General features: G+C 35.1%; 4 protein-coding genes and 1 long non-coding RNA gene across 6 annotated transcripts in view; all 5 read right to left on the bottom strand.

Annotated features, from left to right (window-relative positions):
* Window positions 1-19,346: 19,346 nt before the first annotated feature.
* Window positions 19,347-35,176, bottom strand: LOC129923266 (uncharacterized). Its single transcript, XM_056013528.1, has 4 exons — window positions 34,950-35,176; window positions 33,081-33,316; window positions 26,515-26,670; window positions 19,347-22,298 (listed from the first exon to the last, which is right to left on the bottom strand). Exons 2-4 carry the CDS (start codon window positions 33,310-33,312, stop codon window positions 22,117-22,119), a joined length of 570 nt encoding a protein of 189 aa, XP_055869503.1. The 5' UTR covers window positions 33,313-33,316; window positions 34,950-35,176; the 3' UTR covers window positions 19,347-22,116.
* Window positions 35,177-36,317: 1,141 nt separating this feature from the next.
* LOC106078871 (uncharacterized) lies at window positions 36,318-45,359 on the bottom strand. The gene is made up of 4 exons (XM_056013478.1): window positions 45,217-45,359; window positions 43,960-44,187; window positions 39,935-40,090; window positions 36,318-37,385 (listed from the first exon to the last, which is right to left on the bottom strand). The coding sequence occupies exons 2-4, from the start codon at window positions 44,183-44,185 to the stop codon at window positions 37,201-37,203; spliced, it is 567 nt and encodes a 188-aa protein (XP_055869453.1). The 5' UTR covers window positions 44,186-44,187; window positions 45,217-45,359; the 3' UTR covers window positions 36,318-37,200.
* Window positions 45,360-53,695: 8,336 nt separating this feature from the next.
* LOC129923455 (FMRFamide receptor-like) lies at window positions 53,696-54,748 on the bottom strand. The gene has a single exon (XM_056014370.1). It carries the CDS (start codon window positions 54,746-54,748, stop codon window positions 53,696-53,698), a length of 1,053 nt encoding a protein of 350 aa, XP_055870345.1.
* An 8,620-nt stretch (window positions 54,749-63,368) lies between these two features.
* LOC129923502 (uncharacterized) lies at window positions 63,369-68,658 on the bottom strand. 2 transcript variants are annotated; one of them, XR_008775466.1, is made up of 4 exons: window positions 67,731-68,658; window positions 65,228-65,353; window positions 64,819-64,887; window positions 63,369-64,470 (listed from the first exon to the last, which is right to left on the bottom strand). It is a non-coding gene; the product is annotated as an uncharacterized LOC129923502 (long non-coding RNA). The 2 variants fall into 2 exon arrangements; XR_008775465.1 differs by having other exon boundaries at window positions 67,988-68,657.
* Window positions 68,659-70,268: 1,610 nt separating this feature from the next.
* The window catches only part of LOC106078870 (uncharacterized), an 11,722-nt gene continuing 9,901 nt past the window's right edge, over window positions 70,269-72,089 (bottom strand). The window contains exon 4 of the mRNA XM_013239916.2: window positions 70,269-70,475. Within this exon, the coding sequence (XP_013095370.2) occupies window positions 70,312-70,475 (164 nt within the window). The 3' untranslated portion in view covers window positions 70,269-70,311. The remainder of the gene's footprint in view (window positions 70,476-72,089) is intronic.

Raw genomic sequence — 72,089 nt, 5'->3', positions numbered from 1 at the left:
CCGATCGTTCATTTTCTTAATTACAACAATATTTCAAAAATGACTTCGGGTATATATCCTTCCTTAACAAATTATTCATCCGAGCGAGGCTCGGTCACCTGATATTAATAATTATTAACCTTATCCATACATTCAAAATTAATAACATGTTACAATGTAATAAAGAAAAACTAAAAAAGATTTATACTTCTAACAAAATTAGATAAATTGGCAACACGAAATAAAATATTCTTGAACCTTTTTAAGCTACAATTGTGTACAGATGACAAGACTTTCCCCTAGCAAATAAAAATTAATATAGAAACTAGACATTGATCTAGCTAGATCTAGACATAGTTTTAGATCTAAATTTTTATTCAAGATCTAAGTCTAAAACTAAGTATAGATCTAGATATAGAATCTTGATATAAAATCTACTATATCTAGACTAGAGCTCGTATTAAAAATATAGATCTATGTAGATCTGGTCTCTATTTATTGTAATTTAGATTGTTTACACGTGTATAGCCTAATGACGATGTGTGAAAACTGCGCGGTATAAATGTATTTCATTTAAACTTACAATTAAAACTAAGCTCGTATTAAAATTATTTTTAAAAACAACATTTGAATCAGCATTCTATTCCATGAGTTAATTAATAAATGGAAAATCTATTTTATAATGACCCATTGATACTTTTTCAATCGTGACCTTAGATTCACGTTTTTTGTGTTTTTTTTTTTACCAATGTGCGAATCTATGAATGAATCTTGATTTATTAATGAAGAAGCTTGTGAACTTTTTAATAAGACTTACTTCCCCTGAAGTTTTTCATTTAAAAGGGTTGTAATTTTTTGAAAAAAATCTGCTTGCATATATAATTCTAAAAAATAGATGATTCACTTTCGGAATAGAAAAAAGTAGCCGTTGCATAAGAACTTTGAATGATCTAAAATATCATGATGTCCGATTTTCATTTCTTCTTCTAGTTTCTGAGATCTAAACTGGACGGACGGACAGACAGGCCACACAAAACTAATAGCATCTTTTCCTCTTTTGGGGGCCACTAAAAATCCTTTACTTCAGTGTTTTATAGTCATTGCCTATAGCTGCAGTTCAATCGATAATATGAAAAAATACTTATTAATTGTTGCTTTAAATTACGTCCAACTTATATACACACTAAATAGATTTTTTCTCTTTAAAAAAAGTAAAAAAATTGTTTGTGTAAATGTAGTATTTAATATAACAAAACTTACTTAACTTAGCAATACAAATGTAAAAAAAAAATTTACAAAAATGTAAAACCTTTTGTATAAATGTGTCAATAATAGGGTAGGTACGCTAACCCGCTACTAAGGAGCCTCCAGTGTTTGTTACTATTAAAAGTGAATACTTCTAAAAGTGGTGTATTTTTATGAAAAAATGCTTACATAAGTAATTTAAAAATTTAGATTTTTCGCTTTCAGAAAAGAAAAAAGTAGCTGTAGCATCAGCACTTTGAACAGTCTAAAATATTATGATGTCGGATTTTCAATATCTTTTCTAGTTTACGAGATCTAAACTGGACAGACGGACAGACGAACACACAAAACTAATAGCGTCTTTTCCCCTTTTCGGGGGCCGCTAAAAATGGCAGATTTTTATTTCAGGTGCATTAGAAAATACTTACATGCGAATATTCCAGCTGCCAAAATGATCAACTTTAAAATTGGCATCTCTGGCTTAGCAAGAACTCGCATAACAAAATGAATGCAGGCCAGACCTAAAGCTCCTAGTCCTGCCAGCATACCCAGTATTGCAAAGGCACGAGCAGCCTTAAGAGCATCTAAAGAGAAAATGGGTAAATTAATCACATCAATTGTTTGTTAGTGAAAATTTTAAAAATATATATCAAGTATAGGTATAACATAATTAATCTCTGACAAATAGAGACAAATTTAAAACAAGAAAAACATTTAAAATACTTTTATAAAACAATGCTTCAATTATGTGTTACTGTATGAATTCGTTTGAATCAACAATTTAATTAAATTTGTAATATATCAAGATTATCAAGACTAACAATGAACTAACTATCTGTGCGATTAAATTTTTTTGTACCAATTGTTTTTGTTTAGTTCAATTTCATGCTTTCTCAATGCGCTATGATCATATAACTTGTCTTTATCAATTGGGAAAGGGAGGAACAAGAAAATGGGTATATGTCTCAATATATTTTATTGAAGTAAAGTTTCTTTTTTAGACCCTCGTTCTATGAGGCAGATAATGTTAACGTTTAAAAAGCAGAGTGTCATGTGGCCTAGATCAAAAATTTGATTTGATTTTGATTTTAGGCACATCGGCACAGTTTAGGCAATGTCGTGCCTGCAGTCCCTTAAGGACTACTCTCTCTCTCTAAACAACAAGGGTCAAATTCTATACAGTCATATCATTAAAACTAGATCAAAGACCAACGTCCTTTACTTCCCCAGCTAAAGTCATGTACCCATTATAGTAGGGTGAACTCAGGGGAGCCTAAAAAATTCGGAAATTTAAAAATCACCGAAATTGTAACACAGGACCTCAAATTTGAGAATAAACCCTTTAACCAATTAGCCACAGCGCCCCCAAATATATATATTAGGGGTGCAACGGATATTGGTAAACTCAAATACGGAGCTGGTCTACCTCTACACGAGTATCTCAATTAGAAGTCTAAACACACACCTACAAGGGTAACCTTTGGTTACACAGAACACAAACCGCGAGATTTCATAGACCAGTAAGCCAGTAAGTAATTATGTTGTAGATAAAGTACAAGGCTCAGATTTGTATAAATTTGCAAAAAGACACTAACCAAGGTTATCTTTAAAGGGAAAGCTAAACAACCACTATTACTTTTTATTAATTTAGACTTTGACACTGAATTTAGCGATAGACGTTGACAATTTTTAAGCCAGAATGTATACGCGCAACATATTAAGACAGCATACTGGCAATGTTAAAACCAAACTGTTGAATTACGTTTCCTAACATGTTGTCAAGGGGAGGTATGGCGAGAGTGAATATTTTGGTATGATAGTTATATCCCCTTGTATATGTATTCCCAGGTTATGAATGTGAACAGTCTTGTACGTGTTGTGATCTGAATGGTTAAGTCTTCCTTGAATGTAAGAGAGAGTGTGTTGAGTCGGTGAAGTCTTGTTCCTGGTCCAGGAAGGTTGGATAGTCGCTTCCTGGACTGGTGAGTTCTTTATTAATATTAATGTTTATTGTGCATTATTTGTTCTCTATTGGATATTATTAAAGTATTAAAGTCTCATTGTTATTTCATGGAAAGTATTATTGTTATTGTGACCTAAAGAGGATTCATGAACCAATATGATTAGCTCACATTACCTAGTAGCGGGTATAGCTAAAAATATTCAATTAGAATTATAGCTAGACTTAAGTACTTTAGATCAACAGATCAGTGTTAAAAGTGTGCTGGCACGTTCGTCCAGAGGTGTACTGGTCCCTTCTTGTACTGCCTAGGTTATTAGGTATAACCTCCAGGTATACAATTCAACTAATGTATGCAACAAAAGACTTTACAAAGTCGCAGGTAAACATATTTACAAAGTTTATTTACATGAGTATAATAGATGTGTAAATAAAGGTCCATCAACTCACAGGCCGACACAACAAAAGTAAACAAAAGATACTCAAAAATAGTATGGCACACAGCCCTAGTCATATGTTACATTATCGTCACATTCTGGAGAATACACATTTACATGAGTAAAATAAAGGTCACAGGCCTCTGGTCAACACATGACCACTTTTGACCATTCTGGGGTTACAGGCTTCCGGCTTACACAGCCAACTGAATGTCACAGGCATCAGGTCGAAACACGACCACTTTTGGCTACTCTAGGGTTACAAACTTCAGGCTTACACAGCCAACTAAAGGTCATATGCCTCAGGTCGAAACACTACCACTTTTGGCTAAATAGGGTTACAGGCTTAAGGCTTAGACTAGCCACTTTTAGCCAAAAAAAACAACAAAAGGTCATGATGAACTATAGGCTTCAGGGAAACCTATGAGCCTACAAGCTTCATAAAATCCCACCTATAGACATCCGTTTGGTAAAGCCCATCTGATGATTCAATACAGGTTGAATCCCTCAGAGACAAGGCTATAAAATATGTAAAGTCCATCTGATGATTCAATACAGGTTGAATCCCTCAGAGACAAGGCTATAAAATATGTAAAGCCCATCTGATGATTCAATACAGGTTGAATCCCTCAGAGACAAGGCTATAAAATATGTAAAGCCCATCTGATGATTCAATACAGGTTGAATCCCTCAGAGACAAGGCTATAAAATATGTAAAGTCCATCTGATGATTCAATACAGGTTGAATCCCTCAGAGACAAGGCTATAAAACTATGTAAAGTCCATCTGATGATTCAATACAGGTTGAATCCCTCAGAGACAAGGCTATAAAACTATGTAAAGTCCATCTGATGATTCAATACAGGTTGAATCCCTCAGAGACAAGGCTATAAAATATGTAAAGTCCATCTGATGATTCAATACAGGTTGAATCCCTCAGAGACAAGGCTATAAAATATGTAAAGTCCATCTGATGATTCAATACAGGTTGAATCCCTCAGAGACAAGGCTATAAAACTATGTAAAGTCCATCTGATGATTCAATACAGGTTGAATCCCTCAGAGACAAGGCTATAAAACTATGTAAAGTCCATCTGATGATTCAATACAGGTTGAATCCCTCAGAGACAAGGCTATAAAATATGTAAAGTCCATCTGATGATTCAATACAGGTTGAATCCCTCAGAGACAAGGCTATAAAACTATGTAAAGTCCATCTGATGATTCAATACAGGTTGAATTCCTCAGAGAAAGGTTACAAAAATATGTCACGTTTGAGAGTACCCCATGATTCAGAACATCAGGGTAAAAATATACCGCCTGGAAATCATTTTAGGCTATATCTACTTATAAATACCTTATATAATATACAATAATACTAAAGATATACTTAGCCCAAAGATTTCCAGAGCAGGGCACACTTCGCAGAGTACCCCATGACACACGACCACTAACAGAAAAAATACTATTCACAACACAAGTCAAGTGGTCAAGCTGGTAACTCAGGAGCAAGTGGCAACTAAGCACAGTTTGTAAGGCCTTTTATAAACTACGTAAGGGGAATTACTCCTGTCTTTACAAGTAATCAAAAATAGTTATTTCCCCATTATGTCACAGTTATTCATATAGTTGAAGTTTATTAATAATAAATAATTGTAAGTAATCAAGTAAACCCCTAAGGAGCAAAGTCGAGTCAAAGCATAGAAATGAACCTCCTGATAACATGTTAATTTGAATATTCCTCCTGCGTTTAGTTTTTAAATTTGATAACGGTATCGCCTCGTTGTTATTACTTACAATATGTACTTAGACACTATGTATCAGGCCAAGACAGAACACATCCGACTCCCCTACGCCTAATACAGTGCCCTTTTGTTACGGAAACCACGATAGAATTAGTAATAAGGAAAATGTTTCTAACATACGTTCATGCACAATGAACAAAAACAAAGATGTGCATGTGTGTGTGTGTGTGTCATGTATCAGTTTTAGAACCCCTGTAATATTTTGGTGACTAGTAGTCACTTAACTATTCCGTGAGGTCAGCACGAGATTTTGTTTGGTCGGATACTGACCACGAGGTGAACACCTCAGTTGATCCTGGACTCTTAGAGAGAGAGAGGAGCGTTGCTATCTCCTCGAGTAGAAAGTATAAGTACTAAGTGATTATTATTAAGCAAGCAGAGTTATTTCTTTTGAATATGTATAATGTGTGATGGCTGAAGTCGCCAATATCTTTTGTGAATTATTTCGAATACATATTGTGTCAATAAAATCCATGTCTGCTAACCTAGAGTCTATTAATAATTCGGAAACTATGTAAATCTAGTGCGCGTGAGAAAGTATTTAGTTAAGAACATTATAGTAGTACCAGAAGAGGTATCTACAACAATCAGAGACATTCGCGTCATCACGCCTACAACAAGAACCAGGCCGTGACAGTGTGTGTGTTAGTCTTCTATTAAAACTTTTATAAAGAAATCTACTTTCATTGTTTAATTCTATTAACTTTTTATATAATGGGAAACCTAAGAGCAAAATTTAAAATCACATAAAAGAAATTGATCCAAATCATCGCATTTAGATCTTGCAACCCCCCAAAGAAAAAAAAGAAAATATGTCGGAGTGTTATAAAACACTTGACCTGTGTAACTATTGAAATAAATCGTCATCACTATCATCAACTATACAAGCTACACTAGACCTACATATTTAGGCCCACAACGTCCCTCTTACCATGTTGTTAAAATCAGTTGGACTGTAGCCGGACACAGTCTTTTTATTTTTTGGGTAGAGAGGGTGTGGATGAGTTTTTTTTATGATAAAGGAAAGTTGCTCATGGTCAGCTGACCACCAGACCAATCAATACAAACAATGCCCTCACACATTATACAATTCTTACAATTAAAAAAAACCAAAAGAATAACATTCATATAAACACTTCACATTTAAGATAAAAGAAAAGAATTTACCAAATTCGGTGTATACTACTTGACATTGTCCCAGCTCATTGCAAATACTCCATAGACCAATCCAGATGCGTTCATAATCAGTTTCTGTCAAAGCAGTAAATGACATCCAGCTCGGAGTGGACAGTCCAACTATTTGCAGTATCACTCCAATGCCAAGTAGAACTGTCCCCACGCAGTGCAAGACGCTGAATCCACCTGGTGAACCCATAGTTCTAAAAAGATAATAAGTGAATTATAAAAAACGAATCAAAGGATAGGTGCAAGTGAATGCAAAGTTAGATGTGAACCTAGCCTAACTAGTTCCCCTTTCAGACCTTGTGATCTATAGGGCAGATGATGTAAAGTTCATCTGTTTTTGTGGCCTACAGTTACATGTAGCTGTGACAAGTCAAAAACTCGCTGTCAGAGTCAATCTAATTTATCACAGCATTAATTATTATTTTTCATTATTTATTTATTTTATTTTAATTATTTCCCCATCCTACCTCCAATTTCTTCACCCGCCACACCTTTTCCTCTCTACCAGGCTAGACTTAGTTGACCACCTTGGAGATAGCTAAGGCGCGTCCCTTCATTTATCTGCCCTTGATCGGGGAAAGGTAGACACACAATCTCTTTTGTCTTATCCGCCGGATGTCCGACTGACGGTCGCGGTTGACACCACCTTGAGGGGAATTCGAGTCAGTCTTTCTTTCTTCCCCCCTCTCTCCCACGTTTCTCTGTGATCTTAACGACAGGATGTCTGACAGCCGCAATGGACGCCACCTTGGTTTGAATGCAAGCTAATCCTTCTCCCCCCCCCCTTTCTCTCGCGTCTCTCTTTGATCTAAGAGATTACCCTGGTCAACACACCGCGTGATATTCCAAGGTGCGGCTCCCACCTAGAGTCAAATCCACCCACGTGTAAGAAAAATCTTAGCCTTGGACATTTCCTGTGTCCGCCCACATTTTCCAGGCATATATAAAATAGATCCAAAAAAGGAGCCAGACTCTCTTTCATTTCGCATTCGAGCTGAGCTATCGAGTCTGGACTATATCATTTATTCTCCCTCCTAGAGGAATACCTGGTGGTAAGCCGAACTTAATCACAAGTTCCATCTTAATTACTTTTGTGCTATTTCCATTGGATATTATCATGTGTATTTTGCTTAGTTCATTTATATTTAATTAGTGCATTATGTATTTCTCACTGGCGTAAGTAGAAAACATAAACATGTCCTATGTATTTATTTATGTATTGCATTAATCTATTAATGCTACGTTGCTCAATTGATCGTTGATGCAACCATGTATATATTTGTACATCTTAGTCTACTTCCTTTGTCTCGGTTGACCGCCTTGATAATTTTACTAACGCACTGATACTGCGCTTAGAGAAGATATATGAATTATCTCCCCTTTACTCATTTTACTCTAAGGAGAATTGCGCCGCTTGAAGGACCATTCAAGCGCGCTCCATTGTTCTCGACCCACGGTCATATACAAACAAAGCGTCTCGGTCGATGACCACCGCCCATTCACCCCCCCCTTTTCTTTCTCTATCCACCTGTGTTGTTTATTTAAGATTATTATTTCCCCTTCTATGTACATTTTATATTATTACTTTCCCCTTCATGTACATTTTCATATTGCTACTATCAGCCATCTATTTTTCCATATCCCATTAGTCATTATCTCCCCCATTGTGCTCTAAAGCAACTTTACCAATCTGACGAATGCACCTCAATCGAGGGCATCGATAAGATGCATGAGAGACATGTCCTAACTTGTCTTTATTTATCCGCAGCCTCCCTCAGGTGTCTGCCTATTTATCGGATTACTTGCCTGCCTATTTGCCTATCACCTATTGCCTAGTTATTGGATCAACGATCTATTTACCGGCAGTTGTGCTTAGTGCTATTCAGCGCTGCATTTGCCTACTGAGATCTACTCAACTCTACTACTTGGCGCTATCGGCATTGCCCGCCTATTCGACAGCCCACCTGTCAAGCTATTAGGTGCGACGTCCCTATAGACCAGATCTGTGTGAGACGTCATAGCTACGCCAACCCTCTGCAACTCACTGGACATATCCTGTCAACCACGCTGCCCACGGCAGATCAGCTCTGCCCGCAGTAACCTTGTGCCCACGGTATCCGGCCACCCGCCATACTGTGCCCACTACAGATACTAGAACTTGGGACTGAGACTCCACGAGAACTATATCGCCGGCGTCCCTCTATCCGCTAGAGCGCCACCTCCAGCTGCAGAACCTCAAGCCAGGACACAGCCAGCTGCGACATCAACAGGACAACCAGCTAAGTCAGAGGACAAAGTGACATACTCTCTTATTATGTGCAAGAGTGATGATTAAATATAGAATATACTAGAGATAGATGCAAACCCTCCCCCTTTTTATTATCATATGTATATTTATGTAAATAAATATCCTTTATTTTAACATTTGTATCTATCTTTCATTGCTTTGTCTCGTTGCGTGTCTGCTCCCGATTCATATGCTGATAAGTGGGGTGTGATAGCATTAAAAATAATCATCCCCTAGACATAAAACGTGCCAAACACACGTCACATTTCCCCACCTGTCACAGTAGCCAACACAACGACCAACCGCCTTTACTTTTCCCAAACTAATGTCAGCTACCCATTAGAGCTGGGTAGACTCAGAAGTTGAAAATCCCAATCTTCACCAGGATTCGAACCCAGGACCCACGGTTCGCAAGCCAAGCGCTTTACCGCTCATCTACCGCGCCTCCCCTGGCCTAACTGAAGTCTATAATTGATTTAATTGATTTGAAAAGGCTCAATTTCTTATTCGAATAATAAAAAAAAACATACTATAGAACAAATGATAGGAACTCATATAGGGATAGAAATCAAAACACAAGTAGTAATAAACATAGAGATAGGAATGAAACAAATAGAGTTTACTACACTAATGAAAATCAAGATAGAGATTATAGTGATAAAGATAGTGAAATTGAGCAACTAAATTATGGTAACACTATATAAGAAATTAATATGGTTGAGGGAAAGAGAAATACTTTTAAACTATTCAAAGGTCTAGTAAATGGAAAATCTATCAATTTTATCAGGGACACAGCGTGCACAACAATTGCAATTCATTCAGGATTTGTAGTACCATGGTGTTACTTGGGTTACATGAAAAAGGTTAGATTGTTAGATGGCAGTATTAAGAAATTTAAGGCTTGTAGAATTTTTATTAAGACACCTTTTTTCACTGTTACTGTAATGCTGTAGCAATACCTAGTTTGATACAGGATATGTTATTAGGTAACATTAGAGGAATTAAATCTGGTACCATGAGGGACATTGAAAGATGGCAAAACAAATATGGTCAGTTGTTAAACAGAAATATGAGAAACAGAAATACTAAAGAGTACAGTAGACCCATGAATTATTCCTATAATAGAAGAAACATGATTTGTTATAATTGTCATAAGCAAGGACATTTGGCCTAGAGAATGTTGGAGTGGGTCTTATACCAATCAGAAGATAGCGAGTTCTTATTGTGGTAAAAATAAGGAAAGAAGGAATCAAAGTGGAAATAAATACAATGACTATGAAACAAATGGGTACAGAACTTATGATTAACAAAATGAGAGGACTAGATATGATGTAAACTACTAAGTATTCTGAATATGGAATCATGATCAAGTTAAATTTGTCTATTAAAGTTTGATGATGTTATCTATTGGAAAATAATATTAAATTTTAAATATAATGTTGATTAATGGAGTATAGAACTATAAGGAGTAATGAGTAAATTCTATGATGTGGCATTCCATAGAATAGTAATGAAATGTTGTAAATGTTTAAAGTTGTAAAACTAATATTGGTATATGTATATTGATTAATAATTGTAAATTGGTTATATGCTGTCTAGATTGACATACATTTATATGAGGAATTGATACTTGTAAATACTTTGTATATAGTACATTACTGTTTGATATTATATGGTAATATTAATTAATATGGCACAATTTCAATTTTAGTGGAAAAGGGAGATAAGTAAATGTGAGCGTTAAGCATTTGAAAGTAAGTATGGTTTTATATTTATTGTGAATCATTTTCATTTATCATTGGAAACAGTTAGGTCGATGGAAAAGGGTGAGTGGAAAAGAAAAATGGACGAAAGCTTATAAAAAGGTGGTAAGGAAAAACTGATTAAATGCGGAGACAAAGTTTATAATTTGTTTTGAAATATTATATTTTGTCAGATTACTGCCAGTGGAGAACATTTGTGAGAGATGATATTGTGCCCATGAGATGCCACATTTCCATGATGAACTGTTTATGAAGATGACTTTGGAAGTATACACAGTATAATGATATGAACGCTGATATGAACATTGATATGAACTTTGATATGAACATTAATATAAACATTGGTATGAACTGTCAAGCCAAGATGAAGATTTCCGGATGCCTTATTTTATGTTTGTTGTCGTCCCCATGAAAGGCAAATGCCCTTGTAAGACTTGACGGCAGTAGAAATAAATATTGACATATTTTGTTTTCCAAGAAGGGGAGGAATCTGTTAAGCACCTAGTTTATATTATTAGTTAGTTAGAGACGCACCATAGAAGACGTATATTGAACGGGACTAATGACGCTTAGGATACATTTCAAAAGACAGATCCGACGATACATCGACAAATATACATCCTAGAAAAAAACAAGGTTAGCCGTATGATCAGAGACGCAAAAGCTAGTCGTATTCAACAAAAAACGAAACTTCTGATTCTTCAAAGGAGCTATTTAGGATCTCCGCTGAAATGTTAGGGGGAGAAAATAACGAACGTTTGCCGTCATCTATCCCATTATCTGAACTCCCTGATTCCTTCAACAGATTCTTCATTGGCAAGATTGAGCAGATCAAAAATGACATGCCATCCCTCTCATCACAGTTTGACCACTCTCCAATTTTTCAAAATTCTCCTTTTTGCGAGTTTCAGCGTGTATCTGAAGATTATGTAAAAAGTACTATTTTAAAGATGTCATATAAGTCACGTGACCTTGATCCTATTCCAACCTCCTTGCTCCTTGAATGTTTGGATGAGCTTGTACCCACAATTACTAACATTGTGAACTCTTCACTGACTTCAGGCATTGTACCACAGCAATTTAAGCTTGCACTTGTCAGGCCCTTATTAAAGAAATCCAGTCTTGACCCGGAATGTCTAAAACCTATCGCCCGGTATCAAATCTTCCCTTCCTGTCAAAGCTTCTGGAGCGCATCGTGTTAGCGCAAATTCTTTCTCATCTTGAACAGTACTGTCTCTTGGAAGAATTTCAATCTGCATATAGGAAGTGCCGTAGCACCGAGACAGCAGTGGTCAGGGTACTAAACGACTTCACAATTCCGACCAAGAGCACATATCAATTCTTTCCATGCGACGTGAGTCCATCCTCCCGCCGAAATGTCGGCACATAGTGTAGAAAATCCCCCCTTTTTCCAAAACAATTTTTAAAATGTATCTTTACTTACCTTAGGCGCTTAGAGCCCTCAATTTTTCTCCTGATGATAAGTTTCATGACATTTAACATTTGTGCGTTTATGAAATAGGTATCTGAGTGTAGAATGTGCGTTTTCTACCAGGAAAAGTAAACGGTTCTTTACTTTTTTGTGGAACATGATAATAAGTTAACATATTTGTTTTATAACGTGTGGCTATTTAAAAAAACACAACATATAAACGACATTATGAAACAAATATCACGGCATTTTTGGTTTGAGCCGCCAATAAAAGATAGTTAAACTAAGCCTAGAAGTTGGAGGATTGATGGGAATATTTACCAAAAAGAGACAGGAAAATGACTCGGATGTAAAGCTAGCTACAATGTTGCTCGTATTCTAAGCACAGAAATGAAGCCCAATCTTACATTTCAAATATCCCATTAATTAATGAAGCACAGGATCTACTGGTTTCAGGTTAATATCGTTTTTGTAGGCCTACTTTTTTTTCATGTGGCCCGCGACACGAGTGTCGGAAATAAAAATGGCCCGCAGGTTGAATTAGGTTGGGCATCACTGCGCTAGACCATGAAATTATGATGGCCAGATTCTCTGCACTTTTTGGTTTAGCAGGAATCGTCCTAAAGTGGCTTGAATCCTACCTGACTGAACGCACCCAAAGTATCGTTGTTAACGGGACAGAATCAACAAGCTTACTTTTAAAGTACAGAGTACCCCAAGGATCAGTTCTAGGCCCAGTACTGTTCACTATGTCCACTCAGCGCTGTCATACGGGAAACCGGCATCTTATACCATTTCTTTGCCGATGACTCACAGTTATACGATTCATCAGTACCCTCAGATGTGTCGCATCTGGCAGAGAAAATCAGTGGTACCGTTGAAAAGGTGAGCGATTGGATGGTTGAAAATAAACTCAAGATGAACGAAGATAAGACAAAATAATTAAGATTGGCACTAGAAACAACGTCTCAAAAGTTGAAAGCACAGATTCTCTCTTTATCACGAACTGACATGTTCCTTTTGTCCATGTAGTGCGGAATCTTGGAGTTTTCTTCGACTCAACACTATCTTTCGACCCACACATAAGTCATATCTGCAAAGGTCTTTACCTGCAGCTGCGCAGATTAGGCCAGATCCAACCATATTTAACAACGGAGTCAACAAAAACGCTAGCTGTGGCATTTATACTCTCCCTCCTTGACTACTGCAGCGCCGTGCTAGCAGGTATACCTGATGACAAAATAGCCAAGCTGCAACGAATACAGAACAACGCCGCACGAATAGTCCTTAAAAAAACTAGACGAGAATCTGCTACTACGCTCTTACGCACGCTCCATTGGCTTCCCGTGAAAGCGAGAATCGATTACAAGGTCGCCACACTTTGTCATCATTGTATATATAACAACGAGATGCCCTTGTACCTTAGCGAACTGATTACTCCATATGACCCCAGAGAACCCTGCGCTCAATGGATCAACGCTTTTAGTAGTGCCACGTTTCTCCCTCAAAAGCTACGGTCTGCGGGCTTTTTCAGTTCAAGGACCAAAGGTTTGGAACTCACTCCCCATTGATCTCAGACAGACAACATGCTACACCACTTTTAAGAAGAACATTAAGACCTATCTGTTTAAAACTTTTTTAGATTAACTGTCATTTCAGCTTTTGTGTCTGTGTTTGTAATGTTATTACAGCGCCTTGAGCCTACATTTTGTTTGTTAACAGCGCTTTATAAATAAAATTATTATTATTATTATTTTGGGTTAGAGACTGGAAAATCAGTAAGCGATAGGATTCTCTTAGGTAATGACGTGTTTTATTTGACAGAGACTCTGACTGTGGCCTTTTATTGGATTAAACTTATTATTCATTGTTTATCAGTGTTGACCACATCTTTTCACTAGTTAAAATCAATGTGTGTTATTTATGTGCTGTTGTTCAACTACATTGAATAAACCCGAACAGGAAATCCAAACGCTTTCTGAGTAATTGATTGAAATCTAACAAACATCTACAGTTGACTTCAGTACAGGATAAACATCCATCAAACCCCGTAAAGGGAAAAGTCACTAATAGTTTTGTGTAGTGCGTCTGTAAGACTTCTGTTAATGTTTATATCTTAAAAAGTAGAAGAGCTATGAAAAAATCTGATTGGACCATATTTTCTGGCTCGCAAAGTTTAGCTGTAAAAGCTAGTTTTTGTCTTTCGAAAGTGAATTGTTTTGTATTTAAAATTAATCATGTAAGCCATTTGATCACAACAATGCACCATGTAGGATAACACCAAAATGTAAGATAGATAGTCTTTAAACAAAAAAAAAAACGAAATATCTAATGTATGTGTACCATTCATAGCTACAGTTGAATTAATTGTAAAAATAAATTAATTAACTAACTAACTAAATATATATATATATATATTGTTATGGCACGATTCGGAATTAGCTAGTTTCGTAAATAGGTGAAGTTTTGACAGTAAAAACAAAAGAAAACATTAGGTAGAGCGAAACATCAGCCAACATAAACAGACTACTTCCAGGCCTCTTTAGAGATAAGAAGCTTGTTAGGAACATACAAAGTTAGCAGACACTCCACGGTTCCCTTCGTTGCAATTAAACTTCTTGTTCAGTATCAATGCCGATTAGTCTGTACCGATTGTTCGGCCTTTCGCCGGTGTTTTTGGATTTCTTTGAGTGTTACCTACGTTTGGTTTATTTGTACTAGACACCGCTTTCTAGTTCTGTAGCTAATTAAAGTAGCAGAATTTTTGTCTATAAAGGCTAAGGATGCAGACTGTATGCTATCAGAGCACACATTTTTTAGAAAGAAAATTTTGTACAAAAATTATTCGAGAAGTGGCGTTCAGTACGTGGACAAAGAGGGTTATTTTAGTTTCCAAATAGTGTCAAGTAATCAGTTTTCGTATATGCTTGTATTTTTTGTGTATTCTTTTAGTGGGGTGGGGAATTGTTGTTGTTGTTTTATCGTTTGTTTTATTTAGTGGCACATACATAAAAAAAGCAACTTATCGTTTTTGTGCTCATACTGAATTAATTGTTCCGAATCCTTAAAATGAAAAACAAATAAACATGAAATGATTTTCTTAAATCGCTTTTCAAATTTATATTAGATTATTTTTTTTTACTTGAACATCGCAAAAATCTTAATATCAATAATAAGTTGTTCTGAAATGTTTATTTAAAAAAAATGTATTCCAAAAGAATTTTAGAATTCTTTCTTTCTTACTTCTAATGTTCCATTTAATTTTTTTGTCATAAAGATGCATAAATATTATTGTTTTTTGTTGTTTGTGTGTTTCTTGTTGTTTTTGTTTGTTGTTGTTTTTTTGTGTTTTTAAATCAGGACTATGTAAAACATTACAACGTATTATGGCAGAAAAAAAAGATTACCTGTGACACTCACCAAAGTAAACCAAAGTAGGGAACTCAGAACTGGTAGCAGGCAAACCTAATAATTTTTTTCTTTATATACTTAATCAAGATTAGGAGAAAAAATGTGACGCATGCGCATACGATGAATTTGTTCATCTTTACGCGCCTCTTCTCTATACTTAAAAAAAACGGAGGCTAGAACAAATTAGGACATCAGTTACTTAGAAATCTATATTATTAATAGAATGATGCAACCATGTGGCCTGTGTTGGCGCGGTGGCTTAGAGGTAAAGCACTCTGCTTCTGAACCGGGGGTTCCGGGAACGAAGACTGTAATTTTAAATTTCGAAATCTGTGGGCGCCTCTGACCACACCGCTCTAATGGGTACCTGAGATTAGTTGGGGAAAGTACAGGTGGTTAGCCGTTGTGCTGGCCAAATGACACCCTCGTTAACCGTAGGCCACAGAAACAGATGACCTTTTCATAATCTGCCCACTAGACCACAAGGTTTGAAAGGGGAACTTTACTTTTTTACTTATGTGATCTGTACTACTATGACATATAACTATCTAGACATTGTTCCCTAAATGTTGCGTTACATAAATTGTTATACTTTTTAAAGTTAAAAAAAAAAGTATGAACAATTGATCTGATCAGAATGCTTTATTGTATAATGTGTCCGAGAATGCTCGCTCTCCATGTGGATCTATCCACTTTTTCCCAGCTGCTAGTGTCGAATTAGATATTCTTTCAATAAAATTGAACCAACTTGAAATTTATTCAGTTATCGTATAATATCGGTACACTACGGCTGACTACGCCATGTTGGTTTTACTATCAAATATATCCAATGATAGGCCTTTAAATCTAGCATTAGAAGACGATGCGCACAATTTTCCTGAACATTAATTGATTCAACTCTTGAATCAATAATGCCTTAAATTTGGAAATTCCCCAGCGTGAGTCCTTTCAACATCGCCATATTCCTTTCCAAACCGATGTTGGCTCTAGATCAAAGGTAATCTAAGTCTTTTACTCCAGACCAATTTACATTTATTTATTTTTTACCTATAATGGTCAAAAAAAGTTTTTCCTCATGTGGATAACGAGCTAGTAATTCTTTTCTCAGCGATATACATCAACTATTAAATTTCTAGAAAAAATCGTTAGAGCCATTTTTGAGATCAGCATGCAGGCTGGTTTCTGGCTGTTTCCTGTTTCCATGAAAACACCCCTGAGAACCGTATTAAAAAAAAGACCCCCTCCCCCTAAATAAAAATAACTCTGCTTCATAAAAATATTTATTTAGGAAAAAAATATTATTATCGGGACGCTTTTGTTTCAATCGTTTAACCTCAACTTTTTTTTTAAGTACACAATAAGTAATAATAGGGATAAATTTCATTTTGTTTCAGAATTAATTAGTGATGATAATTAGAGATTAATCAACTAGGCTGTGGACAAAATGTATATTTAAATCAGTGGTGAGGGCCTATAATCGCCATCCCCAGACCTTCCTTCATAATGTTTATACGCCTACAATCAATTATTTTTGTTTTTCGGGGGGGGGGGTTTGGTATATGGCGGTCAAGGGAAAATGGTCAAGCAAACACAAAATCACCACCATTTTATATTTTATTATTATTTATTTTATATTTATTATTGACGTCTTGATTTATTAACATGTTATTTTTCCACTAAAGCGAATTTTACACTAGGATTGAAAGGAGTAAACATTATCAAATTTGAAATAAAGAGCATAAACATGTATACAAATTATGTACAGTTTCTAAGAAGCTTGTACACTCCCTCCCTCCCGGAAGGGCTAGGAACGGGTCACTGGCGATACCATCACATCCGGATCCTATCTCTGGCTTGCACCAACCTTTAGTGGTAAACCTATTAACCAATCCTGTCAACATTTGCAATAAATAAGTAATTAGGTCATTCTGAGTGGACTTAATTCTCCCACCCCCTATTTTACTAAATGTAATAGCCTAGCTTTAAAAAAAAAAGTGCTGTGTTTAGTTATAGTCGTAATGCGTAGTACAACTCCGAACCACAAAGCTCTTAAAAATAAAGCACTGGGCGAGTAATAGTGGAGTAAAGTTGTGACAGCGTCAACAGTGATAAGTCAAAAAACTCCGTAAGTGGTATCGGATGTAAGTATACTAAAGGAAATACTACAGATGTCAGAATTGTATCTTGTGATTTATCGTTTCGCCCAAACGCAAACAAAGAGTGTCTAACAATCGGTACATCCTTGTTTTTAAACATGAATAATTGGAACTAGATACCGTAAGCACGCTAAGAATATGGATCTAGATCTTTATATTTTTCACTATATTATATAACTATTGCAATATCGTTCCAGAAACGTGACGTGCTGACAAAGATTGAGAAGGTGGTCTTTCTTTCTAAAGACGAAAAATAAATTGTTTCAGTATTGTAGGTTTTTTTCATGGACCTAGCCGTGGGGATGTTTAGGGTTTCGGCCTTCAATCGCTTCCACTCCCAACCACTAAATAAATATGGAAAAAAAACTCTCCAATAAAAAATAAGGCATTACTAGTCACTGTCACATTATTATTCATAGCTATTGTGAATGTATTAGGTAGGAAGCACGGAGTACATGGTATATTCATGCTCATGATGTGTCACGTGGGAGACAAGAATCCATGGGTATTAATCACATGGTCAGGCAGTAGACCCAAGAGATATTGAAGAATACAGAGGTATAAGGTCACTAGGTGTAATGTTTTAAGTTGAAAGTATTGCTAGATATGTACTCGATGATGAATTTCATTAGGATTACACCTGAGATATACTATGTGATTTATTGATGGCTGAAGTTGCCAATATATTCTGAATTATTATTTGTTTTAAATAAAACCATGTCTGCTATGTTCGTGTTTATTATTCGATCTACATGTTGTGGTCATAAAACTCAATAGATTTACATGTGGACATACGCAACAACAGATTTGGCGTGATTAAAGATATTTTATTAATACACAGAGAACATTCTCATACTTGAAGAAGTATTAAAATAATACAAAGAACCACGCTCATTTAAACAAAGAAACGTTACTGTCACGAAATTCCATGAGCGTTTAGAAAAACCCGGGGCGGGGGGGGGGGGGGGGTTAAGCTTAAAATTCGTATCGAATAAAAAATATCCCCAAAACTTTAGACACCAAGTCTCATGAGTGCAGAGGAGGAAAAAGTTGAGATTTAAACCACTGGCGGATCCAGGGGGGGGGGCGGTAGGGGCAAACGCCTCCCCCCCCCCCCTCCATTCGGCTGAAGGGAGGCGGATGAATTTTAGAATTCACACAATTTGTATAGGAATGTATTACTTATGTTAATAATACATACTAAATGGTTGAGTGAACAGAAATGAAAGTGTATAAGTAAGGACTGTGTGTAAAAGTGGGTCAGACTCCTAACTAGATGTTGGAGTAAAGGAGACGAATAGAAGACTAATGAATCAATGTGTTGTTTTAGTGTGTCTAGTACAGCTATGTTGATGGCTTGGATTGTAATTAGTCGCTAGATAACCATTTTACTGCTTGTGAATCACCTGATCTGATAGTTTTGGTATCATAGTTCATTATTATTGTTATAATTATAATGTAGTTTACCACTTCCATATCTTTAACTTTTTATTTATATTTATTTCGATTACGTGTTTATTTTACTACAGTAAGTCGGACTTGTGCAAAAGAAATTGTTCAATTGTTAACCTCCCTTTCCAATTAAAACAAAACTATTGTGTCACACGTGTGTCTGTACTATTTCTCCTTTGACAGCAATCAGCATTGAATCGGTTCACCTGCAGGAAGTCCACTATCCTTTTTATCAAAGTATCTAGGAAGTTTAGGCACTGTAATTGTAGGCACCTAGCAAAGTCTAGATCTAAGATTGAATCAACCATTTTGATTCTTTACTAAATCGGCGCAGTAAATAAGACCAGTAATACATTCACCTATACACACGTCTTCAGTAAAGAAAACACTTCTGCTGAGAAAATAAATTTATTTTGCCTGACACGGTATTACAACAAAAGAATATTATTCTACAATAAAATTTAGAATATCCAGTAGCAGTTCTACTGTAAAATAATGTTCGTTTGCCTGATATGGCATCATTACAAATAAAGTAAAAAAAAAAAAGTAAAGTTCCCTTTCAGACCTTGTGGTCTATACGGCAAATGATGTAAAGGTCATCTGATTCTGTGGCCTACGGTTAACGAGGGTGTCATGTAGCCAGCACAATTAGAGCTGGGTGGACTCAGAGGCGCCCAAGGATCCCGAAATAAAAATCCCAGTCTTCACCAGAATTCGAACCCGGAACCATCGGTTCAGAAGCCAAGCGCTGTACCGCTCAGCCACCGTGCCTCCATCATTACAACTATTTACATATTATTTATACGTATCTAGTAGTACTTCTACTTTGAAATGAAAGTTGTTTAACATGACACAGCATAATTACATTGTATTTCTACTTCTCCAGTAATAATTCTGCTGTGATAAATAACGTTTATTTGCCTGACAAGGCATCACAATAAATATTTACATAACATTTAACGTCTTTTCATGTTCATTTATTAATGAAGCGAAAGAATTATTTCACAGAGACTAAAAGAATGCTACGCTGTCGTCACGAGATCGATAAGAAAAGAACAAGAACAAATAGAAACAAAACGAACAAACACTATGAAATGAACAAAACTTGCTAAATGAATTAGAAGTAGTTACCAATGAAACCATTGACAATACCAAAGTACTGCAAGAATTCAAACATGAGGAATTTAAAATTGAACAGAAATTAGACCCAACATTGAACAGAAATTAGACCCAACATTGAACAGAAATTAGACCCAACATTGAACAGAAATTAGACCCAACATTGAACAGAAATTAGACCCAACATTGAACAGAAACGTACCAGAAGACACAAGTAAACAAGATTTCAAAACTTGAAAATGAACCATATTTTAAAGGTGAACTTCTCTTGAAGAATAGTCGCAGCAACAAGAACAAACGGTTGATCAAATAATTGTACAACAGACGTACATGAAAAAACAATCGTTGCTGCAGAGCATGATCTACCACATGCCGGTCATAAGGGTGTGACCAGAACCAAGAAGAGAGTTTTTCAAGAATTTTATTTTCCAGGCATCACCAAAGATGTCAAGAAATATGTCAGCTCCTACCACACCTGTAAAATGAAAAGTCCTAGAGGAAACCGAATTCAAGTGTCAAATCAAACAATGGAATTGACAGACACGCCATTTGAAGTCTAGAAAACACTGAGCAAGTCATAACATGTTTAGCTGTTATACAAGAGAAGATGAAAACGACATGTCAGATATGAATAATCTTGTCTTACCATCAACATCCATAAAGCGGACTGAATCTTGGCAAGACACTAAAATTAGTAACTTAACAGGGCCGGTCTTGGGCCACTGCAACCTATGCGGCCGCAGTGGGCCCCGCACTTTCAAAGGCACCGCGCGAATTCTAGGTGTAAATTATTAAATTAAACCATTTTAACTAATTATTAAAGAGTTTCTGGAATTCTCCTGAAATTGCAAAAAAAGTCATGAAAATCTCCAGAAATTATTAAGATTAAAATATAAAATTCTTCTGAAAACTCCTGCAAAACTCAAACGCCAATCCAACTCGCGATAAAAAAAAAACGACATTGTCAGCTTTCATTTAAAAAATAAAAATGTAGGCCTAAAAAAAAAAAATACATAAAAATGTAATAGTAAGGCGACTTTTTACCAGAACAAGTTCAAATACTTAATTTAATTCAATAGTCGCTTGGACACAAATATAGATCTAAATCTATCTCGACCTCTTAAAAACAAAAGCGATATTTTGCATGTCGATAATAAATCTAAAAGGCAGATCTCAATGTTTATCGGCTTTTGTTGAAAAACTACTATCTATTGTAGATGGTGCGTAAAGTTAATTTGACTGATTTTGTACTCAGTAATGTAAAAATGCAAAGACGAATTTATTTTCTAGTACAAAATCTTAATTTTGACTTATTATCTTTATCCTTACCCAGACTGGGCCCCGCGCAATCCGCTTCGCATAGGGCCCCGCAATCTGCAGGACCGGCCCTGTAACTTAACACCTCAAAGAAAGGAAGAATTAACATTCTTTAAGAACATTCAGAAATATTCCGTGATGTTCATAGACAAATCTTATTTCTTGAAACTGTATTTTATCAAGCTGTTCAAGTCATAGAGACTTGCACGGGTAGACTGAAGTCGGTCTGCGATCAGTCTGCTCCTAAATACAGTGAACATAGTATATCTGCTCGTGGATGCCAGCTCCTCATCCATGATGGACGAACAGACAGATACAGATGTATAGATATATTGACAGACAGATATATGGATTGACACAATACATCTATGTGAATATCATTAGTTTAAAAATGACACATTTGTTTTAAGTTTTTTTATTTAAAAAAAAATGTAACAAATCTACTTTAAAAGGTTTCTTAATATGTTTAAAATATAATTATATGTTATTATTATGCGTGACTTTAAGTGAGAGAAAATGACACTATTTTTTTAAAATAATAATCGCTCTCAAGAGGAAAATAATTCTATTAGAGACTGCTCATGCTTGCTATGTAGAACGCTACTCCACCTATACAGATGAGGATCCCACCGATAGCACTTAATATGAGGGAGTATCCAACGTACACACATTGAAAGCCTGCTGTGTTCTCTTTGAGCTTCTGGTGCACACCGCCTCCATAGCAACTGGTACTGATGACAACACACAGGACTGAAACAGACACGCAAAAATCAGTATTTTTTAAACATATTATATTTTTATAAGACTAGCAGTTCACATCGGCTACGCCCGTTGACCCAGGGCTCAATCTTATTTATTACAGCAGTTACATTCCCTTTCTTTTTTTTTTATATTTCAATAAACGGGACAAATATTAGCGATCTCGCAACATACGTTTAGCTTTGTGGATTATTGTATTTGTTAAAATGAAATGAAACGTCCCGGTCTCTCTCTCTCTCTCTCTCTCTCTTTCAATCTCTCGTTCCCTCTCTCTCTCTCTCTCTCTTTCTCTCTCTCTTTCTCTCTCTCTCTTTCTCTCTTTCTCTCTCTCTTTCTCTCTCTCTTTCTCTCTCTCTCTTTCTTTCTCTCTCTCTCTCTTTCTCTCTTTCTCTCTCTCTTTCTCTCTTTCACCCTCTCTTTCTCTCTCTCTCTCTTTCTCTCTCTCTTTCTCTCTCTTTCTCTCTCTCTTTTTCTTTCTCTCTCTCTTTTTCTTTCACTCTCTCTCTCTTTCTCTCTCTCTTTCTTTCTCTCTTTCTCTCTCTTTTTTTGAACCCACATTTTCGTTCTTTATTTTTTTCAACCTGCGCACCCGTAATTTCTCGGACATCTACATTTGACTTGTCATCTAACTTGATCTAATCATGTATACTCCCAGTGGGTCATAAGGCGCACCACACCTCTCAACCGAACTCGGTTCTGAGCAGCTTTGGTGTTAACCCTTTAAACAAAATTTACATCTATGAATTATTAAGGCAATAGCTTATCTTCTTACAGCTTAGAGGTGCAGATTTATTTACTCTGTAAACAGTAGTGTTACATTACGAAGCGAATCGGATGCGAACAGCAAAATGCAGACTCTTACCCGGTACCAGTAGGCCTACTAGTCCTGATCATAATATTGGTCTAGACTCTAGATTTAATAATTTTAGGATTAAACGCAGTGGCGTCACTAGGGGTGTGGGGAGTGCCGGGCCGCAACGTGTGACACCCAATAAGGGGTGACACCCGAGTGGACAAAATGTCCCCCCCCCCAACCCCCCCCCCCCCCCCAAAAAAAAAAAACAACTTTAAAAAGTGACAGAAGCTAGATCATAAAGCCTAGGAATGGTTGAATAAACGTATTCTTAATGGGGAAAACATCAATAGCAAGATTTCCTTGTTTGATAGATAGTGGACATGATCACAATGAGAAACTCGCGAGAAGACTGAAGAACATTTATCAGACTTTTAAATTTGGAACAAATAGACTGCAGACTTAGGCTACAAAAAAATGACATGGAAGTCATTGCTATGATTGACGTATAGGTGGGAAAAACAGAAGAACATCTTGCACTTATAGATGTCTTAATATCACATTGTTTCTAGCAAAGCAAACGTTGGTATTTGGTGGCGAATCGAAGAATATTTTTCATGAATAATGGAATTTTTTTCTTAAGATTATGAAAATGTTATCCAAATACGAGCTAGTACTGATATAATAACTCAAGGGGGCGATGCAAAAAAAAAAAAAGTTATTTTCCAACCTTGTACCAAATTAAAAAGAGTTTATAAATGTTTAAGCCACTTAAAGGAAATACTTATCAGAGACATAAATGCTGTAAGGTATCTTGTTTTTCATCACAACTAACATAGATCTCTGAAGTTGTAAGATATATTAACAGTAGCGATGGTAATGTTTAATTGACAGAAATGTTGTAGGATATTCCTCTTTAAGTGAACCAAAAGCTGATGGTATCAGTTCGGATAATTTAAAACGCCTGGAACGGGATTGATATGATGAGCTCAAGGACATGGTAATGCAGATACAATGTCAAGAATTCATGAAGCAGTGCAGGCAGTATTAATGAGGAAAAGAAACTTGAATGGATGTGTACACCGTTTACAGCTATGTGGTCAAAATTCTGAATCAGAAAATGCTTCTAACATACATCTTTTCGTTTTTCTTATTTGTTTTTTCTTTCTTTGCCGCTGCTACCAATCGATGGTATATTTTAATGAATGCTAGAGTGTCATAGGAACAACTGGCTGGTGTGCTCATCTTGTTGCTGTTAGACCCATAAAGGAACGATTTGATGAAAGGGTGATGGCGAGAATCTTTGCTATCGCTCTGAAAATACAAACACTAGAGGCGCAGCGCAAACAAGTGCCAGCTGTCTGTGAATACATGCAAACCTTTAATTGCTTGACTTTCTTGTTGGCAGATGTACTGAGAAAAAAGGTAACCAAAACACAAGAGTAACTTCAAATTAAAGAGTTAACTATTGGCAAAGTTGTCACTAAGCTAGAGCACTTCAACATTTACTCTACGAAATGTATGACAAGTTAGTTAAAACTGTTCTTGAGATAACTTTTGTCAAATCAAACTAGCATGTTATTACAAAAGAAAAATAAGTTTAACAATATGAAAATATCAGGAGACTAATATGTAGATGTCGGATTCACTATTCAAAAAGAGAAGAAGGGATTAAATTAAAGAGTGCATCTCTTTTATACTGAGCCAGACGACAAGATATTTAAACAGAAAGACCAAAACTAGAAGACATCTCCAGGCAGCAAGGACTTCAACGACTCTCTACCAGCCTTTGATTTAAGCCTTGAACTGTTTCCATCCAATAGCAAGTCTACGTGACAAGTCTAAGTGGCGAAGCTTTTCAAAACTAAAGTTCATTAACAGCTATTAAAAACTTTTGAAAAACGAATTTCAAACCAAGCAATTCTGTCCATTGAAAATGAAGTCGCAAAAGATATTGAGTTGAAAGTTATTTATACTTTTTAAATCCTGTAAAGGAAACTTTAAGTTTGTAAATGTTATAATGAATAAAAATTTTCTTTTCAAGTTTTTGTATCGATCAATATATCAATATACTTTTCGTAAAGTTCAATTTTTTTCATTACTCGTCCTCAGGTAACTACCACTACAAAGTTAAAAAGTTTCCATTAAGAGTAATAAAAGCTGTTTAATGTTTACTAAGGATAATACGTTCAGTTGATGTTTAACTTGTTTCTAATTTTAGAATCTTAATGTTAATCTATGTAAAAACTAATGTCAGAGACAACACAATTTGAAAATAGCCTCGACACTCATTTTAACATTGTCTAACAGCTATCAACGAACTGTATTATAGCGCCGCAAATAAAACAACTAAACAACGATAGTTTTTATTGGGAGGAATAAATGGAACGCTGGGGAGGGGGGGTGGGAAGACACTCATCATACCGCACCAGGTGACACCCATTCTAGTGACGCCACTGATTAAACGTGTTAAGTCATATTAATTCTATTCTAGATCTAGATTCTAGTTCTAGATTTGCCTATGAGAAAGTGACTGGCGGCAATAATTAAGCAGGGCTGGGTTCAAAGTGTATAAGATTATAAGACACAAGATTACAAAGATATTTTGTGTTATCACACAAACTTAGACGCGGGCCCCATTGGATCCGCCAATGGCAAGAAATATTCAAGCCACGATATATTTTTTATTATTTAAAGTAATAGAATTTCAAAGAATCAAAAGGCTTTACTTTTAACTTGAAAGCAAACTGAGTAATATAATCTATAAAGAAATGTTTAGACCTTCTAGCAACGGAACTAAATGTTATATATATCATAAGAGTGATTTTATTTAATCTTTTTGTATTGTTATTTTAATTTTTTTTTAATGAACAGCCTATTATCGATAATGATTTTTGTTTATAGCACATTTATTTATTTGTTTATTAAAAGGAGAAATAAGCTTTTTAATATATTTTCATATTGTGACAGGTGACATCCAGAAAGAAAAGCCAATAGAGGCCTTACATCATACGAATACCGTTCAAAAAAAAAAATTCTTGAGAAATTTTTTTATTTTTTTTTTTGGGGGGGGGAGGGGATTCCACTATGCCCCATGTGTACACGAAAGGCTCGCCATTTCACAAACTACTATATTATAATATGGAAAAATATATTCTTTTCGTGCTGCCTTTAACAAAAAAAAACAAGTATTCTTTTTGGTGGAGTTGTTATCTCCTTGCAGTAATATTTGAAAATAATTAAAGACTAACTGAAATCATATGCGAATTCGTTGTGATTTCAAAACACGGTGCAGAGATTGAAAAATCTGATTTACAACCAAGTTTTAAGATTTAAACATAACAGAAAGACAGACAGACATCACAAAAACGACACCCGTTTTTTTTTTCTAACATGACGCATTAAAATACTTACGTGCGACACTTCCAGCTGCAAGAACTATTACTTTTAACATTTTCATCTCTGGTTTAGACAGAACACGCATAACAAAATACATGCAGGCCAGACCTAAAGCTCCTAGTCCTGCCAGCATACCCAGTATTGCAAAGGCACCAGCAGCCCTCCATTCATCTAGAAAAAAAAAGTCAGTAAAAACAAAATACTTTTGTTTATTACAAAAAGTAAAAAAAAAGTAAAAAAATCCCCTTTCAGACCTTGTGGTCTAAAGGGCCATTGATGTAAAGGTCATCCGTTTCTTTAGCCTACGGTTTACGATGGTGTCATGTGGCCAGCACAATGACCAACCGCCTTTATTTTCCCCAACTAATGCCAGGTACCCATTAGAGCTGGGTGGACTCAGAGATGCCCAAAGCTTCCAAAATTTAAAATCCCAGTCTTCAACAGGATCCGAACCAGGGACCCCGGTTAGGAAGCCAAGCGCTTTACCGCTCCTATTGTTTTTTAGTCTAAACATAAATACACATGCATAAAACAAGAAAAACAAAATACTAAAAAAAAACAAAAACAAAGCTTGTATAAAGAATACTAGTATCAATTATTTTAAATCAGTCATGTACTTAAATTTGTAATAGTTATAGGTCTAGATTCTAGACTAACAATAACAAGTTCGTACGGTTAAAATATTTTATTTTATAACATTTTTTTTTTTAGTTTAGTGAATTTTCATGATTTTAGATTTGTTAATGTGCTGCGATTCTATCTCTTGTCTGCGTCTGTTGGGGAAGGTTAGGAATGTGAAGAAAGAAAGGCGATTGTGTGACGGTTAACGTGGTAGCTTTTCAAATGCATTTTATAAAACAAAATTGTAAGACTGGAATTCCAATACAAGTTCAAGCCTCCTCAAGCCAATATATTAACCACTGTACCTGCGAAGTGTTTATGAAAATAGAAAAGTTTCATATTGTTATAACTGTGATGGTAATGTGGCTAGGGGTAGCTGTGAATGTGTAGACAGTCGACGCAAATCGCCCCAGATCAGAGCTAGATGAGCGGTCCACCGTGACAACTTGAGATAGCAATGATTGGGGCTGTTTCAAGAAACATTAAAAGTGAACACTACTCAGGCCAATCATGTCGGATGTTGTCATGTAGATCAACCAGAATGGTCGCGTGACGTTCCATCGGGCCGCTATATAAAGAGCGAAGGTGTCGCAGTTAAAACAAGGTGTACTACAGCACAGATCCGTGCGGTTTAGCGGTGTGGTTCTTTACGGCGCATTACGACGGTTCTGTGCGAAGTAGTGTCCAAACACATCTCTAGTATGAGACTTGATGTTGATCTAGAAGATCAAGTTCGACAAAACAAGCCCAGTGTGTGAAGCCAGTCATGAACCGTTGAATCTAGTGCAAGCTCGAAACGAAGAGGAGAAGGCAGTAGAGTTACAGCAGTACAAGAGTTGATACGGCGGTACTGTTGTTTACTGTGAAATACTTGTACAGCCCAGAATTGTCAAGCTCTTTGATCTGGTACTGTCATGTGTAGAAGTTGGCAGAGAGCCTGAATAGTGAGAATCGTTACAATATCTATCTATTGTTACTTTCAAACTATTAAGCGACGACCTAAGTTTCTATATAAAGTATACAGAGGACTAATTCTAATTATACCGCCACATCTGTCAAGTATAATTTCTTTCCTTTGTTTCATACCAAACAAAATAATTAATTACCATTGATTAATTAACTAATGGGTTAATTTTTGTATTGACACTTATTTTGTCAGGTACAAGAAATAATTGCGTACTATTTTAACCTGATCAGAGATATTTGCTTTGCAATAATTTGGCAATAACAGGGCTACTCTCAACAAAAGATTTACATTTTAAAAAGTTCATTAAAAATCTTACTTATCCCTTTGAACTTCCAGGGGATCAAAGGGACTTAACCGGACTTTTTGTCCGTAAACACGGTCTTGAGCAGCTTTCTTTATTCGCTCCCTTTCCATTCCAGTATCATTTTTTTCGCTTATGACCGTCCATTTTCAGCTTTCGTTGGGTCTTGCGAATTCCAATCAAGTGCCTATCTTGCTACATTGGTTTTGGTTATCGCAGGGTGTGACCTGTCCAGCTTCACTTTCGCTTTGTAATATCTTAAGCTATGGGTTTTTGTTTGGTTCTCTATCACAATTTCACAATAGATCTATTTTCGGGTCACGTCATTTCAAATATCTGGGCGTACTCAGAATGTGTTTTGTTAGAGAAGAAAAGGTGTAGGAAACTTAGCTTTAAATCAACGAATCGTAATTGAAAATAGTTGTTTATTTTCTTCTAAGAAGACTACAATGACTAATTAAAAGATGCCGAAACATTGAGCGGGTAAAACTGTCTTCCTGAAACAGCAACAGAGAATCAAAGTAATTCAGAACACACTTAATTAATGAGGTACTCTTATTTTCAAATATTTGCGTCAGTTTCTTCTTAAATATGAATTTAAAAGCAATTTAATAATGTTTAAATCAGTTGTCTTACGCAATGAAATTATAATTTAAAAAATGTGCCAATAAAGCATAGGAGGGTATCGTCTAGCAGATATTCCATTTGTACACGTTTATATTGTATAAAATTTTTCTACTTATAAATTATCATATGTTGAGAACAAAACTCAGTGAGGCCCAGTGGGGCTTACCAGAAACCTTCAAACACAAAGGAGTACAATAAAAGAGACAACGTCTTTCAATGGAGGAAATGTTAGTTAATCATAGGCTGTAGAATTAATGATTATATTTATTATACGTTTCTCAGACAAAGTGATTTTTCAAAACTGTTTATCATTCGAAAAACAAAATGCAATTCAATTTAAACCACTAGAGTAATGAGTAATTTAGACAATTTCTTCCAATAGTATTTAGTAGGAAAAAGAGTACTAGAACTGGTGATGTTATCTATCTGCGTGATTGTGCGGTATGCGCGCTGGACTTACGTCCTGTTGTCTCGATCCCGTCCTCCTGCGGGAGACTTGGACTAGGAAGTAGATAATCATCAGCTCTGAAGTAACACACGAAACGCGTAGAACACTTGACAAACATCTTCTTTTTAGTTTTATCTGGATGGGACTTCAAGTCAATTAGGTCAACATGACAGCAAGAAATTAAATTAGAAAACAGCTAATTATAATTATTATTAGCATCATATTTTTTTTATACAGACCACTGAGCTGATTATTAAGCTCAATTTCAAGAATTGTTTAGAATAAACAGTAATAAGCACTTTTTTTTTTTCAATGGCGAAATACGTATCAATAGATCCGACAAAATCTGAAATGCACCGAGGCCTTGTTGAATGTGAGAACTTGTCTTCCACGATCATCTCATCGTGTTATCAGCTTTTTTAAATCATTTTTTTTATATTATTAATAAACTATTAGAATCAAGATTTCACACATTGCCTACTGCTGTTATGGTCATTCTATACAATGCCTAGGCTAAGTAGAAAATCAAGAATTAATTTCGTACTTAGCCTAAAGTTTTTAGGCATTCTATAGAATCCTTGATTTTGCACTTGGCCGGTAACATTATTAAATAGCTTTTTCTACATTTTGAAATAAAGGAAACAGACACATTGAAATGTATATGGTAATAACTATTGCTAACAGTGTTTTATTCTTTTGGTATTTTTTTCAAGCTCCATAATGGGTATGCTCTGACAAAACACCCGCATCGCAAGGCTCTCTTGTGCAAGGAGATCAAGGGCACTGCCCCTACCCGCAAGTTTCTCTCTCCTTACTTGCTGGCAGGTTAAATTTAGATCTTGACAAACGTCGGCGCTAGACACAGTAAGAAACTTGTGTGATGAGTAAAAAAAAAAAGTAAAGTTCCCCTTTCAGACCTTGTGGTCTGTTGGGCAGATGATGTCAAGGTCATCTGTTTCTGTTTTAGCCTGATGAGCACCTTGACAAAATTATTCTCGAATTTTTCACAAAGCGGCTGTCACACCTGTAGCGCCCGACGCCACGTGTTTCTTTTTAGGACAATTTGACTATAAAAGCGCGGTATAATGCATAAGCTCTATTGATCGTGTAACTCCACAGCAGGATCAATATGAACTATCGCCATTTTTGTTTATAATTAGCGACAACTCGTATGGTCGCGAATTGTTTCATTCTCACTTCTGCTCAAAGCTTCCATACAAATCAACCGATGAAAGACGTGTCGAAAATATATAAGACCCCTAGGTTTAAAAAGTTTGGTCATCACTGCTATAAATCTAGTCGTCTGCTAAATTGTATACTTATTGCCAAATTGATTATACGCTAAACATTTAATTAAGGTTCAGCTGTTTACATTGTTATAGCATGTCATTGATACAAAAGGGAAGAAATATATACATAGTTGTTTGTATTGTGCATGTATACTTTACTAGTTGAATGCTGATACGTAATTCAATTCGAATATTTTACGCCTAATAAATAACACTGACTTAAAAAAACAACAACAGATAAACACTAAACTTTAACTAAGATACATTGTTGTTGATTTTTTAATGTTTTATATAGATATATATATATATATTGTTACGACTTTGGAGTAGGCTAAAGATAGTTAACTCACCGATTGTCAGGTCGCCGATATTCTTCTCGTTGCAGAAGCACAATCTACTACGAACAGTCAATAATCCGAATAATCGAAACAATTGCACAGTCCTCCTAATCAAATGTACATACCACTATTCACAAAACCGATTTAAGAAAAAAAAACAATCCTCCGTTGAGAAATCCACGATCATAACTCTAGTTCCTTTTTCCTCAACACACTCGCTCAGGTCCGTTTCGCCTCCAAAACATAAACAACAATTCAAAAAGATCTCACGTGGGGAAAAATGGTCAGTCGGGGGGGGGGGGGACAAGTTTACAACAATATATATATATATATATATAAATATATTTTATTGAACTAACAAATGATTTGAGAAATTTTTTACAGTACTCAAAAATATTTCGCTTGGGATTGGGGAGAGAAGTGGAATAAATTTTAATACTAAAAAGTCATGATTGCGCTAAATATAAAGTGACAATTATTTTTGTTTTTAAATATCAATAGAAATAGAAATATTTCCGGTCAAAATTTCAGTCAATGAAAATGGCGTGCGTGTGTAGAACATGTTATCTCTAACGCCATTAAACAATAGCAAATTTTTCAAACCATTATAACGCTTTTATAGAACCCTCTTTTGAATTCAACATACCTATAGCCGTACTTACTTTTAAATTTAAAATATAGTCAGGTTGTCGATTACACTTTTTAACTTAGAAAGAATCCTTTAAAAAAAAAGAAAGCTTATGCAAATGTCGAGAACTCCACACACTTATCAGCTATACAAAAAGGTCCACTTTTTTAGACCTTGTGTTCTATAGGGCAGACAATGTAAGGGTCATCTGTTTCTGTGGCCTACAGCTCTCATATTATATCTACCAATAATGGATGGCTGCCTGGTCGTGCGGTTTGATCGCTGGACTGTCGTTCGGATTTATCGACGGTCGAGAGTTCAAACCCAGCCCGCTCCCATCCCCCGTCGTCCTGCGGGAGGTTTGGACTAGGAAGTAAACTATCTTCAACTCTGAAGGAACATCCGAAACATATAAAACATTTTACAACATAATGTATACATTATTTCCCTTATTTGTAATCAAACAAAATAATTAATTATCAATAAGTATTTGAATAACTTTTATAAAAATTAATTCCTATTTTGTTAGTTACAATGGATAATTGTTTAAAGTATTAACCTTATCGGAGGATGCGCGAGGGAAAAATAGATGTAACTAATGTAGCCATATATGTCAACACTGAATAATTGTTGGTATCAAACAAAACAACTAATAACCACTAATTAATTTAGTAATTGTTAACTTTTTTTTATTGGTTCATAACTTGTCTATGCCAATAAATAATTGAGTAAAGTTTCAACTTGATCCGAGAATGGGAGTGGGAGAAATAATGTGTACATATTTTAATTTTTACCAGACATTCAGACAGACAGACAGACAAAGTGAACTGATATATGCTTTTAAAAAAATGTTGACCTCTTAAGAACACGACAGAAACTAGCAGAACCTCAGAGGACAGGAAGTCCAAATGATAGCTCATAATTCACAAAATCTGTCCAGTGTTAAGATGAAAAATGGATCTCAACCGTATTAAATCATAAACAGGAAAAGCTTTTGTCGGCATGTAAGAAGGCCAAACGTCCCAACCAAATGAGGATAATTTCAACGTTAACTCGGTAACTTTGGAAGGAAAAGGGTTAAAAATATTTTTTTTTTGGTAAGAGTTAGTGTTAAAATTTAAAATCATTAGTATTACTTCTGTATTTGGTAATAGTAGTTGAGGATTAAGAGGTAAGGTTAAAATGCTATTGTAGATACCTTTTAAAAAAATAACAAATCTCTGAAATGTGTTTAGCTTACTTTCCGCTCCATAGTTTTGTTTCTAAAATGTACATATTGTTTCTCACACCTGTGACTAAAATGATTGAAATATTGAATGACACATCGAACTGTAAATATAAAACATGATCAAAATGTACCACCTGTCAATGTTTGGGACGGTAACTCCATGCATGCGTCAGTTCCAATGCACATTTTCCACAGCCCGTACGTCATGGTCATGGTCGCACTTTCGTGTTTTGTTTTTGAGCCAGAAGTTGAACAAGCGGACGACCAGTTTGGCGTGGCCAGTCCAATTATATGAAGTAGAACGCCAATACTTAGTAGAATTGTCCCAACACAGTGCAGAACAGTGAATCCGCTTGGTAGACCCATAGCTCTAAAGAGATACAAAACAAAAAGAAATTGCTAGCTCAACAAAATAAATTCATAAATTTTAATAATAAGAGTCTTGTCTTGTTTGCTGTTTAGTTTTAGTGAAAGTCTTCATTGGTTTGGTGTTAAGTTTCGGCGAAAGTCTTATCGTATATGATGTTTAAGTTTTTAGAATAAAATTAGACGAACATTGACTTTCGGTATAATGACTATTTTTTTCTAATATTGTGTTTTGTTCAATTTTACAAAATTTTACAAAATGCATCTATCAAGAGCAAAGACTAAATAGTTTTCACTAAATGGATTCAACTGACTGCGACGCATAATCTTCATCCTCTTGAGGGATCGTGTCTCCAATTAGAACGTTTTGACATTGGTCGAATGCACAGTATCAATGCTCTTTTGACACAGAAAAGACTACGTTGACTCGGACATGTCACCCGCATGTCAGATGGAAGAATTCCTAAAGACGTCCTCTATGCTGGGCTTGCAGATTGTTTCAGACCCAATTTACGCTAAAAAATAACCTAAAGTGATGTCTGCAAGCGAAACATGAGAACTACTGTCATCGACAAAAGCGCGTGGGAGGAAATAGTCCAGGATTGGACAGCCTATTGACAGACTGTGCGTGGTGGTACGAACCTCGCCGAGAGCAAAAGAAATGAAGCTGCCTTAATCAAGAGAAAGGAAAAGAAAGCTGCCCTAACACCTAGCCCTAAAACAGATACATATACACGCAAGAATTGTAGCAAAGCTGCAGCTCCAAAATTGGCTTCTTTAGCTACACCAGATTATTCCCCGTCTCAAGCAGAAATTAAAACCAGTGACTCATCTGGGTGTATCTATATTTTTCCGAGACAGAAGGGGATATATATAAGATTGAAAATCCAAAGTTCTGCATTGTTCATAAAAATGTAGCCTAGACTCGTTCATTAGAAGTCAACTTCAGAATCAGTCTTTATTGGAGGATCTGCGCAAGACAAACTGCTTAGAAGGTGGTCAAGACATGCACTCAACAGCTGTAGGTGAGGAAAATTCGTGTTTGTGTAGTGCTAAAGTTTAAAGATAAAACAATGAAAAAAAGAAGATGGCAAGACAGAAAAAGATATTGGATAGCGCTTACTTTCGTGTAAATAGAAAATGAGATTATGCTTATTTTCATGTAAAGTTCCCTTTCAAACCTTGCTATCTATATGGCAGATGATGTAAAGATCAAATTAGGTATAAAAAAAAGTAAAATTCCCCTTTCAGACCTTGCTATCTCTAAGGGAAGATAATATAAATGATGATGATTATGTAATTTAAAATTAGATGTGGATTGCTTATTGTTTAAAAAAACAATCCAAAGTAAATTTGCTACAAAAATATCGGGGATGAAATGTGTGTGGAATTACTATCCTGTTAGTTGACAATTCAATAACAGAATAATACCATTAATTTCATACAAATAAATAGGATAGAGTTGATAAAATTAATATTCATAAATTTAAAAAAAAAAATGCAAATAAATTTAAATTAATTAAATGAAGTCTCAAAATATTACTTTAAAAAAGTAATTACATTAAAAGATGTAAAGAACATTTAATACTGCTTCGTATGATTATATAATCTAATTCATTTCAGAAAGTTATACATACCTGTATTGTCAAGAAATATTATTCCCTTTAAATTATCTTTTTCCACAAGACTTGAATATAATCTGTCATAGATAAAATTATGAAAAGATTCTAATCTATCTCTTTATTTTCTGCGCTTTTCTAATGAACGCGGCACAGTTTTCCATGAAAGCAATCATGAAACCATACTAGATTTTGCAAGTGCATTGACGGGAGGAAGGATGTGGAGGATGAGACGATAAGATTAACATGTGCATTGATAGAGATAAATACAAGAGGGTTGATTCTATAGTCCTTGTGACAAACCAGTTACTATGTCATGTGACTGCCCCTTAAACTAATAAAACAACGTAAGGCACCTTGCTCACTACACGGTTTCGACTGAAAGGCAAGGATGTGTATTTCTATTGGTATTTTCGGTTAAAAGTGAAATTTCGCATTTGAACAGGCTTTTCTTACAACTTTACTAAGCTCTCCACCTGCGGTAGCCTACATGGCTAAATAGTCAGCTTTTTCTGGAAGGAACGATGAACTTATTACAAAACTGTCATCTGTCAAGGATTTATCGTAGGCAAAGCTTACAACGAATGAACTGCTAGTTTAGGCGTGATGTGACAAAAGATTAATGCCTTTACATTGAAGTACGTATGTTTTGTCCTCTTTACAATGAAGTACGTATGTTTTGTCCTCTTTATAATGAAGTACGTATGCTTTGTCCTCTTTACAATGAAGTACGTATGTTTTGTCGTCTTTACAATGAAAAACCTATGCTTTGTCCTCTTTACAATGAAGTACGTATGTTTTGTCGTCTTTACAATGAAGTACCTATGTTCCGACCTCTTTACAATGAAATGCTTATGAGTTGTCATCTCTACAAAGATGTGGCCATGTTAAAGTGCTGTTGACTAACTAAATTTTGAGAGTGTGGAGATAGTAGCCCAGTTTTGTGGATCGTTTGTATGCGCTTCAGTGTCTGTTATAAAGTTCTTTAATATTAAAGTGATAGCTGATAGATAGATAGATAGATAGATAGATAGATAGATAGATAGATAGATAGATAGATAGATAGATAGATAGATAGATAGATAGATAGATAGATAGACAGATAGATAGATAGATAGATAGATAGATAGATAGATAGATAGATAGATAGATAGACAGACAGACAGACAGACAGATACATACATACATACATACATACATACATAAGAACTGCTGCTGATAGACAAACTAACGGACCGACGAGTGGACAGAAAGATATATACAGGTAGATGGATACATAGACATACCACCTCTATGTGAAGACAACAGTTTTAAAAATGACAAAACATTTGTTTGATTTTTTTTTTATTTTACTAAAACTATAATAAAATTTTTTTTAAAGTTTTCTAAATAAACGCATGAGATCAGTGGCGTCACTAGAGTCTGTGTCACCGGTGCGATAAGCTCTTTGTGTCACCCCCCGCCCCAGGAAAATATTTTTAAAAAGAACATCTATTGATTATGTTGTTTCTTTTCTTGATCAGTGAAACTGTTAGCGTCTTTCTGCAGTTTTTATCTTCAGAAACTCTTTCTCCTGGTCTCAACAACGCATTATTTTTCTCATTGTAGGAAGATAACAAGTCCATTTAAATTTAATTTTGAGAAAGTGAGTCCCTCCAGGTAGGTGTCACCCCGTGCGTCCCGCGACCTCTAGTGACGCCAGTGAGATAATTAGAAACAAATCTTTACATTGTTTTACAACAACATTAAACAGTCTCATTCTTCCTTTTCCCCTCTCCGTCTCTGTAGGCCGGGGGCCGGTCTTAGGCATAGGCAAACTAGGCAGCAGCTTAAGGCCTCCGATTAGTAAGGGCTTCACAGTTTTTTTTTAAATAAAAACTTGTACCAAATGTTATGGTTGAAATATGCTAGGTTTTAAATAAACTGTGTATATTATGCCTAATTTATTCGCTGTCCATTTTTTATTTTACTAATTCATTTTGGGCCACCAATGTCACTTCGCCTAGGGCCTCCAATCATATAAGGCCGGCTCTGCTCTCTATCTCGTTCTCTCTCTCTCTCAATCAATCAATCAATCAACCAATATATATATATATACCGTATAAAAGCTTATGCATATCATCCTATTTACCTATCAATCTTATATCAAACCAAAGTGTCAAGTACATTCAGGTTCAGCCTTGTCAATGTCTCATTAATATTTATGACGTTAAGTTACACCAAATGACTTTATTTTTGGTACTAATTGTGCACAAGAGACATTGTAATTTTATTGAGGACTCCTCGTGCCTGCTACGTAGAACAGGACCCCGCCTACACAGATGAGGATTCCCCCGATAGCACTCAATATGAGGGAGTACCCGATGCCCACAGACGTAAAGCCTGCTGTGTTCATGTTGATTTTAGGGTGTACGCCGCCTCCATAGCAACTGGTACTGATGACAACACACAGGACTGAAACAGAAAAAGTAGTTGTGTATATCAAAAATTTTATTTTAAGTAATGAAACATGTATGCCTAATTAAAATTTATTTCGATCATAATGTTGTTTTTATATCATGCCTAATCATTTTTACATCGAAATCCTTTCATTTTCCATGATCCGACGGAATTAATCATTCGCTCATTTGTAGCTCACTTACTTGTTATGATTAAACTTCAATCACTTTCTAATCAGAAAATATTTTTATTTGGCTTAGAATTAAATGGGAATCCGTGCTCTTTTTATATAACACAAATTAATGTCATAGAACAAAAAAAAACTTTATGTAGTCAAATCAACGATGGTATTTTCAATTAGGAAAGAAAGAGTTAAATCTTAAAAAAAAAAAAAAACTGTTGTACATACATCATGTATGTATTTTTATTTTAAAACTAAGAAAATTACGTACAAAACAAGGTCACAAAGACAGTAAGTGTGGAAACACTGAAATTCACAATAGACAGCTTTAAACATTTTGAACAAGAATATCTGAATCTATGAACTAAAAGCTATTTTTAAAAAACACAACCCCATCTTCGACTAGACAAAAAGAAAGAGTTTAGCCGCAAACATTTTAAAGTTAGGCCGACCAACGACACGATACCACATAATACGGAGAACAGGAGTATGTTTACCAATCTTACAGTGTTAATATTCAGATGTATTCAATGAACTGATAATTGAGAAGATATAGGTCAATGTCAACCTTGCTAATCCGATAATATTGAAAGATTATCTAATTGATTGTTTTCTAAAGGGTCAATCTCTTATTCATGGCATTAAGGGAAAATCTTTTCCCTTTGGTTAAGTCTCTAAATGCTAATACTACGTGTGTAACCAAACGGGCAGTGCTTGGTATAGGAAACTACTCATTAAATTAAGATTTAAAGTATATTTGACAACTATACATACTAAATATATTCTTTGACTTTTAAAACAAAAGTAAACATTTTATTTAAAATATTAACACTTTATATAAGAAACCAAATTAAATTTAATAAGAAGAATATTTTATTAAAGATTTTTGATACAATTGATAGAAACTTTTGCAAAAATCTAGAATGACGGTGTAACTGTTAGTCTCTCGTGGTTTCTTTTAATATTAATAATAATAGTTGTAAAAAATGGTATATTTGTATTACGAAACAGCTTACATATTAACTTTTAAAATTTAAATGATTTACTTTCAAAATAAAAAAAAAGTTGCTTCACAACTTTAAAAGGTCTATGATATTTGGATGTCGGAAGCTGATTAGAAATGGTTTAAAGCAGATAAAAAAAATATTATTACTTTAACACCATTCAGATCGGAAGAATCAATTTTTGCCATCTCTTCGATTTGTATTTTTTTTTCTGGTTACATAGTTAATCATTGATGCTCATTTTTTTGACAATGAGTAGTGACAAATCCCGAATGGATACTCAATAATAATAATAATTTTATTTATAAAGCGCTGTTAACAAACAAAATGTAGGCTCAAGGCGCTATAATAATATTACAAACAAAAACACGACAGCTAAAATGATAAACTGATCTAAAAAAAATGTAAACATGTAGGGCTTTAAGTTCTTCTTGAAAGTAGTGTAGCAAGTTGTCTGCGATAAATGGGGGGTGAGTTTCAAACCTTTGGTCCGTGCACTGAAGAAGCCCGCACACCATACGGTGTATTAGTTTGTACATTTGCATCATTAACTCGTAGTAGTTTCTCCAAATATATCTGATAATTATGGATTCGTAGATAAATATAGTAGAAACCATTTTCAGAAACAATGATGATATACATTTCTTGTGTTTAATGCCTTCAAACTCAAACATTAAACAATATACATACAGCTCATGGACATATAGGATACAATGATGATTATAATAAACTGACCAATTTTTTTGCTATAAATTAGTGTCATCTTAATCCTCTTCTAGACTTAGAGTCTATTTGTAATGTAAGGTACATTTACGTAAAATAAAATAAGTAAAGGCTAGATAATCTTTCAATAAACTTGAAACAACTTTAAACTTACTTAATTATCGCATAATTTCGCCACACTACGGCTGACTACGCCAAGCTTTTGTTTTTATTCTTGAATAATTCCTATGATAGGCGTTTAAATCTAGACTTAGAAGACTATGCGCAAAATTTTCGCGAACATTAATGTATTGTACTCTTGAAACAATAAAGCCTTACGTTCGGAAATTCCCGAACGCGATAGTCCTTTCAGAACCTATTTTTGCTCTAGATGTAAATTATTCTAAGTCTAGTACTGAAGCCAAATTTATATATATAAATATTTTACTTCGAAAAAATACAACTGTCAAATTAGAATTTCCCCCATGCAGTCAACGATCTAGTAATTCGTTTCGCAGCGATATACATCAACTGTTAAAGTTCAAGGATAATCATTAGAGCCATTTTTGAGATCAGCGGTCAGCCACGCTTTTAGATTTAAACATAGCAGAAAGACACACAGACAGCACAAAAACGATTGCAGATTTTTCCTTGCATGACGTTTTTAAAATACTTACGTGCTACGATTCCAGCTGCCGGAATTATTAATTTTAAAATGTTCATATCTGGCTTAGCCAGAACACGCATAACAAAATACATGCAGGCCAGACCTAAAGCTCCTAGTCCTGCCAGCATACCCAGTATTGCGAAGGCACCAGCAGCCCTCCATTCATCTAAAAAAAAAAAGTATCAAAAAAGTAAAATATTTTTTTTATTTGGCCAATAAAAATAGTAATGCTGAAACTAATTTGGTACTGATAAGGAAACTTTCAACGACTTTCAACGTTAAAAAAAGTTTAACACAATCTTACTTATCCCTTTTACCCCCTCCTCCCCCCCCCCCCTGTAACGACCCGTTTTAGCTAAATCAAGGTATCATTCAAGCCCAAGCATTTAATTGTTTTAATTTCACATGTTATTTATTAAATTTCTTAAACTTAGCCCATCGAGCGCTAAAATACACTACCACCACCCCTCCAATCACCCCCCCCCCAATTTGGCACCAACGTCACATTTTTCCTTCCCTATCTTGACACCTGCCACACTAGACTTTTGACAACAGTACGCTCTCTTTACCTATCTTGGCGGACATCCGTTGTTCCCACCTCCTATTCGTTGGACCGACCTGGACGAAGCTTCTTTCACCAGATTACACAATTATAGCTAATGCATAATGCCGTTTTTTTTATTTATTGCGCGTAGGATTGGCATTTTCCATATTGAATGGCACCCTAAAATGACAATTTTTGTCTATATATTTCCGTATATTTTAATGACTTTTTCGTATATTTTGCAATTTCGGGAGATTTCCAGGAGTTCCTGGTAAATCGACAGAAGGACGCGGGAAATCTATTTTAAGTTCTAAAATGGTTTAAATTAATAATTTATACACCTTGAATTAGCGCGGTTCCCTATGAAAGTTCGGGTTCTATGAAAGTGCGGGGCCCACTGCAATCGCATAATTTGCAGTGGCCTAAGGCCGGACCTGCAAAATAGCGGCGTATGCTACGCAAAGGCACTAGTATGTTAGTAAATCATAGGCTGTAAAATCAATTATTATGAGTTTGTCAGACGAAGTGACTTTTTTAAACTGTTTATCACTCGATCGAAGCAAAATAAAATAAAGAAACACAGCCTGCAACTAAATTTAGACATTTTATTCCAATAGTATTTAACCAATAAAAAAATTACCAGTAATTAATTGTCCAAGTGGTTACTTTTTTTTATTGATACATGTCTTGTCTATGTCAATGAATAATTGTGTGACGTTCAGCTTGATGCAAGAATGGGTTTGAAAAAATAACGTGTGCATTCTTTTTACAGACAGACATGCAGACAGACAGAGTTGATACAAGATTTTTATTTTAAAAAAACGAATTAAAATAAACATTTCACACATTGCATAAATCAGTTTTAGTCATTCTATACAATGACTAGTCAACGTAGTTTAATCCAGAATTCATTGTCTACTTTGCCTGATGCTGGGTTTTGCGCTTGGCCTGTAACATTATTAATAACTTCCTCTACATCGAATATATGAAGCAAAAAGAAAGGTATACGTATGCACGCATGTGTGTAAGTTTTCATGTATGTATGCATATATGTATGTATGCCCCATACAGAAATCAAAACCGTTTGACCAAGCTTAGCATAGGCCTAAATGTTTCTTAGATCATGCCGGAGCCAGTATTTCAAGTTTAATGTCCCTCCCACAACCAGGAGGCCTCAGAAATATAAAAAAAAACATAACTAAATCTATCTTTATTAAACCACAAAACTTTGAAAGAAAATTGGGTAAACCCATTTTCGAAGTATTTTATATTCGATATGAATGTATCGTCTTAACGGATAAACCCATTTTCGCAGTCTACTTTTATTTTCGTGACGAAAGAAAAAAAATTGAAAGAAACATTAGCCAAGTTTGAGATAGGGGTTTTAATCTAAGTCCAGTCCACTAGATTAGTAATGCTAAAACTAAGGCCCTCAGGCCAATGGGTTATATCCGGCTAGTTTCGAAATGAAGGAAAGAGACGAGTCGAAATGTTTATGGCAATAACTTTTGTAAACACTGTTTCATTCTTTTGTTGTTGCTTTGTTCAAGCTTCGCTCCATAATGGGTATGCACTGACAAGACACCCGCGTCGCAAGGCTGTCTTGTGCAAGATCAAGGGCAGTGTCCCTGTACCATCCCCGAGTGCTGGCAGGTAATGACAAACGTAGGCGCAAGACTCAGTTAGCAACGCGTGATGAGCACGTTGACAAAATTATTATGTAATTGTTCACAAAGCGGCTGTCGCACCAACAGCGCCCGACGCCACGTGTTGCTTTTCATATTCTTCAAACAATAAAAGCGCGGTGTAATCCATAGGCTCTATTGATCGTGTGACTCCCCTGCAGGATCAATATGAAGTAGCGCCATTTTTTTTATAATTAGCGACAACTCGTATGGTCGCGCATTGTTTCATTTTCACGTCTGCTCAAATCATCCATGCAAATCGACCGATGAAAGACGTGTCGAAAATATATAAGGCCCCTAGTTTTAAAAAGTTTGGTCAGCACTGCTATAAAGCTAGTCGTCTGCTAAATTGTATACTTATTGCCAAATGGATTATACGATAAATATTACAAACAAATTATTTGAGAAATCTTCTACAGTACTCAAAAATATTTCGCTTTGGAAGGGGGAGAGAAGTGGAATAAATTTTAATACTAAAAGTCATGATATATTGCGGGGGAAACCCGATGTAGTGAATAGAATTTTTGTCTTTAAATATCAGTAGAAATGAAATAGTTCCGGTCAAAATTTCTCTCAATGAAAATGGCGTGCGTGTGTAGAACATGTTATCTCTAACGCCATTAAACAATAGCAAACTTTTCGAACCATTATAGCGCTTTTATAAAGCCCTCGTTTGAATGCAGCATATCCATAGCTGCACATACGTTTGAAATTAAAATATAGTTACTGCGTCGATTAATCTCACACTTCATAACTTACATTTGCGATAACAAAGTTCCCCTTTTCAGACCTTGTGGGCTATAGGGCAGATGATGTAAAGGTCATCTGTTTCTGAGGCCTACAGCTCCCATATTATATCTACCAATAATGTACACATTATTTCCCTTATTTGTAATCAAACAAAAATAATTATTTACCGATAAATAATCGAGTAATCTTTTTTAATTAATCGATTCATATTTTGTCAGGTACAATAAATAATTGTTTAAAGTATGAACTTGACCGGAGAATGCGCAAGGGTGAAATAGGGTTAACAAATTTAGCCATATCTGTAACTACTGAATAATTAGTTTCCCTTTTTTGGTATCAAACAAAATAATTAATTACCACTAATTAATTTACTAATTGTTTACTTTTTTATTTATTCATGTCTTGTCTATGCCAATGAATAATTCTTCGAAGTTTCAACTTGATAAGAGAATGGGTGTGGGAGAAATAACGTGTAAATACTTTGATTTTTCCCAGACAGACAAACAGAAAGAGAGAACTGATATAAGCTTTGTAAAAAATGTTGACCTCCCAAGAAACCGAGAGCAGCAAGCAGAAGCTCATAGGACAGGACGTCCAAATGATAGCTTACAATTCATTCAAAAAATCTGCCCAGTGTTAAGATTAAAATATGAATCTCAACCGTTTAAAATTATAAACAGGAAGAGATATTGTTGGCATGTAAGAAAGTTTAAGGTCCCACCAAATGATGTTAATTTCAACCTTAACTTGGTAAGTTTAGAGGGAAAAGGGTTAAAATACTTATCTGGTAAGAGTTAGGGTTAAAATTTGAGATACTTAGTATTGCTTATGTACTTGGTAATAGTAAGAGGTAAGGTTAAGGTTAAAATGTTATTGTAGATACTTTTCAAGAATAACAAATCTCTGAAAAGTGCTTAGCTTACTTACAGCGTAATTTCCACTCCATATTTTTGTTTCTAAAATGTACGTGTTGTTCCTCACGCCTATGACTAAAATGATTGAAATATTGAATGACACATCAAACTGTAAATATAAAACATGATCAAAGTGTATCACCTGTCAATCTTTGGGAGGGTAACTCCACGCATGCGTCCGTTCCAATGCAGAACTTCCACAGCCCGTACATGATGGTCCCACTGACATATGTAGTTTGTGAAGATGCTGAGAAAGAACCAGAAGACCAGCTTGGCGTGGCCAGTCCAACTATATGAAGTAGAACGCCAATGCTTAGTAGAATTGTCCCAACACAGTGCAGAACAGTGAATCCGCTTGGTAGGCCCATAGCTGTAATTAGATACAAAACAAAAAGAAATTGCTAGTTCAAGAAAGTAAATTCATAAGTTTAAATAGAAGTCTTGTCTCGTTTGCTGTTTAGTTTTATTTAAATTCTTCTCCTTTTTAAAGCTTAGGTTTAGTAAAATTCTTGTCTTATTTGGTGTTTAGTTTTAGTGAAAGTCCTGTCTTTGCCTCAAGAAGAAACTAAAACCAGTGACTCATATGGGCGCATTGATTTTCTTCAGACAGAACGAGATGACAGAGAAGAATGGCGAAAGAAGGTTTGCCGATCTTATGATGTGCCCAAACGGTACAGCAGAAATAAGTTAGGTAAAAGTGAAGATGAAGATAGAATTGAACCTGGCCTAACTGATGATCTTTAATGATCTTATTGTATTTTGTCAAATGTCCCTCTCTTATTCAAATCCTCAAGAATTAAAAATTATTTATTAATTATTGTTTTAAATTATGTTCTACTTATATGCATATTAAATAGATTTTTTTCTCTTTAAAAAAAAAGTGAAATTTTTTTTTTTTGTAAATGTAGTAGTTAGTTTCAGAAAAAATATTTTGACAAAAATCTAAATTCATTTCCATAAATGTGTAAAAAATATGATAAACAGTTATCTCGCCACTAAATAGTCTACCGTGTTTGTTACTGTTAATAGTGAAAAGTTGTAAAAAATGGTGTACTTTTATGAAAAAAATTCCTTGCATAGTTGATTAAAATTTTTTATTTTTTATTTTTTTCAAAAAAGAAAAAAGTAGCTGTTGCATTATAACTTTGAAAGTTCTAAAATATCATGATGTAGGATTTTCAATATCTTTTCTAGTTTACGAGATCTAAACGGGACGGACGGACGGACAGACAGACCACACAAATCTAATAGCGTTTTTTCCACTTTCGGGGGCCGCTAATAAATGAAGTCTCGAAATATTTATTTAAAAAGAATAATTTTACTAAAAGATTTAAACAACATTTAATACTACGTCGTATAATTATATAATCATTAATTCATTACAGAAAGTTATACATACCTGTAATGTCTAGAAATATTAATCCTTTAAAATTAATATTTTTTTCCGCAAGACTGGAATATATTTCTGTCAGAGATAAAATTATGAAGATATTCTAATCTATCTCTTTATTTTCTGCGTTGAGGTTTTCCAATGAACGCTGCACAGTTTTCCACGAAAGCAATAATGAAACCATAATCGATTTCGCAGGTGCATTGACGGGAGGGAGCATGTGGAGGATCAGACGATGAGGTTGGCAGGTGCAGTGATATAGACGAATACAAGAGGGTTGATTCTATATTCCTTGTGACAAATATGTTACCAAGTCATATGACTGTTCCTTAAACAAACAAAAAACGTTAGGCACCTTGCACACTACACGGTTTTGATTGAAAGGCAAAGGAAGTGCAAAGATGTGCTTAGATTTCCCGTTAGAATTAAAAGTTAAAAGGCGCATTCGAACAGACTTTTCTTGCAACTTGACTGAAGGCTCCACCTGCGGTGGCCTACATGACTAAATAGTCAGCTGTTTCTGGTACGAATGATGATCTTATTACAAAGCAGCAAGGGTTTTCTGTAGGCGAGACTTAAATAAATAAATAAACTATAGCTTTTATATGGTTATACTCTCATGCTTATAGCATGCTCAGAGCGCATTGGTTCAATCTCGCTTGTGGACCGGTGGGGGAGGGGTAACTGGGAGAAGTTCTATCCATGCTGCCTTTAGGTGCTCAGTAAACACAACTCTGCTCGCGTAAGCGTACTTAGCCTCTTGACCACTCACCCACTTAGAACAACTGAACTGTAGAATAGCATGGTTAGGCAAGATATGACAAAAGATGAATGCCATTGTAGCTTTTTGTCGATTTTTTAAATACTATAACTAGCGTTTGTGTCTGGCTCAGGTAAAACTGGTCGCCTCCACCTCCGTTACGTGGATGTGATAAAGCGAGATTTAAAATCAGTGACTATTGGGAAGTCCTAGCCTTAGACCTCACTAATTGGAGAGAGACGGTTACCTAGAACGCTATGGACAGCTCTTGAAGAAATTCGTGCCACACGGAAAATGGCCAGCTCCTCTACCACCAAAGTGAACGCCACCATGACCTGTAGTATATGTGGACGGGAGTGTCTCTCCAAAATAGGGCTCCACAGCCATATGAAAAAGTGTTAGAGATGAAACATAGTCGTTCTACGACTGAAGGAGGCCAATGGAATAATAACAAGTGCTTGTGATATCTGGACACTGACTGCAGAGGATCCCAGTGATGGAACTAAGATGCTACCGAAAGATCTTGGGTATCACTTATAAAGATCGCATCACAAATGAGGAATTTGGAAACAGGATTAATTCAGCCATATGACCTCACGATGACATACTAACCACTATAACCACTGTCAAAAAACGCAAACTCTAACTCTATGGCCACATCACAAGGTACTGAGGGCTCGCAAAGACCATTTTTAAGAAACATAATCAGGAAAAGAAGAAGAGGCAGACAGATGGGAACACAACATCAAAGAACGGACAGGACTTCATTGAATGAAAATCCTTTCCAAGACAAAAGAAAGAGAGGAATGGAGAAAGACGGTCGACAGATCTTGTGTGGTGCCCCAACGGATCAACAAACTAAGATTTAGGTGAAGTGAGCTGAGTGTGCTTATCGAGCTCTGTCAGTTAATCTCAGAGGCGGACTGCATCCGGGCAAATGCCCGGTGTGCCGGTACCCTAATGGGCCGGTGGTTTTGCCATAACCATCTATATGAGGAACCTTTAAATCTTTTCTAAATATAGATATACATGTGCGTCTTCAACTTCCGAAGCCTTTTGACAGGTGACTTATATCAACATTTGATCATGAAGCAGTTGTGACTTGAGACAATATAGGAATATGACTTAGACTTGCTCTAGTCTGCATTAACAATTTACGTAATGGATTGATGAATAGAAAGGTCATTATCTAATATATAATGCAGAATGTAAGGCGTATGTATGTATGTATGTATATATGTATGTATGTATGTATGTATGTATGTATGTATGTATGTATGTATGTATGTAAGTATGTATGTCCCCGTATAGAAATCAAAACCGTTTGACCGATCTTGATAAAACTTGGCAGAAATGTTCCTTGGGTGCTATCTTAGACTGTAGTGTATGTATTGTAGCCCTAAAACAAATTTAAAACCCCTCAAAAAAAAAAGTTGTCCGACTCTATTAAAGCTATAGTATTTATGGATCTAGGCTTTGTTTACAATGTTGACATGAGAAAAGATCGAAAGGATTTAGATCTAGAACTAATTTTAAGAAATACACTTTGCGCAGATAGTTTTTTACTTTGACACATGAAAATACAAAAGAAGATCCATTGATTTCATTATATAATAAAATTAACCTTCAATTTTGTGTTTCAAAAGCATTTTTACAAAAATTAGTTCCTTATATCTGTGACTACAGATTTCCTGATGCAACGGCTACTTTTTTTCTTTTCTGAAACCGAAATTATTTTTTTTTAATCACTTATGCAAGCAGATTTTTTAAATAAAAATACATCAATTTACATTTCTTGTTTATTAAGGGGCAATCACATGACTTGGTAACAGGTTTATCACAAGGAATATAGAATCAACCCTCTTGTATTCATCTAGTATATTAATGCACCTGTTAACCTCATAGTCACACTTGCAAAATCGATTATGGTTTCATAATTCGCTTTCATGGAAAACTGTAGCATTCACTGGAAAAACTCAACGCAGAAAAAAAAGAGGTGGATTAGAACCTTAATTTAATTAACCTTAATTTTATCTCTGACAGAATATATTCCAGTCCTGTGGAAAAAAAAAGAATTTAAAGGAATTAATATTTCTTGACAATACATGTATGTATAAATTTCTGAAATGAATTAGATATAATCATAATGTTGTTTAAATCTTTTAGTAAAATTATTTTTTTAAATAAATGTTTCGAGATTTCATTTATTAGTGGCTAAAAGACACTATTAGTTTAATGTGTTTTGTCTGTCCGTATGTCCGTCCCGTTTAGATCTCGTAAACTAGAAAAGATATTCAAAATCCAACATCATGATATTTTAGACCATTCAAAGTTCTGATGCAACGGCTATTTTGTTCTTTTCTCAAAGCGAAAAAAAAATAATTTTTTAAATCAAATCAGCAGTTTTTTTCATAAAATAAACCATTTTTACAACTATTCACTATTAATAGTAACAAACACGGGAGGCGTTTTTTTTTTTTTTTTTTTGGATAAGGGAGGAAGTCTAGACATATTTATGCCAACGGTTTTAGATTTTTTGTCAAAATAATTTTTTTTACAATTGTATTGCTAAGTACGTTCTGTCCTACTAACTACTACATTGACGAAACAAAATGTTTACTTTTTTTAAAAAAGAGAAAAAATCTTTTTAGTATGCATATAAGTGGAACATAATTTAAAACAACAAATAAATACGTAGCTTTCATATTTTTACATGGACTGCAGTAGAGTATACCTATCATTAAACATGTAACTAAAGGAATTTTTTTGTTATCGAATTTTCTATTCTTGAGGCTTTGAATACGAGAATGTTCCTTTACAGTAAAATTAGAACAATTAGATAATCATATAAAACATCAGTTGTCAGGTTCACATCGATTTTCTTCTTCACTTTCACCTATCCTTTGGTCTGCTGGACCGTTAGGGTACCACACAAGATCTGTCAACCCTCTTTCTCCATGCTTCTATGTCATTCTGATATTCTTCTTGAAAATATTTAAACCTGCCTTTTTACCTGCCTGAGTGGACCACTTCGGGGGCCAATTTAGGGTTTGGGTTTCCACACAAACTGTCTTTGTAGCCTTTGTTTTTATATTGTAACGTTTCTCACTATTTAGACTCTCTGCAAACTACTCCACACGAAAGTATCAACTCAAAGAAACGTATAACTCAGGGCACCAAAATAACGTAATTATTGAATGTCCAATAATCATAGCCAATACTGTACGATTGGCAACACGTAACACTGACTGTACAAATATTTCTCGCTAACAACCGTACCGCCGTATCAACTCTTGCACTGGCCTCTCCGCCCTGTCCCGGACTTGTACTGGGTTCAACTGTTCAGGATTGACTTAACACACTGGGCTCGTTGTTTCGGACTTCATCTTAGATCAAGATCAAGCCGTCGTCTTGTACTCGCGAGGTGTCTCATAAGTGCTCCACACCAAACTGTTGTAATGTGCCGTACAGAAGCACACTGCAGAAACAACTTGTCTTACCTTTAGCCCTCTTGGTAGGTAGCCAAGTGATTTAAGCTACTCAAACACAGTTATCTAGCAAAAACCGTGTGTTTTTCACACAGTTTCCTAGCGAGTCCCGTGTGTTGTTTAAATGAGAGACTTATAACACGCCTGCATCTTCTCTGAGAAAGAAGACTATACTTACACACCACATTTCCTTGGCTAACTTTTGATAATAGATGTGAGAATAATAATAGATGCTCCTACGAGATTATAAGCAAAGCATAATATTATTTCACATGAACTCAAAGATGACTATTGAGTCCTATCTTAGCTTTGAAAATCCTACTTGGTAAAAATTACAATCTCATTTCACATGAACTATTGAGTCCTATCTTAGCTTTGAAAAATCATACTTGGTAATAATTACAATTTCATTAAACATGAACTCAAAAATGACTATTGAGTCATTGACTCCAATCTTAGCTTTGAAAAACAGGTAACAAAGAAGCCATATTACAGAGTTGCTGAAGTTTTGACAGCTTTCCTTTTTGTTTCTTTTGATCTGCCCTCTTGCTAATGTCTGGTCGTGTTTGCCTCGTGTCTTGAAACATGGACATTGACGGCATCACGTCATGAGGAGCGATCAAGATCTAGCGTTTCCATGTCGTTTGAGGGGACTATTTGTATAACTCTTACTGACCATTTTAGAAGGTGATAGGTTCTTTATAGAGGCGATTTTCAGAAGTACGGACGTAATACATGTCTAGCACATCGCAGTTTGGACGTGATCAATACAATTTACATCTTGGAATCTTTCTTAAAATGAATAAAAAGTAAAGTTCCACTTTTAAACCTTTGCAATCTATGGGTTAGATAAGGCCATCTGTTTGTATGGCCAATGGTTAACGAGCAGGGTGCCATGTGGCCAGCACATCGACCAACCGCCTTTACTTTCCTCAACTAAAGTCAGGTATCCATTAAAGCTGGGTGGACTCAGGGGCGCCTAAAAAAATCACGAATTTTAAAATGACAGTCTTCACCGAGATTAAAACCCAGGACCCCAGGTTCGGAAGCCAAGTGCTTAACCACTCTGCCACCACGAACCGTCTCAAGAAGTAGAAATTATAATAAATTTCTTACATTACGCTTGACACAATTGTTCATCGCTTCTTAAATTTATCAATTTTTTCGGGAAAGATTTATAGTTCTCTGTCCATATAGATTTCTGCTAAAACTTGAATTACAGTTTTTATCGTTCAACTCACTCTGTCTGTGTGTCTGTCTGGACAAAAGTTTGTACACGTTATTTCTCCGACACCCAATTTCGGATCAAGCTGAGACTTTGCACAATTATTTCTTTCAGCTGACAACACATGATTCAATAAAAAAAAAGTAACCAATTAGTTAATTAACTATTGATAATAAATTACTTTGTTCGGTATCTTTAAGGAAAGAAAAAGTACTTAACTAAAATGATGGTATAAGCCGAATTAGTTCCCTTTATATTAGACTGCTGTCTCAGGTTTAGTGAGCATAAACATGAAATAGAAACAATTGATACTATACAATCCTCCATGTCCATAGATTTTTCGCTAGTAGAGAGGTTATCGAGTTGGCTTTTGTCGCACACGTTCAAATTAAGGTCTTTCCCTTTTTTTTTTTTTATAAATATTTTTTTTAGCGGTCCCCATAAGGGGAAAAGCCTCTATTAAGATTGTGCAAAATGTCCGTCTGTTACACCCAGATCTCAAAAACTAGAAGAAAAATGAGAAATATTATTTTACCATGCGATGTGGCTTGCAAATTTTAGGTGCAACGGCTACTTTTTGTTTTCTAAAAGCAAACCGTTTTGTTTATAAAATTAATTATGCAAAAGATGGTTTCGTAAACAAAAAAAAAAACAATTCTAAAACAATACATAAATGTAAGGGGAGATAATGTTACAATATTTTAACAAAGAAAAACAATTGTTTTTTTGTAATTTCAATATCACTATGTCAAATATGTGTATAAAATGTACAAGAAATGTTCACAAATATAAATATTAGTTAACTGTGGGGGTTTTTTTTTTGGTCAACTATCTTCTACAATTAAAAAATAAACCATTGATGTTTGTTTATAAAGGTTAAAAATGCACTTTGTATGTATCAGGTACATTTTTTTAAATGAACTTATTATATTACGAATTTCGTACAATACGTCACTTTAGTTTCATTATCAATATCAAACTGTTCCGTATTTTCAACTTAAAACAAATTTATGTCATATAACTTTTTTTTTCAAAAATATCGACAATATTTTGTTCAGCAAAGTAATTAACTAGAAACGATTATTGAAAATCACTTTTTAGACTTATTTTACATTTATGTTTCTTGCTAAAACATAACAATAGATTTTGTCGGTTAAAATAATGTTTCGGATTTTGTTTTGTTTTTTAAATCGACCTACTTTATATTAATTTTCTTACAAATCGTCGCCAAAATTGTTCCGATTTTTATATTAAAAATCTACTAACGCCTATTGACTTTTTGGGATCCCTCTTTTAATTAATAAAACAAATAATCTTCTTCTCATTTACGAAAATCTGTTATTCCGGATTTTTTTATGTATATATATATATACCTCAAATGACCCTCGAATAATTCAATTGACCATGGATGCCTCTTTCTATTAGACTTTTGTGTTACTAGGATGAATAGTGCGTTCTAAAAAAAAGTCATTAATATCGGCCCTTTTATCTTCTTTCTTCTTACTAAGAGAAAAAGGCGTTGTTAACGCTAGGAGAAAGAATTTCTGAAGCTGAAAACGCAAAAATACGCTCATCGCCTCGACCCGGCCCCGAAATCAGACCTTTTGCCGACCTGAGCGGAAACCCAATGAATGTTCAATTCTATCTTCAGAAAGAACTTTTTATAACGCTAAAAAAATATGCAGGCAACACTATTTCCAAAAGTAAAACAAAACAAAAAAAAACAGGACTCGTTCAAGTAAGATTACATTATATGAATTTGGTTTCTAAACCTAGTGTTAAATTGCTAAAAATGAAAAAATGAAACTTAAATATTGTGTTATAATTATGAATACGTTCCTTGTCTCACCGACCTCACTGTGGGAGCCTACGTCGCTTCTCTAGGTTCCCAGCTTCTAAACGGGAGGAGGGAACGAAAATTTTGTCATGTGAGGTGTGGCCACCCTGAAATGTTTGAGAAACACTGCCTTAATGTGTTTTATTTCAAGTCATAAAGTGACTAGTACTTAGAATTATTTATTTTATATCAATTTAAGAAAAATACTCAGCGTTGAGTGGCTTCATTTTGTCGTAGTGGTGTGTTGGATACATTTTTAGGCATCTCCTAATCCGCGTATGTTGTAAAAATGTTTGTTTGTTTAATGTTTGACACGTTTCGGATGTTGCTTCAGAGTTGAAGATAATTTACTACCTAGTCCAAACCTCCCGCAGAACGACGGGGGATGGAAGCGGGCAGGGTTTGAACCCGGGACCATCGATCAATCCAAACGACAGCCCAGCGCGCAAACCGCACGACCAGGCAGCCATCCATGTTAGATGATTGTGGATACATTGCACATCTCTCCAAAATACAATCGTGATAATCATAATCAAAGTTTAAGAAACGTTGACAAAGTTTCACCGTCAGTGGCTTTTGTATTTCGAGTCACTTTATTCTGTATTGTATGGTCAATGTCGGTTGTTTTTAGAATAAATAAATCAAGACCACATAACAGGTACAATAGGAGTAAATGATTAGGGTCATATTAATTCTGAAAAGACAAGAATATAGTGCAGAAAGAAAATTAACAAGGTTACAAAGACAGTTTGTGTGGAAACACAAACTCAAAATCGACCCCCGAAGTAGTCCACCCAGGCAGCTAAAAAGGCAGATTTAAATATTTTTGGAAAAAACATTTGAATGAAATTTTATCAAAGACAAGATCATGTTTAAGCGTCTAGTTTACAGCTAAATACACACAGGCTACTTTTAAATTTTCCAAATTACACTTGTGTGACAATCGATTATCTGTAATAGGTAGAAACCAGGCATAAATAAATTCTAGAAAAAGAATAATATATTTTATTATTTTTGTAAATCGATTGCCGCGATGTCACATTTTAGTTACTTCTAACGAACGTAATAAAGATCAAGGTTTGCACTATATCTTAAAAATAATAGTGACCTTTATTGATTGTCCGAGAAAGTATATCTCAAAATAAGCCAAATATTAAAACATATAGACGAAAAATCCCTTAAATGATAATATCTTTCTCATTTTCAGTACGATAGTCCTCCTTTAGAGCTTTGGCATTGCCTTCAATCTGAATATTTTTTCCAAAGACCTTTCGCAAATGGAACATGGACATGAAAATGTTCCTGAATTTGGTACTCATGTACAGAAAGATGAAAAAGTTCACCAGAGAGTTCAGACCGTCCATGGGGAAGAAGGTGGAGAAAAGCGTGACAAAGAGATTCTTGTACAGCCCGGTCACTTTGAACTCTTTGATGAAGATCATCATGCAGTTGATGACCACACCAGGGATGGAGAAAACGATAAAAGAAACGGATATGAAGATGACCATCTTAACCAGCTTCTTGTCCCTGCCCGTCAGTGAGGAACTGCTGTTCGAGACCTGGTTCCTCCATTGAACTGTTCTTGTAAATGACCGGATGAGGGCGAAAGTGCATGCCGTAACGACGCCAAAAGCTAAGAGCTGGAAGATGACCATGGCCATCATAGTGACGCTTTCCAGGCTCGCGGCCATTGGGGGGTGAATCAGGCCCAAAGTGGTTTTGTTTACCCTGGCGTTGTAGGTCGGGCCCAGCCTGCTGGCGAGAAATGCTGGGACGACTGTCGCTATGACAACGCAGAACACGGTGACGGAGGTGACGATGGACACCGTTGGGGTGATGATGGTTCTGACCTTCAGCGGTAAGGACACGCACATAAACCTCTCCACGGTGATTACTGCCGTCATCATGCTGGCCACACGGCTGCACCCGGCGTAGGGCCAACCGAACGAGATGTACCCGACCGAGTCCACCACCTCGAAGTAGGTCACGGCTTGTAGGACGCCAGGGTTGTAGACAACGCTGAACCCCAGCAGCATCAGGACCACGCCTGTGTCGGCCACGGACAAACTGAAGAAAGAAATGTTGGTGGTGTCCTTGAAGCCGAGCTTGAAGAAGATGATGACTTTGATGACGTTGACCACCACGCCAAGAAAACCTACCGCCCCGGAAAAGAAGAAGTAGTTGACCGTGGTGATGGTATACAGCATGGGGCTGCTGATGCAGCTGGCCATGCAGTCAAATGGAACAATAATTGAAGAGGTTAAATTTGACATAACTGTCTAATAGGCATTAAAGGCTTCGAACTTCCGTATTGCTTAAGTTACAAAATCAAAAAAAAAATTTAATTTAATTGTTCCTAGGTTCTTTCTTTTAAAGCTAGATCCTTTTTATTTCGACACAGCAACACACTCGGAGCTTAGTTTGCACTTTACAACTTCAACATCTGAGCTCTTTATAATCTTAGCTCTGACATTAAGGCCACATTTATACCCAAACTATATTTTTTAAATATTATTGTTAAATGCCCCCGACCCCCAATACAATTTTATGCATGCTAAACTGTGAATACTAAAAAGACTTAGGACAACAACAGGTACAAGAATTAAAAAAAAAGAAACTATCCATGATATAATCAATAAAGGTATAATATATTTTTTAAAATATTGTTAAGATTTATTTCGTGTAATGAGCACATGTTATTTAATGTTTTAATTACTTCTTGGCTTAATGATCTTTCCGAGGTCTAAAACGATTAGTGCCTACACTTAATTGCCAGGGAAGGTGGGTCAATTGGTAAATGATAATATTGATTTTTGCATTTAATTAATTGATTAATGTCGTACTTCTGCTGGCGCGATGCCGAGTCACGTGATGATAAATGCACGAGCTTATTAAAACGAGCCTATTAGTTGAAAGCTACAAACGTGTACGAATAGCGTAATTGGCGTATCGCGAATGTTTCGAATTTGTAACCTGCAAAATGCCAATGACTACAGCGATAGATAGCTAGGTGATTGCCAACTAATATCTAAATGTATGCCCTAAAGCAAACATTTACTATGACATTAATTGCTTGTTCAAGTGTCCTACACACATGTCAAAACTTGGCCTACAAATTTATTGGCGATACCTTAATGCTTACAAATAATAATAAAGCTTTTTTGTTTAAGTCCGAAAATAAATACATATAAAATAGCAAGATCTAAAACTTAGTTTTGGGTATGGATCTGGTAGGCCTATTAGTGAGATGTCACGATCCAGTCAATACTAACAGCACACATAGCTCTTGAAGGGGTGAAAAGGAGACATTTTTTAAATAAAAAAAAACTAAATCATTCACGTTGTACGTTAAGACATAAGCTTAACATTGGATTTTTTGTTTTAATCGTTCCTCATGGCGTGAAGCAAGAGGAGTGGCCAGGGCGATAGAGCGCCGAACAAACAAAAAGTTGAGAGTAGAAGCAGGTCTATCTGCAACTGACCAAATCTACCCATGCCACGTATGCGGTCGGTTTTTTAAAGCGAGGATTGGACTTTACAGTCATCTTCGAGTCCATAGGAAATGAGAAATGTGCTCATCTTCGATCACGAAGGAGGAGCTATATAAACATTGGACGCTTTTTTATAATCTTTCTTTTATGTATTTGTGTGTAAATGTTTTAATAGTCGTAGGATAATTAAAATCTTCTTCTTCTTCTTCTTCTTCTTCTTCTTCTCTCTCTGTCTCTCTCTCTCTCTCTCTCTGTGTGTTATGGCTGCCTGGTCGTGTATTATGTGCTTCGTATTACTGAATCCTGCCTGCTGACATACCCTGTCGTCGTGCAGAAGGTTTGCGCTAAGACCAGGCTATGAAGATGGTGCACCTACCTACACAAACTAAAAATTGTTTACAAACTTGAAGAAATAGGCTATACGTGTACTAAGCAAAAGAAAATGTTGTATATAATATGTAAATAACTTCTATGCCTCGTTACCCTGTGCAACAAAATGTTCAAAACGGTTATCTACTCAAGGTTTAAAAGTAAATGTATTGTTTCATTCTTCTTCGAAAACAAGCGAAACATTTATAAACCAGCTCGTATACAGTCAGGTAGTGTTGTAACAAGAGCTCCCTTTTACCGACCTGAATGAATAGTATGCGTATACTGTACGTATTCTGTCTGGCGGGGGGTCAGACCCGGGGTTAAACTCATGTTTATTTAGACGTTCACTTCCAGTGACACGGTCACTCCGGGCTCGAGGGCTAGAGAGCCGCGTACACCGGGACCCCCGCCTTTTTCTTTGACTCTACCAGGTTGACCATGCTGGACATGCCATTTATATAACGGCCCCTCAAGGAACGGAGCCTGGATTAAGACATAAATAAAATTCTAGTTTCAGACCTTGCAGATGATGCAAAGGTCATCTGTTTCTGTAGCCTACGGTTAACACAATGACTAACCGCCTTAACTTTCCCCAAATAATTCAGGTATCCATTAGAGCTGGGTTGACTCCGAGGCGCCCAAAGATCTCGAAATTAAAATCCCAGTCTTCAACATAATTGGAACCCGGGATCTCGGTCCGGAAGCCAAGCGCTTTAGCGCTCTGCCACAGCTCCCCCTAAATAGATACAGATAATTAGGCATACATCGATATTATTATTATTATTTATTGTTAGATTTTAGTGTTGAAATTTTGTTATTTCCTAGATGCAATATAAACCTATTTCGAAGCTTCTACTCGTCCATGTAAAGTTTTGTAAAAAGTTACGTTTCTCCTAGTTTCTGAAACTGTTCGTGTTCAACGCTTTCATACAGTTATTGATCAGTATAGCAGTTTTCTGGATCATCGATGCGGTAATACCTGCTGACTATTTCTCTTATGAAATAGACTTGAATAATTGGGTTTCGGTAAAATTAAAACTGCATTAGTTGTGTTATCCGTATGCAATAAGTTTGATGTAGAACATTTTCTATTCTCAATAAACTTGTTCAGTTTTCGACATTTTTTAAGCAGATAAGAAGAAAAACATAAAAAAATACTTTTTTAAAAAATACAGTATCTCCTTAATATTCAAGTTATAGAGCAATTATTTTTGTTCTTATCATTAATGAATGTTAGATTTAAAAAATAATCTAGGAAAATCGTTACAGCCGTTTTCAAGATCTGTCTCCAAGTTCAATCGCAGAAGGTTTCCAAGAATTTACTATTTGAATAGAGGTATAGTACAAATATTTAGACTGATAGATTAACAAAAAAACAAACAAACAAACAAACAAACAAAAACAACCGTAACGTAAAGGAGCACAAATAACGCCACGGGTGTTGCCTTTGCCAAAAGTGGTAATAAATATAAGCACTCCACTACCTACCTATAAAATACTCCCTATTGGCATGCGTCTAAAATAGCTTATGACCCTCAAATGGGGCTCAGAATCTGAGTCCGGCGGAACTGTTTATATTAACAGAAAAAGGGGCGACGTCGAGTAACTGGCTCCTAAACTATTAAGCTTCGGTCAGGAGGGGCTCGTTAGCCTTGGCTGGCTACCCACCTAGAAGAAGGAAAACCCTGAATTCAAACCTCTGTTGCTTTTAAGCTATACTCAATCATAGGAAAGGCTTCGGAAAAAAACCCTGAGGAAAAAATAGGAGCGGCGACCCCTAGGCAGAGCTTGCGACGTCGCAGATCCCAAACTGTATCGGCATTAGCCGCTCTTTCGGATACATCAGCTGCTTGGAGAGAACTGATGTATGGGTATGTATGTATGCCCAGGCATTCATTTCCATGAGATGACATATAGTCGCTTCTCGTGATGAAGAGAAGACGATCACTTAGTCCAGATCTGATATAGATTATTATACCAGCACTTACATTGTCTTCAATGATTTTATATATATATTGCACATCTTTAATGAAAAAAGAATGGTAGCTGTGTTTGAGCATGTAAAGCGTTGTTTTTTTAGAATATTTTCGAGTTAAGTAAAGATGTCTTGTCGCGGAAGCAAAAGTCGTCAACAGATTGACGTACAACAGTCCGGATAAATAAAACCTTACTGACATAATGATGTCTTAAACTGAGTAGAATAATATCATTTAGATTGGTTAGTTCGTCGCAATATCCCAGGATTTCTCAGTTACGAAGTCAATGACAAACCACGATTATTATTTAAACAGTTAAACATGCAACCAAATGTAAATCGAAAGGAAAAGGTAAAGAAAACATTGAGAAATAAAAAAAAAAGCAAAACATGATTAATTTCCTCCCCACATTTCACACAAACATTCAAGAACGTCGCTGAATCTCATGATAAATTTCACAAAGAAACTTTCACAACTCCATTTACTCCTGCAAATCAAGACATTAGAGACGACGTAGCAACACCAACTCATATCCACAAAGATACTGACTTCAACGCTCTAATTCATGGATATACATGCACGCCTTCAACTTCTTTTAATAATTTAATGTCTCTAAATGAGATCACCAAACAGTGATGTAGTGGTCTTGAGACAATAATGTTATTTGATATTGACTTACCCGAGAAGCATTAAAAATTTAGGTAAAGAATCGATGAATTGAAATATGACACTTGGAATCTAAGATCGATATCTTTTGTGGAGATGGTTTTATGAAGATGATAGCAAAGAGTGTTGTCTTGTAATAACTGTCCCAATGGCTATCAATGAATGGAGGGTACAATTATTTTGAAATTCTCAACGAGTGCTAACGCTGTAATATAGGTCAGTGACTTGTAGGTGACTTTCTAACCGTTTCTGCATGTAAAGAATAGGCTAAAAAGCAGGATTTCATGCCGAAGACGTTTCTCTGTTGCAAGAACGTTTTACGTGAGTTCTGTTTCAAATGGTTGTCCTATTAGACATGATTTGGTTGTTACTTCTGAAAACAACCTAAACATCCAACAGGACAGACGGAAACGTGGAGGTGGGAGGAGTGGGCGTCAGGCAGAGTTCGAACTTGAGACCATCGAGACGATACTCCAGAGCCCAAAACACACGAACTGGCAGCCAACTAGTGTTAGGCTTTACTCTTTGAGTAAAAAGAGCTGAGCCGAAGACTCTCCGAGCTCTAGGCGTGTAAGCCTGCTTGAACAAACCATTCTGTCTGGAAGAGGTCCAAGTCAAAGTCTATGTAAAACATTGCTATTTCCGATGTATCTGGCACTCTTGGCGCATAGACTAGAATACATGGCCGACGGCCGAGCCCACCGGGAACAACCGCCATTTTCCTATGTTTTACCAAGCTAACCGTGTAGGACTCCCCATTAGTTCCTTGTGGAACAGCGCATGGATTATGCATAGTGGAAGTGTGGTCGAGAGGCTAAGTACACTTAAGCTTCCTTTGTCTTGATTACTTATGAAGGGGGCTTGAGGTTCGACACTCGACTTGCATAGATTCGGGGCGACTTTCCTTACAGCTTAAAAAAAGAGTTACGTACTTATCTATCTATCTATCTTACTATCTATCTATCTATCTTACTATCTATCTATCTATCTATCTATATATATATATATATAAATACATAAATATATATATATAATATATATATACATACATATATGTCAGTGATCTAATTATAATCAAATAATAATTTGTTTTCCGTTTTCCAGTCAAGGTATATATATATATATATATATATATATATATATATACTAGCCTGGCATTACCCGCGGCCTGCGGGTCTAAGTTTGTGTTTACTAATGTAGTGGATTGGATTTAGATGTATGTAAAACTTAGCTAATGATCCTTTCACATTATTTCTCTTTCGCTACGAAAATAAAATTAGTTTTGTGAAAATGGGTTTATCCGAAGCCGATACATTCATATCTAGTAAAAACGAAAAGAGCGATAGCTTTGTTAAATGAATGGGACATGGAACTATACTAATGGAACACCAGCTTCGAGTTTTTTACAAAGACAAAGAGAGTCGAAGTGCCGTCGCGCATCTTTTTTCGCGCACCATACCATTTTGAAAAATCGATGAGGATGCCAAAGAAGAAATTTACTCCGAGAGCCACTTGGATTGACCTTCATTGAGAGTAAAACTTCCCCACACTATATTTTATTAGATCTGTAAAAACTTTATCCATTTTCTGACTATCTGATAAAATAGGTACAATTTCCCTGAATAAGAGATCGTCACAAAAGTTATTTTTTTCGATCACCCTATAAAATGCCACTTATTTTCCAAAAAATAGAATCTTAATTCCGAAAATACAATCTTTCAGTGTTTCTGTGTTTGGTTTATTTACACTAAATCTGGATGAAGACCTGTCTACCGTTCCGCTAAATGCGTATTTGTTACGATATACTAAATTGCACGAAATAAAAATAGGAGGCCTAATACAGTTTTGACACTCCAAGCTACGCATTTCTAATCGTTTTTTTTTATTATCGAAAGGACTAGGCTATAGGCATGGGAAACAAAGAAAAAGTTAATCTTGATAATATTGTAGCCTAAATAAAATGACAAAAAAAAAAAACTATAGCCTAATCTAAAATGAAACAGATCTATAGCTAGATTTTCTTGGACGAATGATATAAAATAAGTATAAATAATAAGTCATATGAATCTGATAGATCTAAAACAAATACTGATAGTCATTCATTAATTATATATAATTATTAGAATTACTTGACTACCAACTGGGTATTTTTATTGCCAAAATACAATGTATTTTATGTGCATTTATTAAAAACAACAACCAAAAATTAAGCGTTTGACGCAACTAGATCTAATATTAGTAATATATAGATTCTAGTTCTAGATCCAGAAAGCTACTTCTCTAATTCAGTTTTCTAGTTTAATTCTAGTTAGATCTAGATGTCTAGACCAGTAGATCTAAATCTAGCCAGGGTTTTTGTCATGGAATAGATTTATAAAAACTTCAGCCACCTACTGATCACGATATGACAGATAGGCCTACTCTCTCTACTACTAGACTCTAGTAAACTCTACATCTAGTAGATCACTAGATGTACATTTGACTAGATGATTACTAGTAAAATTCAATGTGTACTTCCGACTTAAGCTCAACAAACAAGTCTACTCCAAAGTATAGATCTACTAGTAAAGTCACAAAGTGTAAAGGATCATTATATATTCACATAAAAAAAATTATAGGCCTAAATGAATCGAATAATCAGTCACTAATTTGACTAATCAGTAATCTAAATTGTTGTTTTTTTTAAATGGCAAGTGTTATAGATGACTTCTGACTTGTAAACCAGTTGCAGAGATTCTAGTTTTGTTACGATATATCAATGATATTTAGATAAACGCAAGTACCTAGTGGAACAGACTTGTGACGGCATTTCATGCATTTACAGAAGCTACTAACTATTCTACAAAAATGATAGGCTTGTCTTTGATTCCGAAGACTTATGAGGAATGCTATGTTTCCAGTGGCTACTCAGCCCCAGCTGTGACCTACATATTATGCCACACTGAGCACAGGCATAACCATTGTCCACCTGTGGTAGAATCAGTTGCTTTTTTCTTTCTGCCGTCTACCCTCGGCAATTAATTTTCATTGGTGTATACCACACCTTTGTAAGTGACCTCCAGCTGTCTCGTTCTGAAGCTGTATGCAACCAGGTGCTCTCTTATTCTATGTCAGTTAAAGCAAGTTGGCGCCTAAGCTTGTCTTTAAAGCATTTCTGTGGTACCTCTTTATGTGCATATGACATGTTAGGCAAATAGGTTTTGCCTATCGGAAGGCCATTTCAGAAAGTATAGGTGTTTAAAATGAAACTCCAAACATCTGGACTTCCAGCAACCAAGAAAATAAGCTTAGGATTCAAAGAGACGACACTGGCATTTCAGCTAAGACGATCAGTAAAATTAATAGCAACTTTAATTGCAGTCCACCAAACAAGATAAAAAGAAACAAGTGTGGCTTCAATAGCATTGATGATATTTAGTTTACTTTTATCTCATTTACTAGTATTACTATTTCATTGACTAAGGTTTTTTATTGTCAAATATGCCTAAGTACATGTACTAGTTCCTGCAGTTTGATGAAAAATAAAAATTAAATTGTGTGTAGTCTATATACAAATGTTTATAAGAGATCACAGCTTAGCTTAATTTACTTAATTTCAAAACTATGATTTTGTGTTCTGACTCTACTCTAAATAAATTATATTTTATTTTAAGAATGCAAAGTTGGAAATTCTGTTCTGATGAAAAAAAATTATTAAAATAAAGTAGATGTTTATGGTTTCTTTGTATTTATTTTTAAATTATTTATTCATTAAAAATTAATTGTTCATTAACATTTACTTGAAGTAAAGATCAAAAACACAAATTCAATACATGATCAGCTCTCAATTCATGCAGATCACAGCCCATCACTTAAATGTATTTACTGTCAATTCTACACACTATTCATTTCAAAATGTTGCTTTAAATTGTTATATGACACAATCAAAGTACTGGTACCTCACATTGATGTAGGCCTAAAGCAGCTGAAATAATGACAAATTTTCATTCAATAACTTGTACTGTCATTTATTATCAGACGTGTTAAAACTAATGACCTGTATCATCATCATCATTATTGGCCTCCTTCAGTCGTAGAAAGACTAAGGTTTCATCTCAGAGCACACTTCCTCATGTGGCTGTGGAGCCCTATTTTGGAGAGACACTCCCGTCCACAGATAGCACAGGTTAAGGTGGCTTTTGCTTCGGTGGTAGAGGAGCTGGCCGTTTTTCGGATTGTACGTTTTTCTTCTTGAGCTGAGACCCATGTACTTTCACTGTCCATAGCTTTCTTGGTCACTGTCTCTCTCCATCTGTTGCGGTCTAAAGCTATGTCTTCCCAATTGTCAGTATTAATGTTTACTGATTTGAGGTCACGTTTTATTACATCTATGTAATGGAAGTGAGGGCGACCAGTTTTTCTTGTGTCAGTAGTGTGTTAAAACTAATGACCTGTATATATAATTTATTAAGCAGGAGCATCAACAAATCTTGAACAATAATTGTCTACAGAAAAACTTTATTCTTATCCAAACAATATACATTTACAATGTATTTAAGCAAATTAATTTATATTTATACAAATCTATATGGCCTAAAGATTATAGCGTATTTTGATGTGTGAATACCAAGTTACATTATTACATGAAAATAGTGTACTCATTTTTTAAATATTCTGGGTAATAAAAATAAAAAAACTAATGATACAATAAAATTGAAGCATTAGTAAAAAATAAGAAAAATTTCACTCAAGATCTATGTGAACTCTGCTTGAAAAAAATCATTTTGAAATTAATAAAAAAAAAAAATTATGGTTCTTTAGTCAATGGAATGATAGCAGCAATTATTTAACAATTTCATGATTATCCATTCATTTCAATATACTTATAACTGAAAAATAATTCATAAGGTTTAGATACAACCATTTGAAATAATGATTATAATTTTTTTCTTAATTTGCTTAATTCAAATCTAATATAAACAAGATTTCCTTTGTCAAGAAACTTATGAGGGAACAACATGCATGTTCTTCTCAGTAAGTTTTGCAAAGGGAATTAAGAATATTTAATTGATGTTGCTTTTTTTTTGCCAACATTTTAAACCTTTGCACCAGGTTTTAGTTTTAAGGAGAATGCACCATATTTTATATGTTTACTTTTGTTAGATTCTTACTTTAATTTAAAAAAAGTAAAATTTCCCTTACCACTCATCCACTGCACTCCCTCTTGTTTTAATGGGGCTCAGATTAATAGTTTTCAAGTACAATATCAAACAGATTTAAAGAAATACTAAATCCAAACCTGTTGGCTGAATGACAGGATATACATAAATATGTAAACAGCTTACAGTATAATATATATATCTTAAAATTGGTCCAAGACTTTTATTTTGCAACATGATGGGATTTTCCTTTCTGGTGGTGCTATGCAGGAGTCCAAGAATCTCATCTTTTCTCATAACAGAAAGTTATCTAGTTATAAAAATAAACAAAAGGATTTTTTAAAAAATAAAAAAATATGTGTGACGTGTTGACCATGCTAAACGTATATATGTTATTAAGTATAGTTATATAATTTTGCCATTCTAAAAATAGTCTGTACCTAAAAGGAGCTACTGCGTTAATGTGTAGACCTTAATAGTTATGAATTATTACTATAGGTGAAGGCAGATGTTCAGTTAATTTGATGCACATTGAACTAATCTAAAAGCAACTATAACATATATTATGATTTACATTTTCATGGAAAACTAGTTTTTCAAAAATACAAGTACTTCAGCTTATGAGAAAAGTACATAGGGAAAAATTGCAGTACCTTACCTTTAAGAGGTGCAACCAATAATTGACTCCTCAGGAATGCATGCCTTTTTCTTGCATTTCCAAACATAACTGTAATTATACAATTAGGCATATTGATTAATTTCTTTTGAAAACATTAACATTAAAAAATAATATTATTACATTGAAATCAAACATACAAATTATCAGACAATTTTGCCTAATTTCATCTAACAGTTTATTGTAAAGGAATGGCCTGCACAACAGCCAAGGTATATTAGGCATTCATGAAAGATGAATGTGCTTAAGAGTGTTATAAATAAAAAAAAAAAACTAGAGAAAAATGTTAAATTCCATCCCAGATATTTGGATGTTGCTTGACCATGAAAATCACACAATTCATAACACATCTATTAGATAACTAAAATAAAAATTGTATAGTAGTACTTACATTAAATATTGAATGGATGCCAATATTATCAATGTCTGCCCAGAGAGTAGAAATAGTATAAGTATGATCCTTGAGCCATTCTGGTACATCATCAGAACTGGTTGCCATGGTTCTACTTGTTAATAACTGAAACATTACAAACATTTTTTTAAATTTATAATTTATCACAGACTAGAATAGAAATGTTGCCAGGAAAAATACCAATGGTTAGAATACACCTGATGCTACTTTTGTAGCCTTATTACTGGTTAAAATGCACCAAAACTTCATTAATTAAATCTGATAAGAAACATATATGTATCACACAAGTCCAAGTTTATCAGAGTGTCATAGCAAATAATTAACTAGATATGTGAGTTTTATATTAAAGTACTGAATTTCAGGGGATAGATCCAACTTGACACCACATCATTTATTATTTCATGAACTCATGGGTCTGGGCATGGCATGGAATGGAAACTATTATTATTTAATATATATGGGGTGTAGGCAAGGCATGGATTATAAATTGTCTTGTATAGATTAGATTGGGTAAAACTGCCAATCGAAGGTAACTTTTACTGATAGATCTGGATCAATTATAAATTTATGGGACCTAGGCCTGCATAAATTTTATCTTTTATTTATATATTTTATGTACATATATAACTAGTCTAGAATCTATAATTATATCTTAATAATAGGCCTAATTTTTGTAGATGTCATATAATATCTAACATATTAAGTATAGATCAGTAGATTTAGAATTTTAGCTAGTGAATATTTTTATATTCCTAATCTGAACTGGATCTATATATCTAGAATTTAGATCAGTAGATTTAGTATTTTAGGTAGTAAAAACTTTTATATTCTAAATCTAAACTGGATCTAGATCTAATTATTCTAGAAGCTTAGATCTAGAAGACTAGTTGTCAAGATTTGACTACACTATGGCTAATGCACTAGCTTAGTAGGCCTACTAGATAGATCAAGAGACAGAGTACTAATAGACTCGTCTTGCCTCGTTGGACCTCTCAAATCAGCTACAGACTTTAGAGACAATTTAGGAAGGTGAATATCGATCCAATTCAAAGATCTACAATCTACATGTTAGAGTCTAGCTAGAGATGCTAGATCTAGTCTAGAAGGCTTATCAATTAAAAATAAAATCAATCATTTCTAAAGTTTGTAAAATTATATGTAGATCTAATCTATCTATTTATAATAAAATAAAAATCTATGTCTACTTTTTAAATATTTAAAGTGATATATATGGCTGATGATATTAATTATTTTAATTGAGACATTGACATACTGTCACATTTTTCGGATGTTCCTTCAGAGTTGAAGATAGTTTACTTCCTAGTCCAAACCTCCCGCAGGACGACGGGGGATGGGAGCGGGCAGGATTTGAACCCTCGACCATCGATAAATCCGTACGACAGTCCAGCGCGCAAACCTCACGACCAAGCAGCCATCCTGCATCGTGTCTGTTCTAGTTTCTTAATGTTTTCTTGAGTTGAGGGGTCCCAAACAGAGGATGCATATTCTATTATCGGCCTAACCAAGGTTAAATAACATTTTAGTTTTATTTTCTTATTTGATTTATAGAAATTTCTTTTAATAAATCCTAATGCTTTGTTTGATTTTTTTGTAGTTTCATCAATATGTGGATTCCATGACAGTTTTTCATTTATTATAACACCTAGGTATTTTGCGTTTTTAGTCTGTGTTACTGGTTTGCCATGAATAAGATAAGTGGAATTAATTTGTTTTAGTTTTTTTGTTACTCTTAACAACTGACATTTTTCTGGGTGGAAAGACATGCTCCAATTTGATTCCCATTTCTGTAATTCATCTAATTCTCTTTGTAAAATATCTGTGTCTTGTGTTGTTTTTATTGTTCTATATATTATGCAATCGTCTGCAAATAATCTGACTTTTGTTCCTGAAGTAATGCAATTTGGTAAATCATTTATGTAAATTAAAAATAGTAGTGGACCCAAGACTGTTCCTTGACTATATTGACTAAATAAAGGGCACTATGATTATAGATGTAGATTATTATCTATGATGATGATGTTTAGGCTATCAACTGGTAGATCTATAAGTAGTATCGTCACTATAAGTATAATCAGTAAAACCACTGCATTCGTTTCATTCACTGTCTGTATCAATAATCGTGTGAATGTGATGTGAAGTCTCTAGATTTAGATAGAATTGATAGATTATAGATAGATCTACTATTAAAAAGTATTAACTATAGTGTCTATACTATAGTATAGCCAGTATGACTCGTATGAGTATACAGTATACTCCAATACTGTAAAAGTGTATAAGTATAGCTATAGTGCCTATAGACAGACTAGATGATCGATAGATCTAGACTCTTGACTAGATCTATAAATATTAATATTCATATTGATCTCATGTATGATCTAGATCTAGATAAAATAGAGTGGATCTCATGACTGTCTATATTAGATCTATTGATTTTTTTTTAAAACGTTAAATAAATCTAGACCTTAGTCTTTAACTTTAGTCTAGGTGTTGTAGATCTATATTATTCTAGATATTATACAAGAGATCTAGATCTATATATAAGTTCGGTTTTTTTTTAATTCGCATTCGAAATTTTAAATACCCAGATTTAAGTATTTATATACCCATATTGGTAGGTCCGAGTTAATCATTTATTAGATCTATTAAAGCATGTCGATATAAAAGATTATTATTTTAAAAATATATTATTATATAAAAGATATAGTTATGAATATTTACTTTAAAAAATTAAACAAATGAATTTTTCACTTTTGCCAATTAACACTCTGGCTAGCAAAAAGGATGACTCCTCAATACTGTGAAAAGACGATAACTGCATGAGTTGGTTTGGAATTGTATTTTGTAAGACTAATTTTCAAAACATATCCTTCATGAGAGAGAACGAAAAAAGGTTGTCAAAAAAAAAAAGCTGTCTGGACTATGCAAATAATGGACCAGCCTCTCTCTCTTGATATCTTGTTAAGAACATTGGTGACCGGGAAAAGTGCATGGTTTGGTTGCGCGGGACAGATGATAATAATGACATGTACATAAAAAAAAATTCCAGATTTTGTGTAAAATACCCAAATGAGAAAGTACTGGAAACACCTATTTTAACGAAGTGGCCTTAAAAAAAAATCTTTTTTGACGTTCCATTATTCAGGGAAATTGTATCTATTTTATCAGATAGTCAGAAAATGGATAAAGTTTTTACAGATCTAATAAAATATAGTGTGGGGAAGTTTTACTCTCAATGAAGGTCAATCCAAGTGGCTCTCGGAGTAAATTTCTTCTTTGGCATGCTCATCGATTTTTCAAAATGGTATGGTGCGCGAAAAAGATGCGCGACGGCACTCTGATCATAAAATCTCGAAGCTGGTGTTCCATTAGTATAGTTCCATGAATGGGATTATAAAGTGAACAATTAAACGAAATAATTTTTAGTACGCGATTCATGAATGAATATTGATCTAGGTCTATCTCAACTCGGCTTCGCAGCTTTCGTGGATGAATGTAGCTTTAGAAAACCAAATTTGAATGTTTATTTGATCAAAATATGAAATGAATGGACTTTAATTAATATGTTTATGTGTTAAAGTATAAAACTATCTGTGCGAAGAGAAGTTTTATCATCTTAGAGTTGAATTAGAGTTTTAGATCTAGGGATGGGATTATAAAGTAAACAATTAAACGAATTAATATTTAGTACGCGATTCATTACGGAATTGTCTAATGAAAGAATGTTCGTCAGGAAATCTGTAGTCACAGATGTAAGGAACTAATTAATGTAAAAAATGCTTTTGAAACACAAAATTGAAGATTAATTTTATTATATAATGAAATCAATGGATCTTCTTTTGTATTTTCATGTGTCAAAGTAAAAAACTATCTGCGCAAAGTGTATTTCTTAAAATTAGATCTAGGTCTAAATCCTTTCTATCTTTTCGTATGTCAACATTGTAGACATGGCCTAGATCCATAAAATACTATAGCTATAATAGAGTCGGACAACTTTATTTTTTTTTGAGGGTCTTACATTTGTTTTAGGGCTACAATACATTCACTAAGGTCTAAGTTGGTACCCAAGGAACATTCCTGCCTAGTTTTATCAAGATTGGTCAAGCGGTTTTGATGTCTATAAGTAACATACATACATACATACATACCCCTCACATTCTACTTTATAATATAGATTGTTATAAACCTAGTGGTGGCACAGATGGGGGTAGTGGTGTGTGTGTAGTCAGCCGACGCAAATCGCCCCAGGCCAGCGCTAGACGAGCGGTCAACCGTGACGAGTTACGACTGTCAGCCGAGTCGAGTGTCAACAGGACAGTTCGGGAAGGATCGCCGACGTGAACAGAGCTCAGGAGCGTCACGAGAGTTGTAGTCATCTGACCACCTAGAAACGTCGAGCGGCGTTCTGTCCGGTTCGAGAAGGCCAGCAGGGACCCTATATAAAGAGCGAAGGTATCAGAGACCAGTCAGTCACAACTTCCCGATCTACAGTTCGTTACAACGGCTTAGTACAAGTCCGAGACGAGACAGAGAGACCAGTGCAAGAGTTGATACGGCGGAGAGATATTTGTACAGTCTCGTGTTACGTGCTGCCAATTGTACAGTATTGGCTGTTATTTATTGACATTAAACTATTACGTTATTTTCAAGCCCAGAGTTGTCAAGTTCTTTAAGTTGGTGGTGTCGTTTGGTGCAATTTGCAGAGAGCCTGGATAGTGAGATTCGTAACAATATATATATATATATATATATATATATATATATATATATATATATATATATATATATATATATATATATGTATGTATGTATATGTATGTATATATATATATATGTGTGTGTGTGTGTGTGTGTGTGTGTGTGTGTGTGTGTGTGTGTGTTTGTGTGTGTGTGTGTGTGTGTGTGTGTGTGTGTGTGTGTGTGTGTGTGTGTGTGTGTGTGTGTGTATGGATGGTTGAGACAGTTTTCCAACTTAAAAACAAGAATCGGAATAAAAAACAAATAGAATAGAATAAATGCTTCTTTATTCAAAAAGTTTTATAAAACTAAGATTTCATATTACAGGCAGCATAGAACATAACGCTGCCTATACAGATGATGACACCACCAACTGCGCTCAGGATAAGGGAGAAGCCAATATCTGCTATCTCTGCTATGTGTTTATAAACTCCAGCTCCAAAGACACTGCAACTGATGATAACGCACACAACTGAAAAAGAATTATTTTGAAATACACATTTATGTAACTATGTCTATGAGAGCAATTTGACAAAACCCCAGTCATTACTAAGAACACCTTTATGCACGGTGGCAGCGCGCTAAAGCACTTGTCTTCTTAATCAGGGGTCCCAGGTTCGAATCCTCGTGAAGACAGGGATTTTAAATCTCGGGATCGGATCTATGCGCATCTCTGAGTCCACCATCTCTAATGGTTACCTGACATTAGTTGGGGGAAATTACTGGCGGTTAATCGTGGTGCTGGCCACATGTTACTACCGTTAACCGTAGGCCTCAGTAACATGACCTTAAGATCATCTTCCCTATATACCTCAAGGTCGTAAAGGGGAAAATTTTATCTAGAAAACGAAAAAAAATGAAAGGGGTAATTCTACTCTAGTAGCAACAAGTTTTTTGGAAAAGGTTAGCTTATCGGTTTATCTAATGTAACTTTATCAAGGCTACGGAACTGCAATGTTTAGCTGCACAGAATTAAAAGTCCTTTCGCTTCTGGCACTAACAAGAAAAACATTGAAAAAATATTTTTTTTAGACAATACCTCCTTTATGCAACTTATTGAGTGTTGGATTTTTTCTGAAAAAATAATGTATGTTAGATTTAACATTTTTTTTTACATCACCGTCTTTCCCCCTTCCTCCCAAGACAGAATACTGGTTAAGCCAGGGGTTCTTAGCCTGTGGTTCGCGACCACTTTGGGGGGTCGAATGATAAGTTGCCAAGGGTTGCCTAAGAACCCGGTAATTCGGATTGTTTTGTCTATTCATCTTTTTTTTTGTCCATTATAGCGTTCTGTAACAAGTATATTTGAACCGTACTTGGTATTCCAAATAGTCCATATCCCGTTCTTTTTTAGATATCTTCCATTTCTAATAACAAATCTTTGCGAAAGAAGGTTTTCCAGCTTGTTAGTTATTAAGTCCAAATTCAGAAGTAGACTTGATGCAGTATGTGACATTCGTTGTGCTACTGAATTCCTGATCTAGTAGAACAGAAACAAGCTCAACCTTCGCACTATCAATGGCATGTTTGTTAACACTATCGAAACACTATTTCTGAAACAATGTAGTTTACTGAATAAAGACTGTTATCCATACTATGACATATCTTTTAAAGTGTCACTGAAGTATGCAACTTGTGAATATGCAATAAAAAGTAAATAAATGGAAGTCGGAATAATAACACATTTTAATTTAATTATGAGCACAAATTAAATTATCTGTAAATGAAAAAAAAAAAAAACAGGTTACAGTTGGGGGTCGCCGCCTAGTTTGACATTATATTAGAAGATCGCGGAACTAGAGAAGGGTGATACCGACTGTGTTAAGCGAATGTACAGATCTAGTACACCTTTTAATATTCCAATGAAAATCATTGGCAGACAACGCGCAAAATTTTCCTGAACATTAATTTATTAAACTCTTGAAAACGCTCGAAAACGCCCGAAACGCGATAGTCCTTTCAAGAACGCCATTGTTCTTTAAATATCAATGTAGGATCTAGACCTAGATTTAGTCTCTAGCCAAATTGACATTTATTTATTTTTACTTTAAAAAATCTAGAGTTTTCTCCATGTGGCTAATGAGCT

Source organism: Biomphalaria glabrata, chromosome 16 (genome assembly GCF_947242115.1).
Source record: "Biomphalaria glabrata chromosome 16, xgBioGlab47.1, whole genome shotgun sequence".
NCBI classification, from domain to species: Eukaryota; Metazoa; Mollusca; class Gastropoda; family Planorbidae; genus Biomphalaria; species Biomphalaria glabrata.
Note: the sequence above shows the minus strand (reverse complement) of the source record. Positions and strands in the feature narration are given on the sequence as shown.

Coding starts and splice junctions, on each gene's coding strand:
- LOC129923455 (XM_056014370.1), bottom strand. CDS start 54,748: ATGGCCAGCTGCATCAGCAGCCCCATGCTGTATACCATCACCACGGTC.
- LOC129923266 (XM_056013528.1), bottom strand. CDS start 33,312: ATGGGTCTACCAAGCGGATTCACTGTTCTGCACTGTGTTGGGACAATT. Junction 26,671..33,080: donor ACCGTCCCAAACATTGACAG/GTGGTACATTTT, acceptor TTTTTTTTCTAG/ATGAATGGAGGGCTGCTGGT. Junction 22,299..26,514: donor TGCAGCTGGAAGTGTCGCAC/GTAAGTATTTTA, acceptor TGTCTGTTTCAG/TCCTGTGTGTTGTCATCAGT.
- LOC106078871 (XM_056013478.1), bottom strand. CDS start 44,185: ATGGGCCTACCAAGCGGATTCACTGTTCTGCACTGTGTTGGGACAATT. Junction 40,091..43,959: donor ACCCTCCCAAAGATTGACAG/GTGATACACTTT, acceptor TTTTTTTTTTAG/ATGAATGGAGGGCTGCTGGT. Junction 37,386..39,934: donor GGCAGCTGGAATCGTAGCAC/GTAAGTATTTTA, acceptor TTTCTGTTTCAG/TCCTGTGTGTTGTCATCAGT.